Source organism: Monodelphis domestica, chromosome 2 (genome assembly GCF_027887165.1).
Source record: "Monodelphis domestica isolate mMonDom1 chromosome 2, mMonDom1.pri, whole genome shotgun sequence".
In the NCBI taxonomy this organism is placed as follows: Eukaryota; Metazoa; Chordata; class Mammalia; order Didelphimorphia; family Didelphidae; genus Monodelphis; species Monodelphis domestica.
Genome location: NC_077228.1, coordinates 238,798,691 through 238,870,562, shown reverse-complemented (window position 1 = coordinate 238,870,562; position 71,872 = coordinate 238,798,691). Strand labels below are relative to the sequence as shown.

Here is a 71,872-nt window from a genome sequence, read left to right as displayed (position 1 = left end):
ATTGAAAGTGAAAGAACTATTGAATTAATAAATAAGACTAGAAGCTGGTACTTTGAAAAAAAACAAATAAAATAAAGTACCAGTTAATCTAATTTTAAAAAAAGAAAAGAAAACCAAATTAACAGTATCAAAGATGAAAAGGGAGATCTCACCCCTAAAGAAGAGAAAATTAAGGCAATCATTAAAAATTATTTTCCTAATTATATGGCAATAAATATGTCAATCAAGGTGATATGATGAATATTTACAAAAATATAAATTGCCTAGACTAACAGAAGAAGAAATAGAATACTGAAATAATCCTATATCAAAAAAAGAAATTGAACAAGCCATTAAAGAACTCCCTAAAAAAAAATCCCCAGGGTTAGATGGATTGACAAGTGAATTCTATCAAACATTCAAAGAACAACTAATCCCAATACAGCACAAACTATTTGACGAAATAAACAAAGAAGGAATTTTACCAAACTCCTTTTATGACCCAATATGGTACCGATTCCAAAGCCAGGCAGATCAAAAAGAGAGAAAGAAAACTAGAGATTAATTTCCTTAATGAACATAGATGCAAAAATCTTAAATAGAATATTAGCAAGAAGACTTCAGCAAGTCATCATGAGTATTATTCATTAAGATCAGGTGGGATTTATACCAGGAATGCAAGGATGGTGCAATATTAGGAAAACCACCCACATAATTGACCATATCAACAAGAAAACCAACAAAAATCACATGAGTATTTCAATAGACGCAGAAAAAGCCTTTGACAAAATACAACACTCATTCCTAATAAAAATACTAGAAAGTATAGTGTCAAGATAATTTTAGGGCTGTGACTTAAAAAATCTAGATTTAATTGGTCACTAGGAAAAATCCCAAAATAAATACCCAAGTCAGTCTGGAAATTTATGGTAATTTAATTAATATAGACGGAAGGAATTTAAGGAGAAGGAAGGAAGAGGATATAGGATTCCTCCTGCCTGGCCTGTACTAGAGGGAGTTTAAAATTCCCACCTCCAGGTCTCTGAAGAAGATTAGAGGCTTCTAAGGGGATAAAGTTGGAAAAGTAAAGGAGGAAACGCAACCAGAAACTCATCACCAAACCAGACAAATAGCGTGTAACCACACTAAGATGCCAGAAGGCTCAGCATGCTGCTCTCAGCTAATTCGCCACCACCAATAAGGTGCCAGAGAGAGCAAAAATCCCAAATATATAGAACTTTCACCCTTGTGTCTCCTCCTCTAAATTTTCACGTCTACCAATCATATCAAAGGATTTTTTCCAGGACTGCCCATACTTTTAGTTCTCATCTTCTTTGATTTGATTCTATCTTTAGAGTTACTTAACACTTCTTTGTTAAGTTCACCTTTTGTGAGTTACTTGACATTTTTGTGATTAATTTAACCTTTATAGTTACTTAACATCTTTTTATATTAAGATCTAAAAATAGACTTAGCTTAAAGTTCTAGCTTCACTATAAGGTGAGAACTAAGTACCTTCATTATTCAAACAGGAAATTACAACTTTATCTTGCCCTAAAGTAGGTCTAAGTAGGGTGGAGTAATTTAGAGTTCTCAAGACATTCCTGATTTTGTTAAACTAAGCATCTTCATTGTTACAAACAGGAAATAGCTGAATCCAATCTTCCCAATAGGAATAGAAGAATCTTTCCTAAAAATAATAAACAATAATATATTTTAAACCATCAGCAAGTATCATCTGCAATGGGAATAAGTTAGAAGCCTTCCCAATAAGATCAGAAATGAAGCAAAGATACCAATTACAACCTTTATTATTTAACATTGTACTAGAAACACTAGCTGTAGCATTTAGAGAAGAAAAAGAAATTGAAGGGATTAAAGTAGGCAGTGAGGAGACTAAATTATTACTCTTTGCAGATGATATGATAGTCTACTTAAAGAATCCTGGAGATCAACTAAAAAGCTAGTAGAAATAATGAACAACTTCAGCAAAGTTGAAGGATACAAAATAAACACACATAAACATCAGCATTTTTTTTGTTACAATACTCACATTATTTCCCTCCCTCCCCTCCACCCACCCGTCCTGCAGCTGATGTGCACTTTCATTGGGTATTACTTATGTCCTTGATCAGAACCTATTTCCATGTTGTTGTTTGCACTAGGATGTTCATTTAGAGTCTACCAACCATATCCCTTCGATCCATGTATTCAAGCAGTTGTTTTTCTTCAGTGTTTTTACTCCCACAGTGTTTCCTCTGAATTTGGATGGTGGTTTTTCTCTTAGATTCCTCCAAGTTGTTCAGGATCACTGCTTTGCCACTAATGGAAAAGTCCATTACATTCAATTGTACCACAGTGCATCAGTCTCTGGGTACAATGTTTTCCTGGTTCTGCTCCTCTCACTCTGCATCAATTCCTGAAGGTTATTCCAGTCCCCATGGAATTCCTCCACTTTATAATTCCTTTGAGCACAATAGTATTTCATCATCAACATATACCACAATTTGTTCAGAATCATCAGCATTTTTATATATTTCCAACACAACCTGGCAGCAAGAGTTAGAAAGAGAAATTCCATTGAAAATCACCCTAGACAATAAAAAATATTTAGAAATCTATTTGCCAAGACAAACATAAGAATTATATGAACACAACTACAAAACACTTTCCACACAATTAAAACTAGATCTAAACAATTGGAAAAACACTAATTGCTCATGAGTAGGATGAGCTAACATAATAAAAATGACAATCCTACCCAAATTAATTTACTTATTCAGTGCCATACCAATCAAACTACCAAGAAACTTTTTTTACTGAATTAGAAAAAAACTATAACAAAGTTCATTTGGAAGAACAAAAGATCAAGACTATCAAGGGAAATAATGAAAAAAAAATGTGGAGGGGGGCCTAGCAGTACCAGATCTTAAAATGTACTATAAAGCAGTGGTCATCAAAACAATATGGTACTGGCTAAGAGACAGAAGGGAGGATCAGTGGAATACTCTTGGGGCAAGTGGCCTCAGGAAGAACGTCTATGATAAACCCAAAGATCTCAGCTTTTGGGACAAAAATCCAATATTTGACAAAAATTGCTGGGAAAATTGGAAAACAGTATGGTAGAGATTCAGTTTAGATCAACATCTCATACCCTACCCCAAGATAAATTCAGAATGGGTAAATAACTTGAATATAAAGAAGGACTATATATAAAGGACTTTATATATATATATATATATATATAGAGAGAGAGAGAGAGAGAGAGAGAGAGAGAGAGAGAGAGAGAGAACTATAAATATATTAGGTGAAAACATAATTGTATACTTGTCAGATCTTTGGGAAAGGGAATATTTTAAGACCAAGCAAGAGTTAGAAAAAATTACAAAATGCAAAATAAATAATTTTGATTACATTAAATTAAAAAGGTTTTCTACAAACAAAACCAATGCAACCTAAATTAGAAGGGAAGCAACAAATTGAGGAAAAATCTTTATAACAAAAACCTCTGACAAAGGTCAAATATTTAAGGAGCTAAATCAATTGTACAAAAAAAATCAAGCCATTCCCCAATAGATAAGTGGGCAAGGGACATGAATAGGCAATTTTTAGATAAGGAAATCAAAACTGTCAATAAGCATATGAAAAAGTGTTCTAAATCTCTTATAATTAGAGAAATGCAAATCAAAACAACTAAGAGATACCACTTTACACCTACCATATTGGCTAACATGACAGCAAAGGAAAGAAATAAATGTTGGAGGGGATATGGCAAAATTGGGACATTAATTCATTGCTGGTGGTGTTGTGAATTGATCCAACCATTCTGGAAGGCAATTTGGAACTATCCCCAAAGGACTTTAAAAGACTGCCTGCCTATTGATCCACCCATACCATTCTTGGATTTATACCCCAAGGAGATAATAACAAAAAATACTTGTACCAGAATATTTATAGCCAAGCTCTTTGTGGTGGCAAAAAATTGGAAAATGGGGGGATGTCCTTTGATTGAGGAATGCCTCAACAAATTGTGCTATCTGATGGTGATGGAATAATATTGTGCTAAAAGGAATAATGAACTAGAGAATTTCCATGTGAACTGGAATGACCTCCAGGAATTGATGTAGAGCAAAAGGAGCAGAGCCAGGAGAACCTTATACACAGAGACGGATGCACTGTGGCACAATTGAATATAGTGGACTTCTCTACTGGCAGCAATGCAACAATCCAGGACAATTCTGAGGGACTTATGAGAAGGGATGCTATCCACATCCAGAGAAAGAACTGTGGGAGTAGAAACAGAGAAGAAAAACAACTGCTTGAGCACATGGTTCGATGTGGATATGATTAGGGATGTAGACTCTAAATGATCATCCTAGTGCAAATATCAATAATATGGAAATAGATTTTGATCAACGACACATGTAAAAGCCAGTGGAATTGAGCATTGGCTATGGGAGGAGAAGTGGGTAAGGGTTAGGGTTAGGGTTCGTGTTAGGGTTAGTCAGCCTACTTTTGCATTTACGAAAGGTATTCTTCTGCCTGTGAAATTCCAATTTTGTTGTCAATTAGAAATAGTGACTGATTTTATGAATGTAGTATGAGTTTGCAATGAGATATTGAAGACAGAATTATAAATTTTGGGGTTTAGAATTAATCTACATTTTCTTTGCAGTTCATGAATTTGGAATACTTCCCTCCTCCCAAAAATTTCCCTAGGAAATCTTCTTCTAGAAGGTAAGTGGGTAATAGGACTCAAATAAGTATTGTAACAGGAATTCTGTCAGTGTTCTTAAGGAGGAAATAATCAACTTAAATATTAATGAAAAGTTCATCTAGAAATTGCAAGTGGCAAAAGGAGACATAAGTAGAACACTAAACCATAAAAAAATCATATTTTAATTATATTCATAACTGAAGAATGAAATAAAGCTCAAAGAGATTTAAAAACCTGAAGTTGTTATAGATTTTCATAGTAATCCAAGAACTTCCAAGAGAAGTTGCTAATAAGTGCTGACATTGTTTCACTTTGTGGGTCTCTTATGTGTACTTGGTTATGGTATTTCCACAAAAAAGTTTTATGAGGATCATTTGCCCTCCAGCTAGGGGGTGCCGGGGTCAGCTTGTACCTGACTGAGGAGAGCTAATTGAAAAATGGACAGTGTGAACATTTACACCTTGGAGATCGGGAAAAACCACAAGGGCTTGATTAATTGTTTTGTGAATTGTCCAGGCTCAAAAACATGATAAAGAAAATTTTAGTAATGCAGATAAAACTTGAAGGTGTGTTGAGCATATATGTTTCCAAACATTTACCAACATATTCCTGCCTCCAACCCAATTATTCTGCTATGGTCAGATCTTCAAAGATATTACTTAATAAAAAATACAGTTAGGAACACAATTACTTGGGGTTATTATCTTTCTTTTTATCATTGACACTAGAGCCTCTAAATTCAAGGACGTATAAGCCAATGCCATGAGGGACAAAATATTTACATTTTAAAAAACAGATTACTCCTCTTTCTATCTCTAATTGTCATAAAGCCAAGGAGAAAAGACATCTCATATCCACTTACGTTCTGTTTGACTTACAGTTCACCAAGAGAAACCATTTCCTGGATTATGAAACTTCATCATAAGGCTTCTTCTTTTTTAAAACAAAACAACAACAAAAAAAAATCCTTACCTTCTGTTTTAGAATCCATACTAAGTTTCAGTCCCAAGAAAGAAGAGTAATTAAGAGTTAGGCAATTGGGGTTAAGTTATCTGCCCAGGGTCATACAGCTAGAAAGTGACAAGGTAAAATTTGAACCCAAGACCTCTCCTCTCCGGGCTTGGTACTCTATCCATTGAGCCACTCAGATGTCCCCATTATATGACTTCTGATACAGTTGTCTGAAAAGTTTCCCAAGTTTACTTCTCCTGATTTTGACCTTGCTCCTGTTGTTGCCATCTACACACTTTTTAATCAGAGTAGAATCTGTGGGATGAGGGGGGTGGGGGTAGGGTGTTGAAACAACATCTGGTTTAATTTGTAATATACTAAGTAGTGAGATGGCACAGTAGATAGAGCACTGCATCTGGAGCCTTAAAGAAATGAGTTTAAATCCTACCTTAGATACTGTATTAAGGAAAGGAAAAGACTGCATTTTGATTCATTTGTTTCTTCCCCTTAAACATCCCACAATAACAGTACTTATTTTATTGTATGACCCTGGGCAAACCATTTAGTTTCTTGGCCCTCAATTTCTTCAAGTATAAAATGGGAATAACAGTATCTGTCTCTCAGAATTATTGGGGAAAAAAAAGATAATATTTTTAAGTGTCTTGCAAACTTTAAAGAATTATATAAATGCTAATTTTTATTGTTTTTTCTTTGATGATGTCTTCCATCTTCTCTAATGCTGCCTGCCTTGCTAGCCCACAAACCCCATCATAGAGACCAAGAAATTCTTGTCCTGTAACAGTGTCCATCGTGTCTATCCACACCCTATGTGACTTTGATCAAGTAATCTCACTTCTTTAGTCTTCAGATTTATTATCTGAAAAATGAAGGGGTTGGTGAGTGAGGTTAGGGTAAGAGGGAGGCATGATGATGAGAGGAGGGAAAATTAGGAACACAGCAGAAAAGTCACCTACCTCCAGTTTTCAAAAGAAGAAATAATTATCAATAATTATATTTTAAAGGCTTCAAATAAATAATAAATAAAAATTAAAACAACTTTAAAGTTTAATCTCAAATCCATCAGACTGGCAAGGTTGGCAAAAATATAAAATGACAGTTGTTGGAAGAGCTATGGGAAAGCAGATACACCAATATACTTTTGGTGAAGCTATAAATTGATCCTGCCAGTGTGGGGAAAGAGTTTGGAACTATGCCACCAAAATGACTAAACTGTGTATACCATTTCATCCAGTGACATTGCTACTAAGTTTATGGCCCCCAAAGAGATAAAAGGAAGAGAGAAAATACCAGTATATACAAAAAAAAAATATTTATAGAATCTCTTTTCTATAGTGGCAAAGAACTGGACATGTAGGGGGTTCCTATTAATGGGAGAATAACTAAAGCAATTATGCTATAATAATGAAATAAAATATTGGTGTGCCATAAGAAATGATGAGACAGACTTCCGGGTAAGCATGGCAACAGTCTAAACATGGGACGCTTCCCCTCCTCAGACTCACCACTATAGACGACCTAAAAAGACCCGAAAAAAACATTCTCATAAGAACAAAGGGACTCTTCAGTAGGGCGCAGCATTGAAGGTACATGGGATTTGGGCATTTCCATACTATAAAGGAGAAACCTCCCACCCAAACATGAGCTGATCTACCCTCCCCAACCCCACCTATGCAGCCAGAGTTAGAGCCAGCACTTTCCAGAATCAACAAGTGATCGAAAAGCACCTCTGGAATGAGCATGGGCCAGTTCTAGGTCCTGGGAGCTGACTAAGACCACCAAGGACCTACTCCTGAGAACAGTGACACTTGAAACCCCATTGGGCTGGCGGGGGAGCGCAGACCTTGGGTGCTCAAAGCCAGAGTGAGCCAGAATCAGTGAGTGAGTGAAGGGCACCTCTGGAGCGAGCAAGGGGCACCTCTAGGTCTTCGGAACTAAAACCAACAAGAATCTACCCCTGAGACTAGTTATGCCTGAAACACCAGTGGGAAGGGGAGAAAAGACCTTGGGTGCCCCCAGAAAGGTAGCACAGTTGCAGAGATTCTAGAGCTTGCCTCAGGCAAAAAGCCTTGCTCCTTAGCTCCATACACAGATAGCCTGCCCTCCTCACTCAGATTTCTGACTGCAAAAGGAAGAAAAAACAACCATAGTGATGACAAACAGTGCTCAGGAACAACTTCCCAACACCAAGAAAAACAAGAAGGGGTTGACTTTAGATAATATTTACGGAGGAAAAATACAGACTACAGAAGAAATAGCAGAAGAGGAAGTCCAAATAAATGCTCCAAAACCTTCCAAAAGAAATGGAAATTGTCCAGAAGCTCTGGAAGAAATTAAATTGGAGCTTATCAAAAAGATGGAAGCCTTCTGGCAAGATAAGTGGGAAATAGTTCAAAAAGAAAATCAAAAAATTATAGCACAGAGAGCACATACAGCCAAACCCAGTTGAACTTAATCTGATCAAAAGCCTCCAGAGGACAGGGAAGCTAACATTCCTCCCCTAGAGACTGTACCAAGAGATCTGACAAAGCTCCAAGAAGGGAGACTGACAGACCCAAAACAAAAAAAAAAAATGAGAGGAGCAAGAGCACAGACAAATACGGGGAGCAAAGAAAGGGTAAACTCAAGCAAAAAACAGAAAAAGAAGAAAGAAATTACAATAGACAGTTTCTGCACAGATAATGAGCAAAGAGCAAACGAAACAGAGGGGAAGGGATCAGCAAAGGAAAAATCAGAAATCCCAGCGAATTGGATACAGGCTTTGAAAGAACTCAAAATGAAATTCAAAACACAATTAAGAGAGGCTGAAGACAATTGGGAAAAGAATTTTAAAACTAAGATAAGTCATCTGGAAACAGAGGCACTTGAACTAAAACAAGAAAATAGTGTCTTGAAAGCCAAAATCAACCAGCTGGAAAATGAGACAAAGCAGATGAAAGATGAGGCAAAGCAGATGAAAGATAAGGTGAAGAAGATGAAGGATGAGAAAAAGGAGATGAAAGACGAGGTAAAGAGGATGAAAGATGACCTCCAAAGAAAATCAGGCCAAAAGGAAAAGGACGACCAAAAAGTCAAGGATGAAATCCAGTCTTTAAGAACAACAGCTAGAATCAAGTGACCTCACAAGGCAGCAGGACACTATAAAACAAAACCAAAAGAATGAAAACATTGAGGAAAATATGAAGCATCTCATTCACAAAACAGAGGATTTAGAAAACCTTTCAAGGAGGGACAATTTAAGAATCACTGGTCTACCAGAAGACCATGACAAAAGAAAAAGCCTGGACATTATATTGCAGGAAATTATTAAAGAAAACTGCCCCGATATCCTAGAACAAGAGGGAAAAGTGGCGATTGAAAGAATCCACAGATCACTTCCTGTACTTAATCCCCAACTGACAACACCCAGGAATGTTATAGCCAAATTCAAGAACTATCAGACCAAAGAAAAGATATTACAAGGTGCCAAGAAGAAGTCATTCAGATACAACGGAACCACAGTGAGGATAACACAGGATCTGGTTGCATCCACACTGAAGGACCAAAAGGCATGGAATATGATATTCTGGGAAGCAAGGGAACTTGGTCTAAAACCAAGAATCAACTACCTGGCAAAACTGATTATATTCTTATGGGGGAAAGTATGGTCATTCAACAAAATAGAATTTCAAGAATTCGTAAAGAAAAGACCAGACCTGAACAGAAAATTTGATGTTGAAGCACAGAACTCAAGAGAATCATCAAAAGGTAATTTAAAAAGTGGGGAAAAAGAAAAACAAAACAAAACAAAAAATTTTAAGAGACTCAATAAGTTAAAATGATATGTATCCCTATAAGAAAAGAGGTCATTGGTAACTCTTAAAAACTGTTGTTATTACCTGGGCAGCAAAAAGAAGTACACTTAGAGGGAACAGTGACAAACTGTATAGGATGAAAGGACAAGACATAAATAGGTATATAGATATATGCATGCATAAATACATACACACGAGTATGCATATATATACATATATATAACTAGAGCTTAAAATAGGTTAATATTAAAAGAAATGGGAAAAGAAACAAATGGGGGTAAATTTAAATGTCACAAAGAAGCTCATGGTGGGAGGGGGGAGAACATCAATACACTGGAAGGGTAAAGAGATCAGATACAGGAAATACTCAACTTTAACATGCTTTGAAAGTGACTCAAAGAGGGAAAAACAATCCAATCCATTGGGGGAAGAGAATAGATTTGGGCCCTATAGGGGAGTAGAAGGGTAACAAACAGTCTGGTGGGGAGGGAAGCAGTACAAGAGAGGGAGGGAGTGGGGGGTTAATTTTAGAAAGACTACAGGGAAAATAAGGGGGGGGATAAATAGGGAGGGGGTAGAAAGGGAAGTAAAAAAAGGGTGGGAACTAGGGGGACTGTTTAAAAGCAAACATTGGTGTAGAAGGAAATAGTGAAAGAAGAAAAGGCAGGAACAGGAGCAGAAATCAAAATGCTGGGAAATACACAGGTAGTAATCATAACTCTGAATGTGAATGGAATTAACTCACCCATAAAATGCAAGCAAATAGTAAAGTGGATTAGAATCCCAAACTCTACCATATGCTGTCTACAAGAAACACACATGAGGATGATAGATACACATAGGGTGAAAGTAAGAGGGTGGAGCCAAATCTATTGGGCATCAATTGACAAAAAGAAGGCAGAAGTCGCCAAGATGAAAAAGGAGACCTCACCACTAATGAAGAGGAAATTAAGGCAATCATTAAAAACTACTATGCCCAATTAGATGGCAACAAATATAGCAATCTAGGTGATATGGATGAATACTTACAAAAATATAAATTGCCTAGACTATAAATGGGCAAGGGACATGAACAGGCAGTTTTCAGCCAAAGAAATGAAAACTATTAATAAGCACATGGAAAACTGTTCTACATCTCTAATAATCAGAGATATGCAAATCAAAACAACTCTGAGGTATCACCTCACACCTAACAGATTGGCTAACATGACAGCTATGGAAAGTAATGAATACTGGAGGGGATGGGGCAAAGTTGGGACATTAATGCATTGCTGGTGGAGTTGTGAATTGATTCAACCATTCTGGAGGGCAATTTGGAACTATGCCCAAAGGGCGCTAAAAGACTGTCTGCCCATTGATCCAGACATAGCACTGCTGGGTTTGTATCCCAAAGAGATAATTAGGAAAAAGACATGTATAAGAATATTCATAGCAGCGCTCTTTGTGGTAGCCAAAAATTGGAAAATGAGGGGATGCCCTTCAATTGGGGAATGGCTGAACAAATTGTAGTATCTGATGGTGATGGAATACTATTGTGCTAAAAGGAATAATAAAGTGGAGGAATTCCATGGAGACTGGAACAACCTCCAGGAAGTGATGCAGAGCAAAAGGAGCAGAACCAGGAAAACATTGTAGAGAGACTGATACACTGTGGTACAATCAAATGTAATGGACTTCTCCATTAGTGGAAATGCAATGTCCCTGAACAATCTGCAGGGATCTAAAAAACACTATACACAAGCAGAGGATAAACTGTGGGAGTAAAAACACCGATGAAAAGCAACTGCTTGACTACAGGGGTTGAGGGGATATGACTGAGGAGAGACTCTAAATGAACACTCTAATGCAAATACCAACAACATGGAAATGGGTTTGAATCAAGGACACATGTGATACCCAGTGGAATCGTGTGTTGGCAATGGGAGAGGTGGAGGAGGGGGAAGGAAAAGAAAATGATCTTTGTTTCCAATGAATAATGTTTGGAAATGACCAAATAAAATAATGTTTAAAAAATAAATAAATAAAAGGAATATTTTTGCAATAGATGAAAAAAAAATTATAGCACAAAACAAAAAAAAAAAATATATAGCTGAAAATCAAAAGGTTAAAACAGAAAACCAGGCCTTAAGGACCAGAATTAAGCAACTGGAAACCAATGATCTTGCAAAACCACAAGAATTAATAAAGCAAAGTCAAAAGACTGACAAAATAGAAGAAAACATAAAATATCTCACTGACAAGGTGACAGATCAGGAAAACAGAGCAAGGAGAGACAATTTGAGAATCATTGGTCTACCTGAAAAACCAGAAATAAACAGAAATCTTGACATCATACTATAAAAAATCATCCAAGAAAACTGCCCAGATGTTCTTGAACAAGGGGGCAAAATAGACATTGAAAGAGTTCATAGAACACCCTCTATACTAAATCCCCAAAAGACAACTCCCAGGAATGTAATTGCCAAATTCCAGAGCTTTCAAGCTAAGGATAAAATTCTACAAGAAGCCAAAAAGAGACAATTCAGATACCAAGGAACACCAATCATCATCAGTCACCAATCATCATCAATCAAGGAATACCAAGGATTACACAAGACCTGGCAGCATCCACACTAAAGGACCGCAAGGCCTGGAACATGATATTCAGAAAGGCAAGAGAACTGTATCTTCAACCAAGCATCACCTATCCATCAAAACTGACTATATAATTCCAGGGGAAAGTATGGGCATTCAACAAAATAGATTTACAAATATTTGTAAAGAAAAGACCAGAACTAAGTGGAAAGTTTGATATCCAAACACAAAAAGCAAGAGAAACATGAAAAGGCAAATAAGAAAAAAGAGGGAAAAGGAGAAAAATGGTTTTTATTTCTTTCAAACTCTCTTCTTTAAGGGCTACAATTAGATCAAATTATATATATTAACGTATGGGGAAAATATTATATATTTGTATATATATCCAAAACTGTATTCATTATAATAGTAATTAGAAGAATCACTCCTAGGAAAAGACTGGTGCATTAAGGGATATAAGATGTTATGCAAAAAAAGAAAAAGGGTGAGGGGGAGAATAGAGGGTACCAAGAGATACTTGAAGAAATAAAATGAATAGACTAATATTTTTCACACAAAGATACACATGGGAAGGGGAGGGGAAGAATACTCCTATAAGAAGGAGAGGAAGAGAGTGCTAATAGATAATACTTAAACCTTACTCTCAGTGAAATCAACTCTGAGAGGGAAGAGCATCTAGATCCACCGAGGTCTTGAATTCTATCTTATCCTACAGGGTAAGGGAGAAAGTAAAACTAAGGAGGGGGGAGTAAAAAAGGGAGGAAAGGAGAGGGGGGAGGGAACTTAACAGACCCTAAAAAAAAAACAAGAAGGGAACAAAAAGGGAGGAACCAGAAAGGGAAGCATATCAAGGGAGGGGATTAGGGGGATTGATTAAAAGTAAACCATTGATTTAAAAGGATATAGCAAAAGAAGAAAGGTCAGAACTATGAGAGGATATAAAAATGCTAGGGAATGCCCAAGTGACAATCATAACTTTGAACGTAAATGGGATGAACTCACCCATAAAATGTAGACGAACAGGAGAGTGGATTAGAATCCAAAATCCTAGCATATGTTGTCTACAAGAAACACACATGATGTGGGTAGATACTCACAAGGTCAGAATTAAAAGTTGGAGCAAGTCCTATTGGGCCTCAACTGATAGAAAGAAGGCACGAGTTGCAATCATGATATCTGACAAAGCCAAAATAAAAATAGACTTGATTGAAAGGGATAGAGAAGGTAAATATATCCTGATAAAAGGGAGTATAGACAATGAGGAAATATCACTAATCAAAATGTATGCACTAAATGGTATAGCATCCAAATTTCTAAAGGAAAAACTAGTAGAATTGAAGAAGGAAATAGATAGTAAAACTATACTAGTGGGAGACCTGAACCTACTACTATCAAATTTAGGTAAATCAAATAAAAAAATAAACAAGAAAGAGGTAAAAGAGATGAATGAAATTTTAGAAAATTAGAGTTAGCTATATGGAGAAAAATAAATAGGGGCAAAAAGGAATACATCTTTTTTTCCAGCAGCGCATGGTACATTCACAAAGACTGACCATATATTAGGTCATAAAAACATGGCATATAAATGCAGAAATAATAAATGCAACATTTTCAGATCATAAGGCAATAAAAATAATGATCAGTAAGGGTACATGGAGAGCCAAATAAAAAGTTAATTGGAAATTATACAATATGATTCTCCAAAATTGGTTATAGAACAAATCATAGAAACAATTAATAATTTCATTGAAGAAAATGACAATGATGAGACATCCTTTCAAATCTATGGGATGCAGCCAAAGCAGTACTCAAGGGAAAATTTATATCCATGAGTTCATATATTAACAAATTAGGGAGGGCAGAGATCAATGATTTGGACATGCAAATCCAAAAACTTGAAAGCAAACAAATTAAAAATCCCCACAAGAAAACCAAATTAGAGATCCTAAACATAAAGGGAGAAATTAATAAAATTTAAATTGAAAGAACTATTTAACTAATAAATAAGACTAGAAGCTGATATTTGAAAAAACAAACAAAATAGACAAAGTACTAGACAATCAAATAAAAAAGGAAAGAAGAAAATCAAATTAACAGTATCATAGATGAAAAGGGAGAACTCACCTCAATGAAGAGGAAATTAAAGCAACCATTGAAAAATATTTTGCCCAGTTATATGGCAATAAACATGCCAATCTAGGTGATATGGAAGAACATTTACAAAAAAATATAAATTGCCTAGATTCATAGCAGAAGAAATAGAATTCTTAAATAATCCCATATCAGAAAAAGATATTGAATAGGCCAACAAAGAACTCCCTAAGAAAAAATCCCCAGGGCCTGATGGATTCACAAGTGAATTCTACCAAACTTTCAAAGAACAGCTAATCCCAATACTATACAAAGTATTTGACATAATAAGCAAACAGGGAGTTCTACCAAATTCCTTTTATGACACAAATATGGTACTGTTTCTAAAGCCAGGCAGGTCAAAAACGGAGAAAGAAAACTACAGACCAGTCTCCTTAATGAACAAAGATGCAAAAATATTAAATAGGATACTAGCAAAAAGACTACAGCAAGTGATCAGGAGGGCTATTCACTATGATCAGGTGGGATTTATACCATTAATGCAAGGATGGGTCAATATCAGGAAAACCATCCACATAATTGACCATATCAACATGCAAACCAACAAAAATCACATGATTATCTCAATATACACAGAAAAAGCCTTTGGCAAAATGCAACATTTATTCCTATTAAAAACACTAGAAAGTATAGGAATAGAAGGGTTTTTCCTAAAAATAATAAAGAGTATCTATCTAAAACCATCAGCCAACATCATCTGCAATGGGGATAATCCCAATAAGATCAGGAGTGAAACAAGAATGCCCATTATCACCTTTATTATTTAACATTGTACTAGAAACACTAGCAGTAGCAATTAGAGAAGAAAAAGAAGTTGAAGGTATTAAAATTGGCAATGAAGAGACCAAGCTATCACTCTTTGTGCATGATATGATGGTCTACTTAAAGAATCCTAGAGAATCAACTAAAAAGCTAGTGGAAATAATCAACAACTTTAGCAAAGTTGCAGGATATAAAATGAACCCACATAAGTCATCAGCATTTCTATTTTCTCCAACACATCTCAGCAGCAGGAAATAGAAAGAGAAATTGCATTCAAAATCACCCTAGACAATGTAAAATACTTAGGAATCTATCTGCCCAGACAAACACAGGAACTATATGAAAACAACTACAAAACACTTTCCACACAACTAAAACTAGACCTGAGCAATTGGAAAAACATTAACTGCTCATGGGTAGGATGAGCTAATATAATAAAAATGACCATCCTACCCAAACTTATTTACTTATTTAGTGCCATATCCATCGAACTTCCAAAACAATTTTTTCCTGAATTAGAAAAAAACATAACAAAGTTCATTTGGAAGAACAAAAGATCAAGGATATCCAGGGAAATCATGAAAAAAAAAAGTGAAGGAAGGTGGCCTAGCAGTACCAGATCTCAAACTATACTATAAAGCAGTGGTCATCAAAACAATTTGGTACTGGCTAAGAGACAGAAAGGAGGATCAGTGGAATGGATTTGGGGTAAGTGACCTTAGCAAGACAATCTATGGCAAGCCCAGAGATCCCAGCTTTTGGGACAAAAGTCCACTATTTGATAAAAACTGCTGGGAAAATTGGAAGACAGTGTGGGAGAGATTAGGCTTGGATCAACACCTCACATCCTACACCAAGATAAACTCAGAATGGGTGAATGACTTGAACATAAAAAAGGAAACTATAAGTAAATTAGGTGAACACAGAATAGTATAGATGTCAGACCTTTGGGAAGAGAAAAATTTTTAAACCAAGCAAGACTTAGAAGAGTCATGAAATGTAAAATAAATAATTTTGACTACATCAAATTAAAAAGTTTTTGTACAAAGAAAACCAATGTAACCAAAATCAGAAGGAAGCAACAAACTGGGAAACAATCTTCATAACAGAAACCTCTGACAAAAGTCTAATTACTCAAATTTACAAAGAGCTAAATCAATTGTAGAAAAAATCAAGCCATTCTCCAATTGATAAATGGGCAAGGGGACATGAATAGACCATTTTCAGTCAAAGAAATCAAAACCATTAATAAGCACAGCATATGAAAAAGTGCTCTAAATCTCTTATAATTAGAGAGATGCAAATCAAAAGAACTCCAAGGTATCACCTCACACCTAGCTGATTGGCTAACATAACAGCAGAGGAAAGTAATGAATGCTGGAGGGGGTGTGGCAAAGTGGGGACATTAATGCATTGCTGGTGGAGTTGTGAATTGATTCAACCATTCTGGAGGGCAATTTGGAACTATGCCCAAAGGGCGCTAAAAGACTGTCTGCCCTTTGAGCCAGCCATAGCACTGCTGGGTTTGTACCCCAAAGAGATAATAAGGAAAAAGACATGTACAAGAATATTCATAGCAGAGCTCTTTGTGATGGCAAAAAATTGGAAAATGAGGGGATGCCCTTCAATTGGGGAATGGCTGAACAAATTGTGGTGATGGAATACTATTGTGCTCAAAGGAACAATAAAGTGGAGGAATTCCATGGAGACTGAAACAACCTCCAGGAAGTGATCCAGAGTGAAAGGAGCAGGGCCAGGAGAACATTGTACACACATTGATACACTGTGGTACAATCGAATGTAATGGACTTCTCCATTAGTGGCAATGCAGTGATCCTGAAAAACCTGGAGGGATGTATGAGAAAGAACACTATCCACCTTCAGAGGAAAAACTGTGGGAGTAAAAACACCAAAGGAAAAAAAAAAACAACTGCCTGATTACATGGGTCGAGGGGAATATGATTGGGGATGTAGACTCTGAATGAACATCCTAGTGCAAATACCAACAATATGGAAATGGATTCTGGTCAAGGACACATGTACTATCCAGTGGAATTGTGCATCAGCTACGGGAGGGGAGGAGGGGGGTGGAAGGAATAGAAAATGATTTTTGTAACCAGGGAATAAAGTTCAAAATTCACCAAATTAAAATAAATAAATAAATTTCAAAAAAAAACAACAACAAAGAAATGATGAGACAGTTTCTTTTTGCTTTTTTTTTTAAATCCTTACTTTCCATCTTAGAATTAATACCATGAATTGGTTACAAGGCAGAAGAGTAATAAAGGCTATCCAGTAGGGGTTAAGTGACTTGCCTAGGGTCACACAACTAGGAAATGTCCGTGGCCAGATTTGAGCCCAGGACCTCCTATCTCTAGGCCAGGCTCTATTTCTATTAAATCATCTAGATCCCACTAAAAGAGACAATTTCAAAGACATCTGGACTAAAATCATATTGCCTGCCTCCTGTCAGAGGTGATAGATTCAAGGTGCAGAATGAGTCATACATTTTCAGACAGGACCAGATATAACAATGTTTTGCTTGATTACCTATACTTATGACAAGAGTTTCTTTTCATTTTGGGGACAGAAAAAGGGAGATTACCCACGAAAAAGAAAGAGGAAATAGAGAAAAAAAGGGTCATTGAAACATTTTTTTTTAATGCACAGAAGAGAACAGAACAGAAAGGTCACAAGGAAATAGTCAAGCAGAGCAGCTTTTAAAGTCACATGCTGGATAATTTATCATATGTTTAAATGGAAAAACAAGTTGTAGATAGATTTGCCATTTCATGTATGATCCTTTTTTTGTTTCCTTATGTTGTATATGAAAATGCTAATTTTATTTGTTGGGTTAAGTTTATAGTAAAAAATGTTAAAGGTTTAAGTTTATGATGAAAAAATGTTAAAAGTGAAATAAATTTTAAAAAGAGAGAGTCATGCAAAGATTGGAGAGGGATAAAGCTTGTCTTGATTTTCAAAAGAGGGAAGAGAATGGAAGCTTCAAACTGTAGGACAGAGGGTTTGACTTTCTATTCTTAGCAAAATTGTAGAATATCTTATTGGTAAGAACTGTACTATTCATAAGTTGATTAGTAAACTGTACTATTCATAAGTTGATTAGTAAACATCTAAAAAATAAACCTGATAACCAAACAGCTTCACTATGAATTAGTCATGTCAATTTAACTTCATTTCTTTTCTTGACAAAGATATTAGATAATGCCTAGAAGTGTTTTTTCCCCATTGTGGGGAATTAGTGACATATATGGATTAATTGCCCCTAAAAGTAATGAACTGATCCCAAGGACTTGATTAGCTTCTGATTCCTTCTAGCTTTTGTAACCACTTTCCTGCCATGACACAGACAGCCAATTTCCTGCTTATCCTTCAGCAACCTGCAATAGGGTTGGCCTCCTCCATGGAGATTGGCCTCCATGGAAACTAGAAGTCATAAGCCCTCATGGCAACTCCAGGGCCCTAAGTGACTGGAAACTTGAAGAATCCTGAAGATTCAAGAGAGTGAAATGAGGAGAGAGTATGGGACTGAGTAGTTGAGACTAAGGTTTTACATAATAAATTGAAATTGAATAGGAATAAATGTGAAGTTTTATGTAGTACCTAGGGGCACCCCCTCAGAACCAGAAGCAGCTACACAGTTGCAATATACTCTGTGGGTTTGGGTCCACATAACTCATGAGCTTCCACCAGTGTTTTTATTTTTAATAATCAAGAACACAATTCAAAACAAAGAAATATAAAAAGTGCATAATAAGAAAAATACCCTCCAAAATCTCCCTAGGGCAGTTTTGGCAAAGTATTGCACTTGTGCCCAGCCAGCTCTTGGGGACCTTCTTTGTTTCCCCTCTTCCCAGTGACTGAGGACATTTTTTGCATGTCTTGCCCCTCTATCCAGCCACCCAAAACAAGCACTTCCTCCCCTTTCTTGGGCAATGGGTGGAGGTCTCACAGACAGCTTGAATTTGCCCACTGGGCACTCAAACTTGAAAACCTTCACCAATGCTGAACTAGGATACACTTTTCTACAGTTACACATACTATTAGTGAAAACAGTAGGCACATGTAAAACATTCATGGGGAGGCATAATTGTAGGGAATATGTACATACTTAGAGAGGTGAACAAGTAGCCAGGGCACAAGAATGGATAAAGTGCAATTCATGCCTCTGACACTCAAAACACAGTAGAGTTCTTCCAGCTAGGCAATGAAATTGGACTTAATGTTTTCTTTTTAAAAAATATTTTATTTTTTCCCAATTTCATATAAAATTTTTTTATATTTATTTTCTAACATTTTGAATTCTAAATTTTCTCTCTCTCCCTCCATTTCTCACTCCTAGAGAGGGTATTATTGGTCATGTTGCAGAAGAAGACTCATTAAAAAAATCCATAAAAAAGAATGAAGTGAAAAATAGCATGCTTCCATCTGCATTCAGATTCTATCAGTTCTTTCTCTGGAGGTGGATAGCATTTTTTTCATGATAAGTCTTTGGGAATTGTCTTGGATCATTTTATTGGCCAGAAGAACTAAGTTATTCATAGTTGATCATCCTTACAATAGAATAATTCCTGTGTACAATGTTCTCTTGTTTCTCCTCACTTCATTTTGTATCAGTTTATATGGTTTTTTAACAGGGTTTTCTGTAATTATCCCACTCTTCATTTCTTATAGCACAATAATATTTCATTACAATTATATAGCACATCTTGTTCAGCCATTCCCCAATTAATGGACCTCCCTTCAATTTCCAATTCTTTGCTACCACAAAAAGAGTTGCTATAAACATGTTTGTACAAACAGATCCTTTTCACTCTTTAAAAAAAAAAAATTCTTTGGATGCTGGCCCGGTAGTGATGTTTTTAGATCATGGGGTATGCACATTTTATAGCCTTTTGGGTTCCAAATTGTTCTTCAGAATGTTTGGATCAGTTCACAATTCTACCAAGAATGCATTAGTGCCCTAACTTTTCTGCATCTCTTCCAACATTTAAAATTTTCTTTTCCTGTCATATTAGCCAGTCTTACAGGTATAAAGTAGTACCTTAGAGCTATTTTAATTTGCCTTTCTTTAATCACATGATAGTGATTTAGAACATTTTTTTAATATGACTAATCTTTTCTTTAAACTTTGGTTATGGAGAGCAAGTATCCTCTCTCCCTCCAGATTTTAATCTCTGAAGCCTAGACTTTAAACATGTAAAGATTATTGCTCTAATAAGTACCAAACAGCTCTGGGGTTCAGGGTTCCCTCCTTTTCAACTTCAAACCTCTTTCATTCTTCCAAATAAACGTCTTATGTCTTTAATGTCTTTATTTGCATATAACTGTAAATGTCTATGGAACTGGTGCTTTCCAGAAAAAGACTTTGCATATTGTGCAGGGGGAGGGGAAGTTTTTGTTTGGAAGGTTGAAGTGGTCAGAGATGCTGAGGGACTGGGCACCTGGCAGCTGTCCTGGCCCCTCCCTGAGCCACTTTCTGGTCCTAGAAAGAAAGAGTGTACTGTACTTTAATGCATATTCCTGTCACACAGGGTCCTGACTGAATTTATGTTCAAATAAATGGAGAAGAAATGGGAGAGCACCAAGACAAAAGAAAGCCTAAGGGTCTAGGCAAAATCTCTACTTAGCCAAATTTCTGACTTTTTGCAGATACCAATAGGGTCTTTTGAGTCCACCCTTAAAAATTCATTTCCTTGAGTACTAAACTTTTTTAGATCTTGACTAATCTGAGAAATATTTGGCATTTGTTTTAGTGGACTCCAAGATCAAAAGGAAACAGTGGTGTAATATGAAATTTTAGGACTGGGATGCTTCTCATAATCCAACTATATTCTTCCCAGGTCCGAATATATTTCTGTATTGTGTTTAATTCTAGATGTCATTTTAGGAAGAACATTGGTGAAGGCAAAGTGGAGATTGTGCAGAGGGTACTGTCCAGAATGAAGGACTTTGTGGTCAAGTTACATGAGGATCAGTTTAAGGAATTGGGGGGGGGAGGGGGCGGTAGCGGGGTTAATTGGGAGAAAAGATTTGTGGGGGACGACAGCTGCCATCAAGTATTTGAAAGGCTCTCACGTCAAAGAAGGATTAAATTCGGTCTTTCCTTGGTCCCGAGAGGAAGCACCTAAAACTCCGGGAGGCAATTACGAAGAGAACATTTTATTTGGGGACAAGGGACTTTCTAAAGACCAAAGATATGGAGAGGAGAAGTGGGCTGCTTCTGGAGTTCCCCTTCCCAGGTCTTCAATCACTGGACTGACTACGTAGGCAAGTTTTAGAGGGGATTCTTGGACTAGTTGAGCGTCCAGGTCCCTTCCTTCCTCTTGGAAATTCTGATCTCGTCGTGGGGTGGAGGGGTTGGTCTAGGAAAAAACTTCAATGTTGATGGAGGTTAATCAGTAAAGCCAGTAAACCAGAGTTGAATGGTTTGGCCCATTTGGGGCTGACCTTGGGAAGCCGGAGCCCTGGAATCCCTGCCCAAGACCCCGCCTCTTCCCTCGAGCAGGTGGCGCGCGGACCGCGGGCCCTGCGCCCATTGGCCGAGGACTCCCAGGCAGGGAGCTGGCCCCGCCCCAGGCGCGTGGAGGGCGGGGCATGGAGCTCCCGGTGTCACCCTCGGTGCCGGGAGCCTCCAGTTTGCGTTCCACAGGCGGTGGCGAAGGCGACGACGTCAACGTCAAAATGGACAGCGGGGCCTACGGGGCGGCCAAGGCCGGCGGCAGTTTCGACCTAGAGCGATTCCTGAAGCAGCCTCAGGTCATCGTTCGGGCTGTGTGCATGGTGAGCGCCCCGAGGTCCCGAGGCAACAGTGGAGACGCGCCCCAGGCCCGCGGGGCGGGGGCGGGCAGGTCCTTCCGGAATACAGCAGGTGGCAGGCGGGGGCGTCTCCGCTTCCTGCGTGCTCTGGGCCCCAGTCCCTGCCTGCCGAGCCTGCCCAAGCACTCCTGGCCCTCTGCCCCCGGGCCGCGGCAAGCGGCCAGCCAAACCCATCTACCCCTACCCCCACCCCCGCCCCGCTTGGGCCGTCTCTTCCGGGACTGGCATAACCGGGTGGCTCAGCTGCAGGGCAAACTTTCAGTAAAACCGAGGCAGGCCCCAGCCGCCCTGCTGGCAGTGGGAGGGGCCTGGGAGGAACTATGGGGCAGGTGGCAGGCTGTCTGCCCTATCACTCTGGGGTTGGGGATTTATGAGTACGAGACTTTTAAAAAATAGGAATGAGAAAGTGTGGCCTGAAAAGAGTGACCCCAGCCCACACCAAGGAGCGTTTGAGCCCCTACCCCAGGTGGGTTAGCTTCTGTAAAACAGGCTGGGCAGAGCCCTATGATACCAGGTCACTAGTTTGACCAGTGTTGCTTCTAATCCAGCCCAAATCTGAATCTACTGCTACTTACATTATGTAGAATCGGTTAGGGAAAAATCTGCCGCTGAATGTTTAGAAAACCTTGGGTTCACTGGGGGAAGACAATGTGACTAGTACTTGAAATGAATTCCTTGAATCAGGGTGACAAGAGGGCATCAAAGATGTCTGGACAATGCCTACTGATACTGACTGGCACCCCAGCACTGCCTAGTATGTCTCTTGCTGATGTTCCTCTCCTATATGACTACAGATTGCCCTGTAGTCTGCTCAAGGGGAAGGTGATGGTTAGGGTGGAGGCTTGGTAGTGCCAGGGGATGAGGAACTGCACTACACTTTCCCCTCCCCCCACAGATTTGTAGATTCTTGTTTTAGCTTTAAAGTTATGGTTTGATTTACCAGAAAACTGTTGGGTTCTATTTTACATGAGAGTTCTCTAATGATTAGAAGAGTGGAGGCTAGTCCCTGAGGCAGCATTGTTTTAGGGGCAGATCAAACCCTTGACCTAGGGCTAGGAGTGCTAGTTGTAGGGGATTCCCTAGCCTGAAATAGATTTCCTCAGAAATACAGTCCTTTGGGACCCTCTTTTTAGATTCACAGTTAGGACAAATGTGTGCTCCTTCTGTGAAATCATTAACTAGGTAGATTAATCAGGGCCTATAAGTATACTTGGAGAATACTTATTCTGAGGTTTATAAGCTTCAGTCTGGCAACTCAACTGTCTTTCTCACTCCCACCTTACCCCCCCCCCCCCATGGCTTTCATGAATAGTGTTAGTGTAGCAGTTCATCTTCACTGGAAAGCTGGCAACACTGAATCATGTGGCCTGTATTGTGTAATGCCCCTTTATTTGGTGGCAACATTTATATCAGTGCTTACAGAAAGAATAAACAAGAGCAGAAACCTTTGAAAACTAGGCTGAACAATCTCCATCTTAGGGGACTAGACCATTGTGGTCTAAACAATTTAGCTATTCTTTCTGGAAAATATTCCTAGGCACATATCCCTAGCAGAATTCTACCCTTTACATGAGTGTGGTGTTCATTAATGGACATTTATTAAACAGTGAGGATGCAGAGATGAAGTATTACATAGTTCCTGGACTCAAAGAATGACATTCCACTGTAGGGGGTGAGATATGGTATGATGACAGGAATAATAAGGTATACACATAAATCTAATATAAAGTAGAGAGTGATAGGACAAACAATGCTCTAGGGATATTTGAGGAGAGACAGAAAATTTTCAGTTTAAAGGATATTGGGAAGGTGGTAAAAGTGGTGTCTTGAAGGAAAAGAAATATTCTGATAGGCAAAGATATGGAGTTGGAATATATTCTAGGCATAGGGAAATGGCCTATACAAGTATAAGGTTCAGAGAGCAGCCACTTGTCCTGTTTAGCTGAAATACAAATGTATGTGCAGTAATGCCATAAAGAGTTGATTTTTTCCCTTCCTCCCCATTAAAACCATAAAGTAATCACATTATCATAGAGTACATAGAAGTCATGAAATGAAATAAAATCACACAAAATAAGATATTCAGAAAGAGGAAGAGCCAGGGGTATCATCTGGGCCCACATCAGCCTTCCCCAGGTCTCAACTCATTTCAAAATTCTGTAGCTTATGGGGATCCTCATCCTGAAAGTATCGATATGGCTTCCCAGCTTCATCAGGTACTCCTTCTCTTCATTAGTTATTTGCTGTGATTGTGTTCTCCTGCATCATTGGTGAAGGCTACGTTAATAGACCCGAATCAACTGAGCTCCACTGTATCTTTAACGGCAATGAGGATGCCTGCCGATATGGCACAGCCATCGGGGTGCTTGCCTTCCTGGCTTCTGTCTTCTTCTTCGTGGTTGATGTCTATTTTCCCCAGATTAGCAATGCCACTGACCGCAAGTACTTGGTCATTGCTGACATGGTCTTCTCAGGTAACTTTCCCAATGGGCTTTTGGGGAAGGGGACCACGTCTTTTCCCTCTTTCATCTAGTAACTCCCGGGGTAGGGATGGGGAAAGAGATACCATATTCTTTGGTAATTCCCAGCAGCACTTTCTTACTTGAGGGGGTGGGTGACTATTATGGGAAGCTGGCTCTTCCCCATTCTATTTTCTCCCCAGCTTTCTGGACCTTCCTCTGGTTTGTTGGATTTTGTTTTCTCACCAACCAATGGGCAGCCACCAGTCCCAAGGCCGTGTTGGTGGGGGCTGACTCAGCTCGGGCAGCAATCTCCTTCAGCTTCTTCTCCATCTTCTCCTGGGTATGTGAGGATCTGGGACCATGATCCTGTGGTGGGTGATGCTAGAGGTATGAGTTTTGGCAAATGGAGGGTTGGAGTCAGGAGTCTACTCAGATTTCCAACCCAAACTTTTCTTCATTTTTAATGTAGGAAAATTGGGGGGGAACCCCTAGATATCTTTTCCCCTCTCCCTCCCCTTCTTTTCTTTAAGCCTTTCCATCCACCCAAACCCTGACAAGCCACTCTTTCTCTAGGGCTTGCTGGCTGCCCTTGCCTACCAGAGATACAAAGCTGGGGTAGATGACTTCATCCAGAACTACATTGATCCCACTCCTGATCCTGCCACCCCCTATGCCTCCTACCCAGGAGTTGCTGGAGACAATTACCAGCAACCACCCTTCACCCAGAATGCAGAGACCACTGAGGGCTATCAGCCACCACCTGTGTACTAAAGTTGAATTAAGGCAGCATGTAAAAGCCAGTGGGGGCAAAGGGAGGTGTGGGATTGACTTAGTCTTCACCTTGGGGGAGAGGGAGCCTTTGAATACTCTCCATGTTGTCATTAGCTACCTCCTACTTATACCCCATGCATTTTCAAACCTGCCATATAATTTAAGGTACTGCTTCATTCCCTTCAGGAGGGATTGAAAAATCTGCCTTTGGACAGCATTTTTAAAACAGTTTTGGATATTAGTGTTTTTTCACTGCTTTTTCCTTTACCTGGGACAGCTATAGAATTGGGATAATCCCAACAGTGCAATTTACAGTGCCTTGTATCTTCCCCTTCGTCTCAGGGGAACAAAATTCATGGTGATTTTGGTGGTTCTAGCAGTGGTTGTTTTGAGTTCTCTGCCAGGAATCATTCAGTCCTGCTGAGACATTCTGTGGTGCTTGTGTGAATGTGTGTGTACAGGGTGTTTGTGTGCCTTTATGCTTGTTCCTTCTGTTGCTGGTGGGCTCTGATGTGTAGTGAGCTCCCCACTTTGATCTCAGCACATACACACTCCTTTGCTCTCAGGTCTATAACCCTTTTATCTGGGATTATTCTCTTGATCCCTGCTTTCTTCCCACTCTTAAGGACAAAGTGGGGACCACCCAGGTATCTAGCCCTGAGCCCTTTGTGGTTACTGCTGTATTTTCTGCTGGTTTTGTGTTCTAAGATTGCCAATCCATATCCGTCTTGGTGCTGGGGTCTACTTGGGGGTTGGTGACAGCAGGGGCAACACTGCCTAGGCCTTCTACAGAAATCCTTTTGTAGCTGGGAATGGTTTTGCCTAATCTGCTTTGTAAAAATATTCTGCCATTGTTAAAAGTATGAAATGTGAGACAGGGCAAGAAGGCATGTCTACCTTGTAGCCCCTGGATGGTTCTGAATGTATTAAAAAGCCATCAGAAAAGAACATCCAGATTTTGCATTTTGTTATTGGTTGGAAATGGAATAAAGATATATTGTGTATAATACATTTACGTGTGTGTATTTTTTACATAGGTGTATATTTCTCCTTTTGGCATTGTTATTATGGTCTATGGTTACTGGTAGAAAGGGAAAGGATATAATTTGGGTGGTGGATTTCTACTATTTGTTTTGAACTAAATTGAAATGGAAACTCAACAGCTTTCTTAGTCCTTGAAGTAATCTCCTTTATTATTTCTCCTTTCAATTAGTTTGTTTGGTTTTCTGCCTGAGGTCTCATTCCTCTTCTTGTACTCAGCATCTTAAATGTAGCAACATTGTCCAATTTATAAATCTGACAGTTTTCCTGTGCTGTATTCCTTCACTAGAGCTGAGGCTCTTGCAAATGGGGGAGAGGGTGTGTCAGTCAGGTAGCATCAAGTCTTTTATTTGCCAGGCATTACATTAAGTGATGGAGATCTGAAGAAGCAAAACAACTTACACAATCGAATGGAAACAACATACAAATAATGCTATATAAGCATAATTGTATCCAGGATAAAATAGAAGGTAGTCTCAAGAGGGACTAAGATTAAGAAAGACTTTTTTCAAAAGGGAGACTTTAACTGGGACTTGAAGGAAGCTAAGTGGAGTGGGAGGCAGAAATGGGGAAAGAATTCTTAGACATTAGGGACAGCTAATGAAAACAGACATGGGAGGGCAGTTTTGTGTGCAAGGAACAGCAAGACTACTGGATCAGAGTACTTAGATGGAAATGAGGAACTTGAGTTAAAGTTGGAGGAACCCCAGTGACACCTCCTGGCTCATTACTACACCTCTTTGATGTTCCAATGTAAAGGATAATTTTAGCGTTGTGACTTAAAAATCTAAAATTTAATTGGTCACCGGGGAAAATTCCAAATAATAAAATACCCAAGTCAGCTGGAAATTTATGGTGATTTAATTGATATGGTGGAGATTAAGAAGGAAAAAAAAGAGTAGGATTTCTCCCACCTGGCTAGTGTGGGGGGGGGAAGGGGGGGAGATTAGGAGATCTAGAAAGTAAGATTTTGGAATGTGAAGGAATCAACCTGAACTCCAAAAGGGCTTAGCCTTTTTAGCCAAGATGCCTGAACCTGAATCAGCTCAAGGGCAAACTCACCACCAAACCCAGACAAATAACTGCCACCACTCCAAGATGTCGGAACACTTAGCACTCTGCCAGCAAGTTGCCTCTCCAGGGAAAGAGAGAGAGCAAATGATGTGCCTTATATAGACGGTTTTAGGTCACTTTTCTGTGTCTCATCTGTACCAATGATAGTTTAGCTTGACTTAGAACAGCCCAGGGGTCTGTCTGATTTTTTCTGCACATGTCTGCTGAAGGCCATTTCCTCAGATAATCATATCTTTGAGTATGATGCAGGCATTCCTGATCTTGTTAAACTAATAAGGGTGGAGAAATGTATAGTTCCCAAGACTTGATTCTGTTAACCCAAGTATCTCCATTGTTACTAATCAGGAAATAGCTAAATCAGATCTTCTAAGGTATGGCCCGAGTAGGGTAGTTTTAAAATTCTGCTTTCCGATTTGTTTCTTTTCACTGTTGCCCTTTAAATTTGTTTCTCCAAGTCTTTTCTTTACATTCATTTGCCAGCTTCATCCATCTCAAATCAATTATCAATAATCCTCAAACAATTCCAAAATCACTATTGTTCAATTTCAAAGCCTAGGCTCTGAATTTTATATATTTCCTTTATATTTATATATATACATATATAAAGGACATATATGTCCTGTATATTTCTTCGGATGTTCCTGCCCATGGTCACTTCTGCCTTTTCACTATTAATGGTACCAGTCTTCCCCATCAGTCCAATTCACCACCAATCTAATTCTTCCTCCTCACTAGTTACTAAATGTTGCTTATTCTACCTCAAAATTTTTTCACTCACATTTCTAACTTCTGCCATCCCATTTCAGTCCCTCATTACTTCACCTGTACTAACTTTTAATACTTTTAATTGCTCCTGAATTTCTACATTCTCAAATTCATCCTCAACATGTATCATTGCCACATTAATTTTCCTTGTGCGGTTTTGGTTTTGTCACTTCCCTGTCAAACACTTTCAGTGGTTTCCCATTGAAAACTAAAGTCCAAACTTCTTAGCCTAGTGTCCCATTCAAAAAAGGAAAGGCTTTTTTTCTCCTTTATACTTTATTCACTTATTACATTGTGCTTCTTCACTTATTTGTATCCATATTTTATCTCAATGGAGATAAATTGATAAATTCATTGAAGATGAAGACCATATCTTAATGTCTGTTGAATGAATGGATGGCTATGATAGATTCAAAGCCCAAATAGCCTGATATTTTCTTCTCACCCATATGAAGTCTATATTCTTTGCTCTGCTTTAATAGGTCATTAGTGCTAACACTGTTTTCTTAGGGTAAGCAGGCTGTTGTGCTCTCTTCCTGATAAACAGCAAATATGTTCCACAAACAGAATCTGGCTTCATAGATCTTGGTCCCGTTAGGCTCTTAAATGACCAGTGCCGAGGAATTCTCTCAACAAAATAAAGTCAGTAAGTCTCTCAGAAGGAGGTGCTATAGTATTAATGAGAAGTGAGAATGGTTGGGAGAAGAAATCCCCCACCCCCCAGCTCATTCTAGAAACCAATTTTATCCCATTGTGGGAGGGGAAGGCCATGACTCCCTCATACCAAAGGAAAAACCCAGAAGGCTAGACAGAACAGTATCTAAAGGCCAGTTTCATTTTTCCTCATCTTTTATAGTATAACTTTCCAACCACCTCAATTACTCCCCCCCCACACCCCCATCCAAAAAGACCATCATTTTAAGTTGAGACATATCAAGCTAACCAGAGCCCAGGCAAGGGCCACAGTCTGCCTTCTGACTCATATTCTTAGGAAATTAAAGCTCCTAGGTTTGGAGGAGCTGCTGGAAGCCAGCTGGTGCTTTTATAGCACCCCCACCCCCACTCCCCAAGGCAGGGCAAGGAAAAAGTTTGTGTTGGTAGAATTAAGAAAAAGCAAAAATTTATGGCATATGAGTTTTCAACAAGAACAGAAAGTCAAGATAGATACCACAGATGGAGAAGTTAATGTCCTCTGTCCTAGAATTATGTCATTACTCAAGCCAGAGGAATCAGAAAAACCCGTAATGCTCTGAATTAGCTGCCTGCATAAGCATAACTCTTACTGTGCTGAGGCAACTCAGGGGAATAACAAAGATTTTACTTAGAAACACAGGCTGAAGGAAAGTGAGGTATTTTACTAGCAATTCTTGTAGACCAAAGAATGGGAAGGGTGGAATCAAGTTGTATAAGTCTTGGGTTCAAAAGGGTTTTTTTTCCAAGATATAAAGCACTCTTCTTTCCTCTTCCCCCAATTCCTGGGGTCTTTTTCTGAGGGATATAGGGGAGATAATAACAAGGTCCAAGTAACTTTTACTTTCTCTCTCCCTCTCCCTCTCCCTCTCCCTCCTTGAATTTATCTCCCTAGGTCAAAGCCAGACCCAGGTACAACCCTATTGCCTCAGTTGCTTGAACTACATTGTAGAATCTGTTGACTAGGAAAGAGTTTCCGACAGCTTGTGGTATCTCCTGGCTTCCCACTCTGGGGGCAGTTCTCTTTGTTCTCCAGCCCAGTAGATTGTCCTGAGACTTTCTTGAAATAGCAGAGTCGACACACAGAGTGATATTTGTCAGCACCACCGATCACCTCAACCTAGCAACAGGGAAGACAGAAATGTGATCTCTGTTAAAGAGGCTTTCCACAATACAGATCATTCCAGGAAGTTAATTAACCCAGTGTGGCCACATTCCAGCAAAAAGTCTGAGGAAGGGCTTAAATGAGAGATTACCTCTTTCTCAATCCCCAGTCTCTTGGTATAAGCAGCTTCCCGGAAGCACTCCATGCACACTGCTGTTAGTTTCACCACACTCTCTGCCAGTGGCACCAAGTTTAGGATATTCCCAAATGCCTGTGATCCCACACAAATAAATGATGGTATTTAAAAATAACATCAAAACATACAACATCCTTTGGCTGAAGTACTTTGAATCATGACAGTTTGCTGTGATCATACTTCAACTGCTTCAAAGCCATCTCTTTCTTCTATCTCCTTGAAACAACAGGCTAAGTAAAATATTTTTTAACTTGCAGCAGGTACATTTTAGTTTGCTTACAAATACCATGCAAACAAGAGGGAACTAGGAAGAAATGAGGTTTGTTACAGTGATGGCCTCTTGCTTAGTTAGTTAGTCACAAGCTAGTTGACATAGTTGAAGCTGTAATGATGATTCAGTTTTTAAAAAGCTAAATTAATACTGTGTAGTCATAATGACAAGTTTTGGCCTGGGAGGTACCTCCCTTTTTTCTTGGAGAGGTAGGGGACTACGGATGTAGAATACCATGCATAACACCAGGCTTTGTTGGTTGGTTCGGCTGAACTGCTTTGTAATAAGAGAAGGCTAACTGGTTGATTGGGAAGTGAGGGAGAAATCTTTACAGAAATGACTGATGTGGAAAAAAATTATCAATAAAACTTTAATTTAAAAAATAAGAAGAGGGGCAGCTAAGCTAGGTAGCACAATGGATAGAGCACTAGTCATGGAGTCAGGAGGCTATGGGTTCAAATCTGGCCTTAGACACTTCCTAGCTTTGTGACCCTGGGCAAATCACAACCTCAGACGCCTCCCCTTACTGCTTTTCTGCCTTATAATTGATACTTAGTCTTGGTTTTAAGGCAGAAGGGTAAAAATAAATTTAAAAAATAACAGCAGATTACTTTCTTTGCATTTCCCAAGCATTTAAGTCCTTATCTGGAGATCATAGCTAGGAATCTTACCTTCCTCTGAAAGGTCCCATCTAGTGCAGCTACAATTATTGTCTTCCCAGCATTTGCCATGGTCTCACTGAATTCCACAATATCTGGGAACTAAAAACACCCCATGAGAGAAAGAGAGAAATGGAGAGGTGGTGAGCTCCTGTGCCAAGGAGGCAAGCTTCCCATGGCTCTTCTTTGATGCTTTTGAAGGGAAATGTTGATGAGCAAAGGAGGAAGAAAAAACACTTAATACTACAATTCATGTTCTTCAGACTTTCCCCTCTCCCTGGAAGGAGAATATACATATTAATTCCTACCTCCTTTTCCTTCCTAACCATATGTACCCTATACATTTGTAAAATTACATCAAACACTGTGAGCCTCTGTATGTAAGCATGTTGTCTCTACACAGACAGTGCAGAAGCTAATTTTTGTTCTGCTCCAAGCACAAAAGACAGTACAGCTTGGTGTTAGAAGCAAATTTCTCTCCATTGTGTCTCCTAGGAACCCTGGCTCTCAATCTATTGAACCACCTGCTGCCTTTAGACTGCAGGGTCTCTTAAGCATTTCTCTCACAAAAACACAGTATGTGTTCTCTTTGTAGCAACCAATTACCAAGATGATCAACTCTTCATAAATGTACATTATGCTTTATTGATATATGTGCCTCTCTGTAGATGCAGCAAAAACACCTCTTTTACAAACTGAATTTGGGTAAATCAGATCTTACATAATCCGGGTAAGCTAGGTGGCTTAGTGAATAGAGAGCCAGGTCTATAGATGGGAGGATCCTGAGTTCAGATCTAGTCTCACACACACTTCCTAGCTAGTCCTTACCCTGGGTAAGGACTTAACCTCCATTGCCTAGCCTTTACTGCTTTTCTGCCTTAGAACCAATACACACTATCGATTTTAAGACTGAAGGTAAGAGTTTTTTTTTAAAGTGCATAATTACTTTGTTGGTTTGGCAAACGTAGACTTTATTGATTTAAGAAAGATTTTAAACTATCTAAAAATCATGGAAGAGGAAAAGGAAAAACAAGGGAAGAAAAGAAATGGAGAGGGGAAGAAAAAAAAGGAGTCTCAAGGTAGTTGAAGAGGGAAGGGGATGGAGAAAGAAGGGTAGGGAAAAAAAGTCTGGAGACAAGCTACAGTGGGTCCTTTGATTCTAGTCAGAAGACCTCAGATCTTATCACCTGTTTTTCTCCTTAACTACTTGTGTGACATTAAGCAAGGCCCTTAACTAACTCTTTGAACCTTGATTTCCTCATTTATAAAGAGAGACAAGAGATTAATTAGGTAATTATTAAATTGAAGTTCCTTCTAGGGCTAGAATTGATCAGGCCCAATTAATCAACAGAAGAGGTTGAAGAAGACAATGCAATGCATCCTGTGGCCCCTCCATCATAATTTATATAAGGGGCTCAAGTATCAGGAATCCATTTTTTAAATTCAGACCTTTGATTTTGTTAATGTGAGGAATACCTAAAGAAAATATCCTCTTTTAAAACAGACATGCTACCTGCTACTAAACAACTGTTTCTCAATGTATATAAGCTTAAACAAGAGTTGCTCCAGGACAGTTGTTAAATGCCTCTAAACTCACATAGAGGTTGGACTTGAATCCAAGTCTTTCTGATTCTATGGCTATTTATTCAAGAAGTCAAGCTGCCTCTCTAGCAATTGATATTTGACTAAATTTTAGCCAGTGTTAGTTATTCTCTATAGCTGGAATCCACATAACTTCATACCCAGAATATCTACCCCAGAAACAGTTATTACTAAAATGAATGGAGGTCTTAAACATTACTAACTCCATTAAAACCATAAATATTTTTCACAACAAATCATGGCTCATTCCCCTAAGTCAGAAAAGTAAAGATGGATGGATATACAAGTTCTGGCCATAAAGACCAGAAGGAGCAAGATTACAACAGCTACCAAGGGCCCTTGGTATCAAATGCCTTTGATGGAGACCTCACCTCCAACTCTTCCTCTGGCCTCCCACTTTCTGTTGGCTTTTGACCTCCCGATGCAGGACTCCTTCCTTGGGTTTTATTGTTCTACTTTGGTAACCTTCTATATCCTTCTCCTTGTCAGATTCTGCCCCCCTCCCCTCATTCCCAGGGTTTGGGCCTTGCCCATTTTGCTATAGGTAATATACACTTGATAACAAATTCCTTTTCTACTCTGGTTTCTGCTCATAGCTCTTTACTGACCTCTTGGCTAACACTATCTATTCTAGAATGTCCTTTAACTCCTGGAGTTCCTTGTTTAGATTTAGAATTGGAGACCTTAAAGTTCATTTAACCCAACTCCCATATTTTAAAGAGGAGGACAATGGGAGGTAAATACCAAAGACATGAGTACTAATTAGATCAGCTCGAATTCAACCTCAACTTCCTAAACTCCAAATGGAGAACTTTACCTTTTCCACAATTATCCCTAGAGATGAACTTGGTCAACACCAAATAAAAACTAATGATTTGCCTACCACTTGATTTCTTTGAGGCCCAGGATCATTTGCAGGGCCAGTTAACAAAAGAAATTCAGTTCTTTCCCTTACTGAAATTTTTATGAGTAAGCAGACAGGTTCAAGCACAGAGTTTGCTATACAAAGTGTTACTTCCTTCCTCATGTATCCATTGCATTAGACACCAGGATATCAATTGTGGGTACTGAGGAAAGACTGAAAGATCATTCAAAGGGGTAGCTAGGTGGTTCAGTGGATTGAAAGCCAAGCCTAGAGGTGGAAGATCCTGGGTTCAAATTTGACCTCAGACCTTTCCTAGCTTTGTGACCCGGGACAAGTCACTTAATCCAATTGCCTAGTCCTTACCATTTTTCTGCCTTGGAACCAATACTTACTGATTCTAGGACAGAAGAGTTTAAAAAAAGAAAGAAAAGAAACTTTAAGTAATTTTCAATAATTAGGCCAAAGATTGTTAGCAAGAAGAATCAGGTCCTAGTAATGAGGGAGAACTATTTTGTGCCTAGTATAGTGCCCTTGCACATAGTCCGTGCTTAGTCAATCAACTAATTGATGTTTGTTGATTCATGAGTAGATACTGGTTAGAGTTTACTTTCATCTCTTCTACTTACTGAGATAGGACAGAAGGACAGTAAAATATCCTTTTAGGACCAGGTAATTTTTTGCAAAATACAAAGCTCTTAAGGTACCAACAAAGGTGAAATTGAAAGAATTCCCATCTGCTGAAGTCAGGAATGGCTTTTATAATTAAATTAGGAAACTAGTGTTGTTGAGTGGCTGACAGTTTTAGTAAATAAATGAAGGAAAGACTTACAATAAATATTCAATAAATTAGGAAATGCTTAGGGTTCTACTTTCTACAAAGCTTCACCAAGCCATTTCCTTCTTCCTTCCCTCCCACTAATCTCAACTGTTAGCTTATCTGGATTTCCAATAATGAGGGAAAAGTTTGTAGGACAATAGAAAGAAGTTCCAGGAATAAACTTACAAACTGTCCCTCATCAATACCAATGACAGTCACAGCCAGGGCATTCTGCGCCACATCCCGAAGCAAGCAGGCTGGCAGTGCTTCCATAGTGTTCCTGCAGGGGTAGCAATCATGATCTCAGATGAAGGAATAGTATAAATAAACTTAGATAAACAGGAAAACTACATTTGACTGAAAGATACCATAAACAATTAATTAGCATCAATACTAAATGAATTAAAATCAATAAACATATGAAATGAATGGCATAGCACCAAATACTTTAAAGGAAAGTCAAATGAATTATAGGGGAAAAGAGACAGAAAAATTACAATAGCAAGGGACCTTCAAATCACAGATAAATCAAGGGCCTAAATAGAATTTTAGAATAATTAGATATGATAGATCTGACAATTATTGATTGGAATTAGGAAGGAATATACATATTTTTAGCTATGCATAAGACTTTTACAATAATTGGCCCCAGTATTAGGACATCAAAACCTTATACATGCAGAAACACAAAAACATTAAATACATTTTTATCAGCCACAACACACTAAAAATTATATTTAATAAATCAATAAAGGTCTCCTGAAGAAATGAAAATGAACTAGAAACTAAATAATTTAATGATAAAGGATAGTAAATCATAGAACCAATACATAATTTTATTAAAGCTGATGACAACAGGCCAAATGAGACAACATAATAAAGTTGGCTGCAGCCAAAGTAGTCTTTAGGAGAAGATTTAATACTTTCATCAGTAAAAGGAGTAGAATAATGAATTGGGGCATAAGACATAAATAGAGAAAATCATAATAATTTTACTGCAAAGAAGAGCCAGAGAGAATTGAAGTGAAGGCTTTTGGCAACTGACAACAGATATGGGGCTTTCATTCTCAAAAAAAGAACATGGGAATTAGGGGTGGAACATACACACATATTATTAGAAGTGGGGACTCAAGCCTTCTGACCTCAAATGTGTTCTTTCCATTACATATGACTTCTATCTAGCAATTTGAGTAATGTGCTTTAAGTGTATCTATAGAGTTGAGTTAGCTATTAAATGACTTGTTTAAAACCGAGAGAGAAAATAAAGATCTTCAGAGTATATTGGAAAGGTATTTAACAATATCAGTCACTTTGTGTACAAAAATAAAGACTTATAAATAAGGTGCATTGGGTTGGGAAAAAAAATCTTGCTCCCACCTAAGGCTTCTACTGATTAGACACCTGTTTATTACATGAAAGCAAGTGCTCAGCATTGAACCTACTTAACTTTCTGTGTCATGTTTCTGTGTCAGTTTGATGAAACAGCTTTTCTCAGAATAATGCTTTTTAGGTGCACATAATATGTAGAACAAAGGAGGTCAATCATATTGAAGTGAATTATCAAGATATATACTTTTTAAAAGTTCATATACCCAAAGGGCTATAGAACTGTGCATACCTTTTGATACTATAATGCTACCAGGTCTACATCCCAAAGAGATGATTAAAAAGGGGAGAGGATCTACTTGTAAAAAAGATTTATAGCAGCTCTTTTTGTAGTGGCAAAGAATTGGCAATTGAGGGGATGTCCATTGGTTAGGGAATGGCTGAACAAATTGTGGTACATGCTGATGATGAAATACTATTGTACTATAAGAAATGATAAGCAAAATGATTTCAGAAAAAAAGCTAGAAAGAACTACCTGAACTGATGCAGAGCAAAATAAAGCAGAATGTTGTATATAGTAAAGCAATATTGCATGCGAGGAAAAATACCTCCACATCCTGACATGGTACCCCATTGGTGGATATTGAAGAGTAATGTCATATCTAATGACCTGGTTGGCCTGATATCTCCTGGTGTCAGCCTGAGTGTCAACATGCAATGTTGTCGTGGAGAAAAGAGCCTGGGGGATTTATAAGGCAAGCACGAGAAGGAGAAGGAGAAGGAGAAGGAAGGCCTCTTTACTTCCACTCTTGAAGAGACTGGGTCCCTGGGCTGGCTGGTGCTTGGCAATCAGCAGTCAGCTTGGAAGGGACTATGCTGGACTGAAATCTGGGACCAGATCTTACCTCAAATTAGTAAGGTTAAATTTCTCTCTCTCATTAATAAATGCTTAAAACTCTGGCCTGGCCCCTTTTTATTTTTAACTATTATACGATTATTTATGAAAACTTGGCCACTCTCAGCAAAGCAATGATCTGAGACAATCCTGAAAGATTTAGGGCAGGGAATGCTGTCCACCTCCAGAGAAAGAACTGTTGGAATTATCTTTCACATCAATGTATTTATGATTTATTTTGGGGTTTTGATTATGTGAGTGTGCTCTTGTAACAATGACTAACATGGAAATGTGTTTTGCATGACAATAAATTTTTTTTAAAAAGCAAGTTCAAAGAACTTGATTTAGAGTCAAAGTGTTCTATAAATCAAACCTATACTATACCAATAGCTCACCTTTGTGCTTGGATAGATACGAAGGGTTAGGAGTAGGGTGGGGGTGGAAAGAGGTAGAAAGGGAAAAGAGTTCTCAACAAAAAAGGAATGTTGTGATGAAATTTTTTTTAACCCTTACCTTCCATCTTGGAATCAATACTGGGTATGGGTTCCAAGGCAGAAGAGTAATAAGGACTAGACAATGGAAGTTAAGTGACTTGCTCAGTTACACAACTAGGAAGTATCTGAGGCCAGATTTGAACCCAGGACTTCCCGTCCCTGGGCCTGCAGCTCTCAGTCCTCTTGAGTGTTTATATCCCCCCATTTAAAAAAAAAATCTATGTAATAAAAAAACTATTTCAGATGATAATTTCTATACTAAGGAAACATGAAATACCTGAATCAGGAGATCAGGTTGGAGAATAGATAAGATCCTGAGCAAATCATGTCCCCTTTCTGAGCCTTTAGACTAAATCAGGGGCTCTTAACTTTTTTTGTGTCATGGATCTCTTTGGCAGTCTGGTAAAATCTCTGGTTGGACCTCTTCTCTAGAAATAATGTTTTAAAATGCATAAATCAAACACCCAGGATTACAAAGGAAATCAGTGCTACTGAACTCATTATTGAAATGTAAAAAAAAAAAAGGGGGGGGGATGCATTACAGCTAGGTGCTCAGTGGATTGAGACCCAGGTCTAGAGATGGGAGGTCCTGGGTTCAATTTTTACCTCAGACACTTCCTAGCTAGGGGCAAGTCACTTAACCCTCATTGCCTAGCCCTTACCACTCTTCTGCCTTGGAATCATAAGTATTGATTCTAAGATGGAAGGTAAGAGTTGAGCAGTAAAATACAACCCTTATAGTAAGGGTAAAAAAAAAGCCCGTTTGTATAGTTTGGCTTTAAAAATGCACAAACTATGTTGTTCGCTTAAGCATTTCTCATTGACTTTTGATCTAGAAGTTGGGGGATGCCTTTTTTTCCCAGACTAGTGCTAAAAAAAAAAACAGCAGAGTAGATACTAGTGGTGATACCCATTTATCTATCCTGGTAGATTAAATCAAAGAACTTTACTGCTATGTCTAGATCCATATCAACCTCTCTCTAATCACTCACCCAGTCACCATTTAAATCCAAATCCATTCCCTCTAGTCTGGATTATAGCCATAGTATCCTAATTGGTTTTTCTTTAGTTCTAGGCATTCCCTTTTCCAATTCATCCTCCACACACCTGCTGAATGAACATTCCTGGAGTATAAGTGTAATCACCTTACTTCCTGATCCCCAACCCCAACCCCACAAAAAGCTCTATTGCCATGATGACAAACCAATGGCACATTTGCCAAAGATAGCACACAGAGACCTCTCTTTGGGCACATGTGCCATCATCCACAAGAGTTAGTGACTAGAAAGGCAGAGGGACTCAAGTGAAACTGCTCCCTTCCCCCTCTCCACCATGCCTCCCTGCCCCTACCAGCCCAATGGAAGCACTTATTCCCTCCCCTAAGTGGAGCACTTGGGTCACTCCCCTCCTTTTTTCTGACCCATCTGGAGTAAGGTGGGGGTGGTGGTAGCACTTGGTCTCTAAAAGGTTCACCATCACTGCTCTAGTGGTTCCCTATTGCCTCTAAAATAAAATGCACATGCCTCTGTTGGATATTTATAGCTATTTACAACATAGTTGTAGTTGATATTTCCAGGCTTATTACATAAGACTCATTCATTATTTCTATATTTTAGCCAAACTGGTCTTTTTGCTGTTCTTCACACATCACATTTTCAGTTTCCAGGCCTTTGCCCAGACTGTCTTGCATGACTAGAATTTACTTCCTCTTCACTCCCACATCTTAGAATCACTTCTTCCTTCAAGGATTAATTTTATTACCACCTGTCATTAGGTCTTTTTCTCCAGCAACCTGGACCTCCTTCAAAAATAACTTGAATATATAGGCAGAAGAGTGCTAAGGGCTAGGCAATGGGGGTTAAATGACTTGCCCAGGGTCACATAGTTAAGAAGTGTCTGAGGCCAGATTTGAACCTAGGACCTCCCATCTCTAGGCTTGGCTCTCAATCCACTGAGCTACCCAGCTGCTCCCCCCTTGAATATATATTTTATGTGTACATGTGGTCTCTCCCAATAGAATGTAGATCCATAAAGGGCAGGGACTCTGATTCCCCACTACGACCACCATTTCCCCATGTTATAATAAAGTACATTGGATAGAATAGATGTTTAATAAATGCTGCTTGTTTGATTTGGAAAAAAAAATCCATGGCACAAGAGTTGTACTGAATGAAGTTGGAGATTTCACTCCTTTTTTTTTAAACCCTTACCTTCTGTCTTGGAGTCAATACTGTGTATTGGCTCCAAGGCAGAAGAGTGCTAAGGGCTAGGAAATGGGGGTTAAGTGACTTACCCAGGGTCACACAGCTGGGAAGTGTCTGAGGTCAGATTTGGACCTAGGACCTCCCATATTTAGGCCTGGCTCTCAACACACTGAGCTACCCAGCTGCCCCCTTCACTCCTTTTTTTCTGGAAAGGATTATTTACTGACTCTGAAAAGAAAAAAAAATTTGATTTTTAATCTGGATGAAAAAGGAGTGAATTTTGGGAGGGAATACTCAGAAATACTCCATAATTTTCCATTTAAAATGAATGGGTGAAAAAAAGATATTTCATTATGAAAAATTAAATTTAAAAAGATAAAATGAACAAAAGATAATATGGCAAGCTGAAGAGGCTGACTCAGGATAGAGGGCATGCTTTAAAATTCTGGTCTCTACTATGACAGTGATAGCGAACCTTTTAAAGATGGAGTGCCAAGCCCTAGCCTCCCCCTCCCCCAAGTAAATGCTGTGCCCCCCCACATGTTGTGTCCTCCCCCCCTTACCCCACACAAGGGAGGGAGAAAGTACTCCCACTGGGCTGCTGGATGGAGGAGTGGAAGAAGTGAGGAATGTCCTCAGCAAGTGTAGAGAGGGGAAGGGCAGTGGCCTGAGTACTCTGCTCCCCTCCAGCTCTGCCACTTATGAGCCACCCACCTTACCCTCTGTGTACTCCCATTGGGCTGCTGAGCAGAGGATGTGAAAAAAATGTCATCAGGCTCAGTGGAGATGGAGAGGAGAGCAGCTCTACCCAAGTCCCTCTGCCTTTCGAGTAATGAATTCCAGGAGTGAGGGCTGGGAAGAGAGGGAGAGAGGGTGGCCAAGTGCCCACAGAAAGTGCACTGCATGTCATTTTTGGTAACTCTGCCATAGGTCTGCCATCACTGTCCTATAAGGTCCTAGGCTCATTATATTTTTATTTTATGACTGTTTTTCTGTCATTGGGCTGATGCCACATCCTCAAAACCCATAAAATGTACAGTAAGAAGGTAAGCAAGCATCATCCTCACAAAATGATGCTATACAAAAAGGGCAGGGGCTCCCAATGTGCTCAGGGTAAAAGGTGCTACAAGGAAGCAAGGTGGTTATGACAATCAAATAAGGCCTATTTTCGAGCAGGGCTAGGGAAAGGGGGAGAGGAGAAGGGGGAAAAGCCTCATGGATCAGGTTAGAACAAAGATCCAGGTTTGAAGATTGACAAAAAATTGGCATTTTGGAAAGCTACTACAAGACCTTTATTAACTGACAAAAATAAAGAGCCCACACAAAACTTAGCAACCTAAACAAGTGCTACAGGACCTGTCACGGATGTGAAGGGGACATTTACAGTGGCAAAATCTGCATCGGAACACACACTCAGAGGGTCTGAGCAGAAGTTTTATACCTTAAAGATGGACTTGGTTAAGAACAGGTTATCAGTGCCTAATATGAGATTCAAATCAGACCCAACTGTGGTAAGGAAATTCTCTGGGGTTGCTTATTGATAACAGTTTTGTTTCTTAACCTCAACTGAAAATTGGACCTAGGATCCAAATCTATACAGGGATCCTAGGTATATAACCAATGTTGCTGGCCTGAACCTCTTCCATTTAGGAGTTGAGATCATTTACATGTTTGAAATAGGATCAGAATGAATCCTAACAATGGAAAAAAGTAGAGACTGTCATTGCTTACATATTTATGGTATTAGAACCACTTAGCGTAAGTGACTCCATATTGGAGTCCTATCACTATAACTAACTACATCATTAAGTTATACATTTCAAAAATCACAACCATCATGGAAGATTTTATTGATATTTGAATGTATTGAGCCTGCATGTCTGAAAGATTAAGAGATTAAAGACCATTAACAGATGTGAATACTTTGAACTGAGAGGAGAAAAAAAAATGACGAAATGCCCATTCTAAGATTCATCTTTGTTTTCATAAGAAAAATAACTAAAATGTTGATGTTCTAATATTTATTTTCTTTGGTCTTATATTTTTTGTTTTGGGAGAGATAAGATTTGAGTAATCAAGCCACACTATCTGAAGTTTTCCTCACATAAGAAAAAGTTAATAGTTGAAGCTGTGGCCAAAAAGACACTGAATCAGGTTTGAATGTGATTCATACAGATGTGTCTAATTAATCTTAGCTCAAAATCTTTTATCACTCAGAAAGTTCAACTGAAGATTTTAGGAGAGCACTGGCTGCCAGTACTATTAAAATCAAATACTGACTGAAAATGGATTCAGGAAGTCAGTGGGTAGAGAATAGGGACAAAAAATAATCAGGAAAGTGCATAATTGAAAATCTGGAGCCCACTGACTTCCTGTCATTTCATACTTCCTGTAGACAAGAAATAAATTGAATGGACAGTCCTACTTTCTCTCTCTTTGGCTTGATAGCAAGGATGGTGGTGGTAATTGCAGGGATTTTGAATAGGCTTATTAGCCATGGGCAAGTGGTTGGTTTTATTTTGTATCCCTTTTATTCCTTTATTTTTAATGATCATTAATAAATCTTCTAAAATATAATGTTTTTATTATTGAGATTTAACGTTAATTTTTACAAAAGGAATAGCTTAGATTAGAACATAACAGTCATGGGGCATTTGAAAAATTGTGGCTCTATAACCTTCAGGGTTTGTCCTACTTCAATGTATTATCCTGATGACTTAAGTGGCTCATAGATACATGGGTCAAGTAATTCTGTGGAGAACTATTTAATAGTGACTAAAATGCCTGGTTGTATATCATTAAACTTTAGTGATTAAAGGGATGGCCCATTAACTGAGAGAACTGATAGCATTAATTATGTGATAAGGGGTGGTTGGGGATGGCAGCTATTAAAAAAGCTATAAAAAAAGATAACTTATAATAGAAGACTTGAATGGAGGTTACTGGCCCAATAATATTACTTCATTTTACATAGCTATTTCTATTGTCATACCCAGATTAATAAGAGTTTGAAATGAAAAAGTAAAAAAAAAGGAAAGTAAGAATGACATATAGACTGTCATTAATATACAAAGTCTATTTTGTGAAAACTAAACACAATCATTTCATAACAAAACAAATCTTATATGATACATAGTTCTGTTCTTAAACTTTAAAAGTATCTCATCTTCTAAAAACCAATAGAAGTATTACATTTTAATACCCCTTTCTCCCTATATAACCCAACAAACAAAAACATAAGCCATAGGTGAAAAGAATCCCAAAACATTGACCTCTGATAGCATCAGTCTTTAACCATGGAGTCCTCTCAAGGGACAAGCAAAAGATGATGGTAACTCTACATAGCCCCAGAATCTTGAACTACACCACTCTCCTCCCCCAAAAACAGAACCCAAAGGCTTCCAAATTGGGGAATCAAGTACGGTTGGCTGCTAGAAGGTTATCCAGTCTTGAATTCAGGGTTATACAAAAGACACATGAAAGCTTACTGGATAGAGCTAGGTTTGAGAGTCAAAGACCCAAGTTAAAATTCTACCTCTAACTCTAGCTATATGACCACAGTCAAGGCAAGTCAGTTAAACTCTGAGTAGCAGGCAGTTCCAAGTCTCTAAGACTAAATTATATAGTTGCAAACTGAATCATATTAACATATAGAAATATATAGAAAGTATAGCCAGTGTAGACTTCACCCCAGGTTTCATCATGAACCCTTGGGTTCATCCCCTAAGGCTGTGATGGCAAACCTATAACATGCAGAGACCTCTCTGTGGGCAGGTCTTCAGAGCAGTCCCTGGCAGAGTTGCTCCCTTACCCCTCTTCACCATGCCTCCCCACCCCTCTGCACTTAGTCCCTCCCCTGAGCTCATGTCACTCCCCTCCTTTTTTCCCTCTCCTGTCTGGGGCTAGAGGCTGCAGAGGGGTGGGAGGGGAGGTCTCCTCTCCTACCACCCACCCTGGCTGGGCCTAGGCCCAGCCACACCCCCTAAAAGATCTCCACTTTTCTTCCTTCCTTCCCCCTCACCAGCTGCCAGTCTGGGAGGTGACCCCAGCTCCCTCTACCCCCACTCCTACTTGTGTCACAGCCCAATAGGAAGGTGAGACTGGATTCAGGGGTGGATCTCATGGCAGGAGGAGGTGGCTTCCCTAGGCTTGACCCCCTGGGAGCCTGGCCCCACCCCAAAATGCAGGGGAGGGGGGACTTGCAGAACAAGCATGAGTCCCTAAAAAGTTCTAAAAGGTTCACTATCACTACCCTAAGGTAACTGGCTGGTTAATGAAATTTTGTCCTGCCCCAAGCTTAAGTTTGACATCATGGTTCCCTGATGTCAAAAGGAACAAAAAAGAAAACCAATGCCAGGGCACTCTGGGATCCACCTAAGCTAATCCTGTCACAATCATAAAACTAAGTACTTATCCCAAGCACATTTGATGAATAAACATTCTAGGACAATCTGGGAATCTATATAATCCCTGGGGCCTTGGGATTTGACCTTAACATCAAAGCAGAAAATCATAGGACTTTCGTGTGCGCTCTAGCTCTCCCTCTCCCTCTCTCTCTCTCTTCCTCTCTCTCCCTCTCTCTCTCTCATATAGACCTAAACTCTAACCAGGGAACCAGAATGAAATTTGGAGGAAGGAACTGACCGGTCATGTGTGGAGAAATTTTTGCTGTACCGAGTGTCTTTGGCATACTTGATCACGAGGCACTTGTACTGGGCGATCTGGAATCGTCGGACTCTACGCATGAGCTCGGTGCTACAAAAGTCAAAATGGTCCCCCAGAACAGGGAAAAAGGTATAATAGTCAGCACTAAATAGCCCAAAACACAGAATGTGTACTCTCTTACCCTTCCCAGGGAATCCAGGGAATTGCACAATCTAAGCTGAGCACATTATATGAGACTGGAACCCAATGAAATAAAACATTAAGGCATTTACATCACACAAGTGAAACACCTCTGCTCCTGATGAGGAGTGGTTCTCCTTGTCAGTGTTAATCCACTCATATAGTAGTCACCAAAGGAATTTATAATCTATAATGTGTAAATAAGTGAGCATAAGATAATTTGAAGAGGAGCATCAACAAATTGACTTATCAGGAAAATGCCATTTGAATTAAGCTTTGAAAGAAAAACAAGATTCTAAGATGCAGATGTGAGGACTGTGCACATTCCACATATGGAGTGCAAAAGCAAGGAGATGGTCGATGGACTGTTGAGTTTAGGGAACAGCTAGTAAATCCAGTTTAACTGGAATGTAGAGCACATCAAAGGAAATGATATGAAATGAGTCTGGAAATGTAGGTCAGAGTAGATCATGTAGTAATGACAGACTAAAAGTATCTTGCCACAGTGACAATAATAAATAATGATTTTTTTGAGTTAGATAATGACATGAATGGACCATCTCTTAGGAAGATTATTTTGGAAATTATATGGAAAACAACAGAAAAGAAATAGGGACCAATTGCTATTACAAGAGTCTAGGTGAAGGGGGGAGGGGGGAGCCTGAATTAGGATAACAGCAGTGAGTGGAAAGAAGAGAATGGATCTCATGAAGGCAGAATAGAGAAGACTTGGAAATTGACTAGATGAAGGAAGAGTGTAAAAGGAGAGAGAAGAGTCAAGGATGAGGGGAGAAAAGTGAAGAGGGTGCAAGGCAGGTTCTATAATAAACTTATTTTCAGGAATGGAAAAGATAGGTGATGACCCAGGTAAAGGAGACTTAAAGAAACAGTCGCATTAGTTGAAGGAAAGCCAAGAGAGTGGTGCCATGGGAGGAAAGCATGCCCAGGAAGGAGGAGAGGGGATAAGGTAGTCCATGTAAAAAACTGCAGAGATTAAGTAGGCAATTGTGAGAAATAGCCACCAGATTTAATAACAGACACAAAATGAAATTAGTTTTAGTACCAGTAGGGTATGGAAGCCAGCTTGAGGGAATGAAATAGTCAAGTGAGAAGTCATTTTCCCTGAGCTGAAACTCAAATAAATGCTACCTGCCCCAGGGAATTCAGGTGGTTGGAATCTAAATCTTTCCTTACGTTTCTTCATTTTAATATTTTTAAATTTTTGAATGGCTAATGAAAGGATGTCCTTTTTACACCTTTCTTTCCTCCCCCTTTCTCTCCAGCTTTAATACAGAAGATAAATGGTGCCATGGTACCATGTAAGGTAATGATTGGCCTTTTCCTCAAAATTTAACTCAGGATCCAGAAATTCAGAGTAAAATCAAAGAGAACACAAAGAGAGTCGACTCTAATAAATAGCTTGTGTTTGACTTGGTATTCTGCACTCTTCAGAACACTTTCTCCTATTTGTGCCATTTTTGTCTCACAATAAAACTGATAGATTAGATGGGTAAAATTATCTTGTTTTTACAGAGGAACATGCTAAGGTCAGGCTCATTAAATGATAGGCCCCTAGAATCAAGCAAATTTAGTGGCACAGTCAGGTCTAAAACTCAAGTCCTCTTATTCTGAGGCCAGTGCTCTCTGATTTTTTACTGATTTGGTAGAATCAGTAAAAGTGAGAAGAGTTATAGCTTGAGGGAATGAAAGTGAGAAGTAGAGGGGTATGTTTTTAAAGAAAAGTGGAGATGTGGGCATGTACATTGAAAACCAAGAAGGGATCAGTAGATAAGAAAAGAATGGAGAGATCCAAGGGAGAATAACTTAACTGAAGAAACCAGCTTTCAGAGAAGGCCAAGAATAGGATGAAAAGAATAAGTAGAAGGATTGGCCTTGGCAAAGGAAAGGCAGGAAGGTGACACAGTCTAGTCATATAGCCAGGTCTGGAGTCAGGAAGATCTGAGTTAAAAGTCACTTTTAACTTGGGCAAGTCACTTAGCTCTGTTTGCCTCAGTTTCCTGTCTGTAAAATGAGCTGGAAAGGAAATGGCAGATGATAAAGATACTCCACAGTATCTTTATCAAGAAAACCCCAGATGGGGTAACAGAGTCAGACCTTACTAAATAACAATAACCTCTTCTTTTGTAGAACCTAGATCAGGAAAAAGGAAAGAAAACAAGTTACTAAGAAGAGATTGGCTGTCAGAGCTTTTTCAGATGTCTGTTCCATAGGGTAAGAGCATTAAATACAAGGTCCCACACCACGTGTAAGAGTCAAGGTGAAAGGAGTTTCTGCATCTCTGAGGGTCTCTAACTAATCTGCTCAATAAACTTCAGTTGCCTCTAGATCAAATACAATCATTTAAACTCTTCAGCATTTAAAACCCTTTATGTTTTCTCCCCCAATTATGTGAACAAAGAGAGAGCAGGGGCTACAAGCTTTAGTCTTTGTATCCCCGTCATAACTTGGTATATAATGGTTTTTTTTTTCATTCATTTGTGAGTGAGTGTGGCTCCAATTTGCCCTTCCAAGCTTAGTATTTTATTCTCCTTCCCTTATCAGACTTCTTGCTGTTCCTCCCACAAAACATTACAATCCTTTCTCTGAACACAGGCTATATCCTCCCCTACCAGCAATGCTCTCCTCCTTACATTCACATATAATAAATACTCCAGTTTCCTTAAAAACTAAATTCAAATGTCAGCTCCTACAGGCCTTTTCCCATGAACACAGCTGTTAATGCTTCTCCCCTCAATTTACCTAGCATTAATTTTGCTAATGCAAATACACGTATGCAATTACAAAGGTATACAAAATTGTTTCCCTCTTTGGAGGCAGCAACTATTTCTTTCATTTCTGTCTTTAAAGCTTATTAAGTATTCATTGGCCAGTTTACCCAAAGGCTTGCTGTCCCAATTCACCGTCTCATGTCCCTCCCGTTCTGAGATTACCTTTTCCCGGAGAACATAGGCCCCAGGATCACCTGCCAAAAAAAAAAGAAGAAATTTCATTAGGCCTTTGGACACAGGGCAGCAGTCCAAGGTGATCACTTCTGTCCGCACAATGTCTTTTTCCCCTGAGTCTAGCACCTGGAACCACAGCTGGTTCCGTTGAACCCTCCCCTGGCCACCTTCACCTGGATTTGCCCCCGGACTTTGCTGGGGGAGCCGGGTAGTACGGTGGGCAGGTTAATGCAGCTCATCCTGAGTCCAGAGCGTTCAGAGAAGTAGTTCACCTACGTCAGTTCAGCTGCTCTCGAAGCGCTAAGGTTCCCGCGCCGCCTGACTTTATCCTGAGTTCAGCTGCCAATAAGAAGCTCTCGCGCCATCGCCGGACCCAATTCCGACCGAGCGAAGGACCGGCGGGAGATTTGACTGTCTTAAGCTCCGCCTTTTTCCGCTCCCCGGGTCTCTTTCATCTCGCTCCCTCTCCACCCCTTCCGCTACTGGGGACGTCCTTCTGAAAGCCATCTACTCTACTTCCCGTCGCTCCTTCTGGCTACCCGAGTCCCCGCCTTTCTTTTGGAGATGTTGAAATCCTGGAGCTGTGGAAATCTAGGCAGATTCCAGCCTGAAGGGCAGTCAAGGTATGACTGGCTTGCGGCTTAGCCCCAGAGACAGGCCTTGGAAGGCTCTGGCCAAGGAGGTAAAAGTGGGTGCTTATTGTGTAGGGATGCCTGGAGTGGGGAGTCTTGAGGAGGGGAGAAAGAATCCTGGGGAGTCTTGAGACTTGATGACTCGGGGAAGCTACAAAAAGATTTGAGATTTCCCCTCGTTTTCTGTTCTTTCTTTGCCACCATCCTAATTAAGGTTATTTGTTATCTCTCTTGGATTCACATGAAGGCGTAAATAGCATTTAACAAAATTTGTAGATGGCCACGAGCTGGGAGGGAAAGTTCTCTTATGGTGACAGATTCAGTATGCAAAAAAGACCTGGACGGGCTAAAAGGCTGGGCCAAATTAATAGAATTTAACTTGGGGATGGCCGAGAAGTTCCACATTTAGCTTCTAGATGTTAACCTTGCAATGCAGAATGTAGGAAGGATGCCTAGATAATAGTTTGTGTGTGGATATGAAGCCTGGGTTGGAGAAATCATTTTGTAAAAAAAGACTGCAGGCTTAATCCAAGTCAACTTGGTGACATAGAAGTTCATTTCCCTTCCCTCTCCTTACCTCCCAAAAAGCTGCAGCAAACTTAGGCTTCATTATAGGAACCAGAATGTCCAGAATGAGAGAAGTGATTGGCCTACTCTTGTTAGACAAAATCTGAACTATTACATTGAGTTCTGTATACCACATTTTAGGAGCTAGTATAAGAAACTGAAATTTCCAGAGAAGGACTACCAGGTTGGTTAAGGGCCTTAAGACTGTACCATATGAAAATCAGTTTGAAGCAAACTGGCAGCTAGATGGCTCTGAATAGAGAGACCAGAGGTCCCAGGGACAAATCTGGCCTCAGACACTTCCTAGCTGTGTGACTTGGGGCAAGTCACTTAATCCCAATTGCCTATCATTTGGACTGAAGGTTAGGGTTTAAAAACAGAGAGAGAGAGACACCGTTGGAGAGGAGTGATTATTGTCTTCAAAAATATGGAGGGCTATCATGTGGAAGGAAAAAGTAGAAGGCCCCATAAAGAAAAGCTAGTAATAGTGAGGACCAAAACATACAATTCTGTTTGATAAGAGGAAAAACTTCCTCACAATTTTAAAATTATTTTGGAATGCGCTGCCTCAGAAGTTTGAGAATTGTCACCTCAATTACTGCCATTGTGTGAGAATTTAAGTGAAATACCAAATGTAAAATGTCCAGAGTGCTATGTAAATGTGCACTATAAGTGTTTAATTATTACGTTATTACTATTTTAATAGGATTTTTAAAATACTATTTAAATAAGATTAATAGGTAGAAAGAATTTGTAAAGAGATATTTCCTAATGATTAGAGTTATTCGAAAGGGACATATTTTGCCCTGAGAAGTGGTCCATTCTTTCTACTTTAAGATCTTTTAGCAAAAGCTGGTTGATCATTTTGAATGTGTTGAGGGAAATAGATGGAAGAGTCCCTTCAGGTATAGGTTGGGTTAGTTGGCTTTTAAGATGCCTTCCAATTGAGAAATTGTGAGCCTTTGTGTCTCATAGGACCTGGAGAAGCAATATTCCCCCAGCAGATGGTCCCACCGATTGAATGCTGAGGAGGTGATAAAAGCACATGTTCAAGTGGGAACAGAGGGTAAGAACAGAAATCTATTCTCAATTATTGACCTTCTGTAGGTCAAAATATACTTGGAAAAAGGCAGTTAGGTAATTCAATAGAGAAAGAGACAGAAAAATGTAGAAGAGACTAGAGGACCCTGTTTTTCAAATTTCACAAATGTGCTAACACCTATATTAACATATAAGAGGGCAATAACAATCTCACCTAAAAGCCCTTACAGTATTGATTCTAAGACAGAAAGTAAGGATTTGTTGCTTTTTTAAAAAAATAAGCAGTGTTTTTATTGTTCTAATTTAGATAGCTTAGAAGTTGAGACTACTTTCGGTGTCTATTGAAATGAGGGAAGTTTTTTTTAATTGTTATTTTCCATCTTTGAAATGTTACATACCCAAACTGTGTATTGGTTCTAAAGGCAGAAGAGCAGTAAGGGCTAGGAATTGGAGGTTAAATGACTTACTCAGGGTCACACAGCTAGGACGTGTCTCAGGCCAGATTTGAACCCTGTCTATAGGCCTGGCTTTCAATCCACTGAGCCACCCAGCTGTCCCTGAGGCAGGTATTTCTAAATTAACTATATATATACTACAGAGAACATTTCCCAGGGTGTTATGTTGAACTAACAAGATGCTTATGGTTCACTACAGGGACAAAGAGATGGATCAGGATTACAGCAATCCTCTTGATGTACTCATCATTTAGCAAATTAGCAAACTCAGATCTTCTGTGTCAGAGTATTTAAAATGCATGTTACATTATTCCCCCCCCCCCTCCAAAAAAAATCCTATTGCTTTTAAAGGCAACTGCAAAAGTTGCTGCTAGGAATCTGCTTTCCTGTCTCCCAAGTTTTAACAAGTTCCCCCAAAACTGCCATTTGTATATTCCCTGTTTATATGGGGGAAGAGCAAATGCAAAATCTATTAACCTTTGCACCTTACCAAAGGTTTGTGATTCCCAGTGTTTGGTTTTCTGAAGACTCTGGTTGAATGCAATGCTCCATTGAGTGTTTTTGCTATTGTTAATAATTAAATTGAATCGAGATGTGTGTGTACTGAATTAGTGATTTTATGGTACTAAGAACTGCCTCATGCAGATTTACCGCTGTCTGTAATTTAGTCTTAGAGTTGCCTAGGACACTAAGAAGTTAAGAGACTTGCCACTATCACTCAGCCAGTAAAAAGCAGCTATGGCTTAGTGTTTAAAAGCCCTAGGTCCTGGAATCAAGAAGACTAAAGTTCAAATCCAGCCTCAGAGACTTTCTAGCTGTGTGACCCTAGGCAGGTCACTTAACATCTCATTACCTGACAGAAGGACCCACTAGAGAAGGAAATGGCAAACCACTCCACCATCCTTGCCAAGAAAACCCCATGGATAGCTATGGTTCAGGGCGTCATGATAAGTCACACATGACTGAATAACAACACTCGGCTAAGTATGTGTCAAAGCGGTACTTGAAACCAGTTCTTCTGAACTTCATGTTTGGCTTCACTCTAAGTTTTTTATTTTGTTAATTTTTCTAGACTTAGATGAAACTCATATGGAGATATTCTGAGATGTTAAAAAACTGGATTGATAATTTTTTTTTCATCCTGCCAAAAGATTTCTCCATTCCTCCCCAAAGAACAATGTTCCTACTTTTCTCCACTCTAGAAGTAACTTCTTTTCAAAAGTCAGAATAGAACAGTTTCTTAAACTTGAGTTTTGGCTCATGTAAACAGGTAGTTAGTAAAATATTAGCTCCGGTTAATTTTCCCAGTGGTCATGGATCTGAGTCATGTTTTATGATTTCTCTTTATTCCGTGTAGTACTGAATACATGGTAAGTATAAGCAAATGTTTGCTTGGTTATATGGGCAGGAGGGAGTGTGTTTTTAAATCCTTTTCTAAAGTGATAATTTCAGAATATTTCAGAAAAGTATAATTTTGGTAAAAGACAAATAGTCTAGGATTTTATTTGGAGGGAAGGAAGGAGGACTGTTTATTGCTACTGGAAACCAGGCAGAAGTTGCTTTGTGTGTTGATTAGGGCACCTGCTTCTCTCCTTCATGTTCCTAACAGAGGGTGGAGATCAGTCAAAACGTACACAGCAAAATGAATTAGGGGCAAACTCCCATTCCCCTAGATCAGTGATGGTGAACCTTTTCAAGACTGAGGGCCTTGCCCCACCCCCACCAAGTGACAGGCATGCCCTCCCCCTCCCCATTACCCTACACAGAGAAGGGAGAAGGTGCTCCCATTGGGCTTCTGGGCAGAGGGGCAGATGATGTGAAAAAATGTCATCAGGCATAGTGGAGAAGGGAAGGGGAGCAGGTCTGCCCATTTCCTTTTGCCTTTCTAGTAATGTGTTCAACCCAGTTCTGGTTTCCCAAATTAGGAGGCACACTGGATAATGTAAAAGCAAGAGGAACTGCTTTATTACAAGCTTGATCTTGGGTCCCACAGGCTCCTAGGCAGATGGAACCCTGAACGAGCTTGGGTCCCACTGCCTCCAAGGCAGATGAGGCCCTGAATGAAGGGGAGAAAAAGCATTATATAGGGTAGGTTTGAGTTGCAGAAGAGGATATCTTATCAGAACAGTTGGGTAGAATTAGGTCTTTGTGGTCAAATGTCCGCTCATGGTGCCTAGTTCTATTTATCTCCTCAGAAGAGTTGGGAGGCCCAAGGTGGGGTTAGGTCATGGATCAAAAAGTCCTGGGAGTTGAGTCCTTCTCAGTCCCTAGCACATTCCAGGTCAGGGGCTCTAGGGGTAAGGGGGTCAGGGAAAAAATACGTTCCAGGGCTGGTCCTTCAATGAATACTGGGATAGGGTGGGGTGGGGCAGCACACATGCCCTCAGAGAGTGCTCTGCATGTCATCTTCGGAATGTGTGCCATGGATTCACCATCACAGCCCTAGAGGAATTAAAGTTTTCTGAGAACAGGAGCCATTTTTAAAAATCTGTATCCCTAACAAACTGCCATACACACAATATATATTTAACAATGATTTGATAGATTCTAAGAGTTGAGGGAGACACCAAGGCCTTTGCCCTTGAATTTAAAATCTAGTGTGGGGGGCAGCTGGGTAGCTCAGTGGATTGAGAGTCAGGCCTAGAGACCGGAGGTCCCAGGTTCAAATCTGACCTCAGGCACTTCCCAGCTGTGTGACCCTGGGCAAGTCACTTGACCCCCATTGCCTAGCCCTTACCACTCTTCTGCCTTGGAGCCAATATACAATATTGATCACAAGACAGAAGGTAAGGGTTTAAAAAAAAATCTAGTATGGAAAATTAGACCTATAAAAATAAATGATACTAAATAATAGAAAATTATATTTTAAAAATTTGAATTTTAGGCAAGTTCAGAGGAATAGGTTATGCCATACTTAGAGACTATATACATACATAGCTCACATTTAGATGGCATCTCATATAAGTCTCTTATATAAACAGAATTGTACAGAGTATTGATTATCTGAGGTAAATCTGTTATATCAGCAGATCACTATTAAGTGCAAGAATGGGAAAGCAAACCAGACAAAGTTTTACACAGAAGAGAGCATTTAAGTTAAGATTGCTTTTGTCTTTTTCTTTGTGTGCCTGGCACAGTCATTCATTAAATGCTTATTAAGCGAAAGCTAGGTCTAGAAGAACAGTTAGGATTTGTACAGGTAGAAATGAAGTAGGGGACAAGCATTTCAGGTATTCAGGTACAAGAAATTTATGAGCAAAACCACTGAGAAATGAATAAACCATTTCATAAGATCATAGTTTTTAATTTGGCAGGGACCTCAGATGATTCAGACTACCTCCTTCATTTTACAGATGAGGAAACTGAGGCCCAATGTTATCAAATGACTTGGCCAAAATTATATGGATAGTGTAAGGGTAATTTTTAGGGTTGTGACTTAATCTAAATTAATTTGGTTGCCAGAGAAAATCTCAAATAAAAATACCCAAGTCAGTTTGGAAATTTATGGTAATTTTAATTAATATAGAGGGAAGGAATTAAGGAGAAGAGAGAGAGGGTATAGGATTTTTCTCCTGCCTGGCCTTTGCCAGGGGGAGTTCAAAGACCTCCGCCACAAGGTCTTTGAAGAAGATTGAAGACCATTCATATCTCCTGGGTTCCCAGGTTTCCCTTATACATCAAATCATCATATATCATCATAATCAGCTTACTTTTCCACCCTCTTTCTGAGTAAATTCCTTCTATCTTCTCTACTACTAAGAGTAATTTTTGAAAATTGCAGAGATCCTCTTTCCATGTAGACATATAATCCAAAGTGTGAACTAAGTCCTTATCTCAAGCTTGGAATTCCTAGGATGGGGCTCCAGACTTCTCCACAGGTTTGAAATTTCAAGGGTATGGGTTGGCTTGTACCACCATTTGCTCAGGCAGGATCTCAGAATCTGGATATTGACTTAGGCATAGGTTCCTGAACCTAGGTCAGCAGATGTGGGATGGGGAGTATGACTTGCTCTTCCCTCCTTGCTATAGCTTCTTGCTTGGCTCTGCTCTCCTCTTACACCCCCACCCTCACTTCCGTGCCCCAGATGTTCTTTGCCTACCTTTTGGGTTTTTCTTTTCTTGAAAGTTATTTCACTCTCTCTCCTTGTTGGTTCTTTCACTTCTGTATTTGTTTTGTGGTGATATTTTAATATTGGTTGGTGTTATGTTTCTACCAAAATTTCCCTTTTCATCCATTGAAATAATCATATTATTAACAACAAAAATCATATGATTATTTCAATGGATGAAAAGGGAAATTTTGGTAGAAACATAACACCTATTCCTATTGTAAAAAACATATAGATGCTAAACTCATGGAATAAATGGAGCTTTAAAAAAAGTAATCTTTCTAAAGAGCAAGTATTATTTGTAATAAGGATAAGCTAGAAGCCTTTCCAGCATGATAAGGAATAAAGCAAGGATGTCCATTATTACTATAACTAATCAATACTGTACTAGAAATGCTAGTGGTAACAGTAAGAAAAAAGACATTGAAGGAATAAACATAGGCAATGAAGAAACAAAAACCATTGCAGATGAAATGATGATTTAGAGAACCCTAGAGAGAGACAACTAAAAATTAATCAACACAATTTACAGTTTCAGCAAAGTTGCAGAATATAAAATGAACTCACACAAATCATCAACATTGCTATATATAATCAACAAAACCAAACAGAAAGAGATAAAAAGAAATCCTTATTAAAGTAATTACATACTGTATAAAATACTTGGGAGACTACCTGCCCACAGTAAATATATAAATAGAATTGTAAAACACTTCATATAAATACAGATCTAAATAATTAGGGAAATATTAAATCTTACGAGTATGGTCAACATAATACTAATGACAATTATTAACAAAAAAGTACTTTATAGGGCTAGAAAAAACATTTGACATAGATCTGACAGATAATTTCTTCCTTTCACTAATTTGCTTATGATATCACCCTTCACATCTAAGTCATATCTATTTTGAGCATATCTTGGTTTGTAGAGTGAAATATTGGTCTCCACTCAGTTTCTCTTAGGTTATTTTCCATTTTTCAAATAGTTCTTGTTGAATAGAACAAATTCATTGGGAGGACAAAAGGTCAATAATACCAAGAATTATGCAAATAAATGCCCATTTCCTTTGACCCAAAGATTCCATTACTAGCATAAGTATATAAGAAACAAATCTCCATATATTTCAAAATATTTATAGCAACACTTTTTGTGATAACAAAGAGTTGGTAGCAAAATAGATATCCGTTGATTAGGAAATGACTAAAATTCTGACATGAATATAATGAGATACTACTACTGTGGTGAAAGAAATAATGAATGTAGTAAATACAGAAAAGTATAGAAAAATCTACATGAACTGACACAGAGTGAAAACAGCCAAGAAAATCATATTGATAATTATAAGAATATAAATGGAAAGAAAAATCACAGACACATATAAATAAAAAATGAGAATAGTAGAATTACAAAGCTTGAGTATGACTTGAAAGAATAAATATGAAGTAACCTGTAACTCACCCCTTGATGAAAATGGGAGGTGCACAGGTATAGCACACTGCATGTGTTTTCAGACTTTTTCAGTGTATTGATCAGTTCTACAGCTTTCCCCCCACTTTTTTCTGTTTTTTTTTTAAAGCAAACATCTTTATATGGGATGACTCTGGGAAGAAATGGAAAAAGAAACTAAGGGGGCATCTGGGTAGACCATTGGATTGAGAACCAGATCCAGAGTCAAATCTGGCCTCAAACGCTTCCTAGTTCTGTGACCTTGAGCAAGTTATTTAACTCCCATTGCCTAGCTCTTACCATTCTTCTGCCTTAAAACCAATACACACTATTGATTCTTACTGTAAGGGATTTTTTAAAAAGAATTTCAGAGAGAGAGAGATCTTTGGACAATGGAATTGTGGTCTGGTCAGGAGAATGCCACTTGGAACATTCTAATACCTAAGTCCTAGGGTGTGAGAGAATATCAAAACCAAACTGTGGGGCAGAAAGTGGTTCCAAGAAGCCCTTTAACTAGTTCAGGATATGGGAACAAGTGACAGGAGTTGAACATAGGCAAAGAAATTTTTAAAAATTATTGCTTTTGGGAAAGGTTTTGGTTTCCTTAGAGAACCTTATAAAGTCAACTGAAAAACAAATCTAAACAATTTTAGCCAAGTTTCAAGATATAAAATATCATTAGCTTTTCTTATGATAATGCCCCCAAAATCCAAAAGAATATAGAAAGAGAAATTCCATTTAAAATAACTATAGATAGCATAAAATACTTGGGAGTCTATCTGTCAATATATACACAGGAACCATATGAACACAATTATAAAAACATTTTACAAAAAGACAGACCAAGATAATTGGGAAAATATTAATTGCTTTTGTGGGCCAAGCCAATATAACAGAAAATACTACCTAAATTGATCTACTTATTCAGTGTCACACCAATCAAACTACCAAAGAATTACTTTATAGAACTAGAAAAATGGAAGTCATCTGGAGGAACAAAAGCTTTAGAGTATCAAAGGAATTAATGGAGGAGTGAGAAGGAAGGGAGCCTATCCAGCATTGCCATATCTCAAACTACAAAACTATAATCATCAAAATAATTTGGTACTGAGAAATAGGTACACACTATACAGAATCAAATGAGCACAATAGCCTGGTGTTTGGGAACTTACCTAACTCTTTTAATGACCCCAAACTTCTCCCTGAAAGGTCCATTATTTTAGTTCTGGTGACATATAGATATAGGTCATAGATCACTATAGTGTTTGAATAATTAAAGTGTAGAATCACTCCGAAGTCTTTGTGGATAAGTATGTGGTGCATGTGGGAAGGCTGGAACACAAAACAAATAAAATATTCAAAAGAATTAGTGATACAGATTCCATTGGAGAGATATATGACCAGAAAGAAAAGATGAGCTGTAAATAGAAATAGATACCTGACAAACAACCATCTACTCCACTAATAGAAACATAATGTCAGGAGAATATGAAGAAATCTCTGTCTCTTATATGAATTTATGGGAGAACGTGCATAAGAGTTGTATTGGATGAGGAGGCACAATTGGGTTGCAATCTACAACACTGGATCCATTCTTCATCTTAAAAACATTTGATATCTTTTTTGCATCATAGTCATTTCAAAATATACTTCTTCCACTCCCAGTATCTAGTTCTAGTAAGCCTTCCCTTGTAACAAGAAAATAAACAAAACCAACTGACTCAAGAACTGCATCTGAAACTGCTTATAATAATGATAATCCCCTACTTCTCTATTGAAAGGAAGAGGATTTGTTTCTTTATCATGTCTCCAGGATCAAGATTGCTCATTAAAATTATATAATGAACTTTATGTCCATTCTCCCCTCCCCTCCCTGAAGCATCCTTTGCCTTCCAAAATATATTCCAAACCTTACCTTCCTTCTTGGAGTCAATATACTCCAAGGCAGAAGAGTGGTAAGAGCTAGACAATGGGGGTTAAGTGACTTGCCTAGAGTCACACAGCTAGGAAGTGTCTGAGGCCAGATTTGAACCTAGGACCTCCCGTCCCTAGGCCTGGCTCTCAATCAGCTACCCAGCTGCCCCCCCTCCCAAATCCTTTTAACCCAAAAACTGCTAAATCTTATATGATCCTGAATGCGGCTCTACAATATTTAAATTGTTTCCTTCTGGCTACTTGAAGTCTTTTCTTTTGACCAGGGAACTCTAGAATTTATAATATTCTTGAGAGTTTTCACTTTGGTTCCCCCATTACAATAGAAGTTCCTTGAAACTCCCTTATTTGCATCCCTAATACTTAGCATAGTGCTGTCCCATAGCAAACACATAATAAATACCTTTTCTTCCCTTCATTACTAAATCATTTTATAAGAAACAGTTATTAATCCACAAGCAGAAGATAAACTGTGGGAGTAAAAACACCAATGAAAAGCAACTGCTTGACTACAGGGGTGGAGGGGATATGACTGAGGAGAGACTCTGAATGAACACTCTAATGCAAATACCAACAACATGGAAATGGGTTTGAATCAAGGACACATGTGATACCCAGTGGAATTGCGCGTGGGCTATGGGAGAGGTGGTGGGAGGGTGAGGAGGGAAGAAAAGAAAATTATCTTTGTTTTCAATGAATAATGTTTGGAAATGACAAAATAAATAAATAAAAAAAAAGAAACAGTTATTAAACTAAAGTGCAGGTTTAATACACATTGCTGAACTATCTCTCTACTGGGTTATTGGCTTCTCCCACATAATCTATTTTTTTCTTTTCTTTTTTAAACCCTTACACCTTCCATCTTAGAATTGATACTGTGTCTTGGTTCCAAGGCAAAAGAACGGTGAGGGCTAGGCAATGGGTCTTAAGTGACTTGCCCAAGGTTACACAGCTAGGAAGTGTCTGAGGCCAGATTTGGACCTAGGATTTCCCATCTCTAGGCCTGGCTCTCAATCCAATGAGCCACTCAGTTGCCCCTTCTCCCACATAATCTAAAGTTTGAGCCCTGGAATATTAGCACCAGATTGAGCAATCAATCAATCAACAAATATGTGTTTTTCATCCACAATGTCCCAGATACTCGCTAGATTCTGATGTTACAAACACAAAGAATGAAAAAGCACCTCTTCACAAAGAACTTGATGGGTGATACAACAAATACACATTAAAATATATATAGCCTGACTTGTAGAATGCAACAGGAAGAGTAAAGTCAATGAGACTAGAATGGTAGGTTGGGGCCAAAGCTAAACAGAGGGATTCATAATTGATGTAGGGACTTAATATTGCCTCTGGGACCTTATATTGATATTTCTATTGCTATGCCTAGAATGTATTCCCTCATCTCTGTCTCTTGTAATAATTAAAATTAAATTATGAGGCTGCTAGTAGCTTTATAACTTTATTACATCAAAGTAGTAATAATAAAGAGAAGAAAAGGTAGGAAAGAGGTAGAGAGGTATTTAGCTTACTACTCTATTGACTGCCATGCTGAATTGAATCTCATCACCAACAAGAGTTCTTCAGCCTCCGCTCCAGCTGGCTTCTGAGTCTCCCCTTATAAGCAGTTTTCTCCACCTACTAGCTCTCACTCATCACATCTCAAGAATAGTTTTTTAATTTCTCTGGGCTGCCCAGGAGGGGGCAGTGCCTATGAAATCAGTTTCCTGGCTTGTTGGTTCCTGGGTTCTTTTAATTTCTTTTCTCTAAGGACTATCTATACCTGAATCTACTCAGTGGTTTTTGACCTCCAGGTCATTGAGAGATGACATTAACAAAGTGACATAATGGAGAGAGAAATTCTCTTCCAACACTCTTGCAATCCCTAGTTTCCTTTTTTAAAAAATCCTTACCCTTCTGTCTTAGAATGGATAATAAGTTTCACTTCCAAGACAGAAGAGTGATAGGCAGTTGGGGTTAAGTGACTTGCCCAGTGTCACACAGCTGTCTTCTATATAAAGTCTTTCCCTCTTACCTTCCCCAAGCTTCCTTTCTCCCCAAATCACTATATCTCTTTCATATACCTGTATACTATATATATACACATACATATATATATACATACATTTAGCCTCTCCAGGCTAGACTCCACAAACATAGAAAGAGACCCTTTAAGTTTTTTCTCTGTAACCCCATGCCTAACATAGTTGACACTAAATAAATGTTAATTCATCTCCCATAGTTACCATGTAGTTAGTATTCAAAGAATATCTGTGAAATTAAAAAGTTGTTTCTCAAATGATAAAAAGTATCACTGAGCCCCTGAATTTCATTATGAATGTATAGCCATTTTATTTGACCCTGGACAAAACTAGTTCCACCAAATCCTAATTGTTCAGGCCAAGAGGCTATCAAGTTGACATACAAAATTACTAAACTTAGAGAAACACCTACCCCTTTATAGTATCCCCCCAAAACTGACTTAGAGGACAGAATTGAAAAGGGAGAAGAGGGTGAAAATTACTCTCTAAAAGTAAGATCAGAATCTTTGCCTGAGCAAGAAATGAGTGCAGGCCTCATATGGAGTATCTGACCTGCAATATATTGGCACAGAAGGAGTTGAAATTAACTGGTTAACAAGAAATTTTTCTTGTATTTCTGGAGTAGCCACCAAGAAAGCCCAGGCAAGGGAGGAGAATCTGCTTGGTGTTGCTTATGGAGACGGTGATGGTGAGAAACTCGACATATATTTCCCTACCAAGACCTCTGCAGGTAAATTGAGGGGCTGATATAGGTAGAAGTTGCTAGGATACATATTTAATCTAGGTATAAGGAAAAATCTTTATCATAATTAGATCAAAAATTCAATGGCCTTCAAGTGGAGAATGATGACCACTTGTGGAGGGATGTTATACAGGGAATGCCTACCTAAGTACTGTTTGAACTAGGCGATTGCAGAGGTTATTTCCACTTCTAAAATTTTGTGATTCAAAGCTATGGGCTATATTAAATCTCTAGGCTTTCACTAACTTGCTAAAAAAATGAGGCAGTTGTACTAACTAATGATGCTCATTCGTGTATCTTGAATCACATATATGTATGTGTGTGTCTGTATTTCTTACAGAGTTGCCTTTTTTCCTGTTTATTCATGGAGGATATTGGCAAGAAGGGAGGTGAGCCAGAGAAGATATAAATCCATATAGAAGTTGGTACAGTGCATAGAGTACTTGACCTGGAGTCAGAAAGACCTGTGTCCAAATGCAGCCTTAGACATTTGCTAGCTGCATGGCTTTGATCAAGTCACTTAACCTGTCTCAAGTTTACTTATCTGTAAAATGGTGATAATAGCATTTACTTCCCACCAAGGTGGTTGTGAGGATCAAGTGAGATAATATTTGTAAAGTGCTTTGCAAACATTTAAGTACTATGTAAATGTTATTATTGTCATTATCAAGAAATTGAAGGGAAGGAGGACTATCCTTCTCTCCCTAGGTTATAGCAGTCTTCCTGACTTAGAGCGAAAGCTAAATAGAGAAGATATTTGTGAGGACACTCTAAATTCAAAGGACTAAGATGGAAGCTATCTTTCACTCTTTTTCTGAGCCCTGAGAGAAACAATATGCTAGAGAGAAGAGGCATGTTCTTGCTTCAGGTAAAACCAGAACAAACATGGCAGAGGCACCAAATAAGTAGTACTACTTGCCTGGGCAACTTGCTTCCAGGTAAACAGGCAATGTTGGGTTTTTTTCCTTTCCTAGTAAAGACTATTCAGCCTTTATGGTTCCCCCATTGACTGCAGCAGGAGTAGCAGTGGCTGTAATTGCTTATGACCTTGCCCCAAAAGGTAAGTAAGAGAATTGAAGGGAAAACATTTGAGAGTTAGAATGTCCTAGTCCAAAGCTTAAGCATCATTTATTATGTCTGTACAGGTAATATCGATCTGATGCTGAGCCAGGTGAGGAAAAGTATCCTATTCATCCAGAAACAGTATACATTCAACAGGTAAGTGACTGCCAGAGACTTACATTTTGCTGGGTAGCTTCAGGGAGAATGTCTGAGCAATAGTCAGAGAAGAAAAGACTTACTTGTTCTCATAGGAATGTTAAATCAAAAAATTTTACAGTTAGGTGTTTTTAGAAAACCATTTGTTTGTTGGATTAAGTGTAATTTGTAATGTTGTTGTAATGTTAGATTAAACAAAGATTGCTAAGGCCCCCCCAGCTCTTTCTGTTCTAATTCACTACAGGGGAATTTATCTATGTGGACATTCAGCTGGAGCTCACTTGGCCTCCATGGTGCTCTTGACAGATTGGGTTGAACATGAAGTAATTCCAAACATTAAAGGTATCTGTGAATTTTTCACCTTGTGAGCATTAAAAAAAAAACCAATAATTTTTTGTTTTATATTTTTGCACATGTAAAATGTATATACTATTGCTTGCTGTCTCAAAGAGGGAGGAGGGGAGAAAGGGAGGGAGGAAGAGAATTTGGTTCAACATTTTAAAAATACTGAAGATTAAAAATTGTTTTTAGATGTAATTGAGGAAAAATGTTATTTTTTAAAAGTACAATTGTGCCAAAAATAATATAACAAGGACAAATTAAATAAGTAAGAAAACAATGCAAAAGCCATAAAATCTAAACCCAATAGCAAATTCAAAGAACATGAATTTAGGATCATTTTACATGTGAAGAAACTGAGGCAAACGGATTAAGTGACTTATCCTAAGTCACTTAGTCACACAGTAAATGTCTGAAGCCAGATTTGAACCTGGGTTTTCCTGAACCCAGACCCAGTACTTTATCCACAGCATCACCTAACTACCCTTTCTGTTGACAAATGGGTAAATATGCTTTGCCAGTTGTTCTTAGAAGTAGTGATTGACTACTCCATCTATCAGAGCTCTGAAGCCTTTTAGTGGTTTCCTTTAAAGGCTTAGGGACAGTCATGCACATTTTTTTCATGATTCTGCTTCCTTTGAACTGCATCACGACATAGATGCTTTCCCAGAGTTCTCTGAGTTCTTCATATTTGTCTTTTTATGGCATAGTAATATTCCTTTATTTTCATATATCATAACTTTTCAATTATTCTTCTAATGCTACAAAAAGCACTACTATTAATTTTTTTGTATATGCAACTTTCCCTTCTGTCCTTGACTTTCTTAGAATATTTATCCTAAAGGATGTGGAAAAATTGGGACATTCATGTACTATTGGTGGCATAATGAACTGGTCCAACCAAATAAGAACAATTAGGAACTATGTTCAAAGGGCTAGAAGAATACCACTAATTTATATATACAAAAGTACTTACAGCAGCCAAAAGAATTGCAGATGGCCGGGATGCCCCATCAATTGGATAGAACAAGTGATTCTTGTTTTTGATGGAATAAAAATGATGAGCAGGATGGTTTAAGGAAAACCTGGAAAGAGCTATATGAACTGATACAGTGTGAAGTGACCAGAACCAGGAGAATATTGTACATAATAATAGCAATACTGTACAATGATGAACTGTGAATGTCTTAGTTTTTCTGATTAATACAGTGGTCTAAGACAGTTCCAGAAGACTAATGATGAAAAATGCTACCCACTTCCAGAGAAATAACCAATAAACACAGTGAAAATTGAAGCATAATTTTTTCACTTTATTTTTCTTGCTTTTTTTAACATAGCTAATATAGAAATATTTTTACATGATTTTGCATGTATAATTAATATCATAAATTGCTTCCTTTCTCAATGGGTGAGAAATAGAGGGAAAAGGAAAACCTTTAGAACTCCAAATTTGAAAAAATAAATGTTTTTAAAAAGAATATATCCCCAATCTCCAACTATAAAGAGAAATTTAGTGACTTTTGTGTTCATTTGTTTTTTAAGTATAAGGCCATTTTGTAGCTCTAACTACAAGGCACTGGTATTTTTGTCCTTTATAAGTAAAAGCCCAAAGTTGTTTTTGTTTGCATTTCTCTTATTATTAATGACATAGAGCAGTCATTACACTTTTTCTCTTGAAAATTACCTGTTCGGACTCTAATGCAAATAATAACAACATGGCAATGGGTTCGAATCAAGAACACATGTGATACCCAATGGAATCACGTGTCGGGTACGGGGGGGGGGGGGGGGGAAGAAAATGATCTTTGTCTTTAATGAATAATGCATGGAAATGATCGAATAAAATATTATTAAAAAAAAATTACCTGTTCAGGGAGCAGCTGGGTGGCCCAGTGGACAGAGAGCCAGGCTCCAACACTTCCTAGCTATGTGACCCTGGGCAAGTCACTTAATCCCCACTGCCTAGCCCTTACCGCTCTTCTGCCTTAGCACCAATACCCAGTATTGATTCTAAAACAGAAGGTAAGGGTTAAAAAAATTACCTTTTGTTATTTTTTTGATAACATCTACTTGAGGAGCAATTTATGTTTTCATTTATGTGTTTCAATTCCCCATCTATTATCATATCAGACTTTTATCAGAGAGATTTGCTGTGCCAGGTTTTTTTCTTTTTTTCTCAATTAAATCCTTCCCTTATTCTAGCTGCTTTGATGTCATTCATACAAAAGCTTTTTATTTTTATATACTTCTGTTTTCTCTTCCACAGCACATTGATAAATGGAGGATACATAGAAATAGAAAGAGAATGATAGTTTCCACATTAAGAAAAAGAACTATGGGGGTAGAAACACAAAAGTAAAACATGACTTATCACTTGTATATATGGGTATATGATTTGGGGTTTGGGCTTTAAAAGATTGCTCTATAGCAAAAATGAATAACATAGAAATAGGTATCAAGTGATAACATTTGTACAGCCCAGTAGAAATGCTCTGGGAGGGAGGAGGGAAGAAGAAAGGAAAAGAAAATGAATCACATGGAAATATATTTCAAAAAATAAATTTAAATTTATAATTTAAATTAAAAAAAGATAGTGATAGTTTCCAGTGGACCCTAAGAAGTCAAGGCTGTTTTTGTATCATATCCATGCCCCAGTCAGTTCTGAAATCTGTTTGTATAATGACTGGCACTGGAAATCTGCCACATGGTTTGGAACTTCTGTTTTAACCAAGAGATACAGCATCTTGTGAGAATAGTGAAGCAGAGGATATTGGAGCTTAAAATGGCTTTCTAAGAAACAGGTGACATATGAAAGACAATTGGTTCACTCTCATCTTACTCAGGTGGCATATGCCCCCACAGTGTCTTTTTTCTTGGGGTCAAGTACTGGGTATATTACCATATTTGGTGGGTTATACAGGCCCAGGGAAGCTTTAATGACTCTTAGCTTGGGTCTTCTTGAAGGACACTTCACCCTCCAGTGCTGAGCATACCTTAAGAACGATTATGACATATGGCCTAATAAATGATCACTTTTGTTTATTTCACTTTTCCCAGGTTAATGTAAATTAATGTGCATGTTGGAATGCTAACGAGGAAAGAGGGATAAAAAGTGCTTATAGAAGGGGGCAGTTGGGTAGCTCAGTGAATTGAGAGCCAGGCCTAGAGACAGGAGGTCCTAGGTTCAAATCTGGTCTCAGATACTTCCCAGCTGTGTGACCCTAGGCAAGTCACTTAACCCCCTTTGCTTAGCCCTTACCACTCTTCTGCCTTGGAACCAATACACAGATTCCAAGATAGAAGGTAAGGGTTTTAAGAGAAAAAAAAGTGCTGATAGAGAGAGCAGGTCCAGATAAGCAGTAATAACACAAATACAAAGTATAAGAAATAAACATTTACAATTGTAGTGACATGTTTAATATGCTATCTATAAAATACTATACAATTAGCCATTGGTTTTTAGATTAATATGAATAGAAGCAAGTGCCAAATTAATTTAGTTATAGCATGATCAGTGAATTATCCACTAAAATTCTTAGTAAATGTCTTCAAAGCTTCTTATTCTTTTCTTCCCAGCCTGTCAGCACTGCATCTAATTTATATATTATTACACATTCCAAAGCTGACATCAGTGGGTCAAATGAAAAACATCAAAATAAAAATATTCAAATTGTCCAGTTTGCATTTAGTTTTAGAATCAGAATCTTAATATGCTTTTTTTTTTAACTCTTACCTTCTGTCTTAGTATAAATTCTAAGACACAAGTATAGAAAAAGCTAGACAATCTGGATTAAGTGACTTCCCCAGGGTCATACACCTAGGAAGTATCTGAGACCAAATTTCAAACCAGGGCCTCCCAGGCCTGGCACTCTATCCACTGTGCTATCTGGAACCTTACTACTATGATTTCTTAAAAGATTTTCTAAGGTCTCTTTTCCAACATGATATTCCAGCCTTCTTTTCCAGATCCATGTCAGAGTGCCATCATCTGTGAAATTCAGAAATGCAGCTTAGAAATCATTGGAAGACTCCATTTATCTGGTGTGGTCTCATAAGAGGTGCATTACCTCTTTTTTTTTTTTTTGCAGCCATTTAGAAGGAGTCTAACCAACATCCCTTCATGTGTCTCTCCCACTTTTAATTCTCTTGCCTCTCTTAAATTTTTTTAATTGTGAACTTAACAGACTCCCCAAAAGAACATTTCCATATACAAAGTCAAATACAAAAATAAGACTGCATTGAAAACATGAATTTCTTTTTCCATAATGTTTGTTTTAAAACAAATATGACAAATGCAGTGCATTACCTTTTGACTTAGAGCTTCTATTATATGAATACAATAAACAAAAGACTTAAAGACTTAGGTCTAGATAAAATAATAGAAAAATAGTCCTTTAGGTAAGTCAAACAGAAAATTAACTAGGCAACAACAATTGACAACAGTGTTGGACTAAGTCAAAGCACTTCATGCTCATTATTATCACAGTCCTCACACACAATCTTATCAGATTGACACTACAAGCTATAGAAGAGAAAACCAAGGTCAAATGACCTGCCAGAGGGCACATGTTAATAAGTTCTGGAGGTGGCCTTGAACCCAAGTTTCCCCTCATTAGAAGGTAGTACATTACAGTAAAGAGGGTGGTGATTCCGATGGGATTAAACAATATATCAGGAATTTGTAGAAGTAGTTAAGATGGCACAGGGGATAGGGATCCAGTTCTGGAATCAGGAAGACCTGGGTTCAAATCTGTCTTCAGACCCTTCCTAGCTTTGTGGCCCAGGGCAAATCACTTAAGTCCATTTGCTTAGCCCTTGTCTTTCTGTCTTAGAGTTGTTAGGAAGACATAAAGTAAAAGTTAAAAAAAAAAAGAATCTGTGATACCATTGGTCTGGAAACTCCCTTCACTGATGCAGATTTCAATATTCTTAACTGCACAGTAAGTCTCTGGGGAAGTTAAGAGAGGTTGTCACATAGCTAGTAATTGTCACAAGCAGGATTTGCTCTCACGTTTTCCTTTTTCCAAATGCTACCTTTCTTATATTGCAATAATAAATAATTAATAACCATTGAAAGGTTATCTATTCTAAATATTTACTCTACCTTTCCCTGATGTGCTAGGAAGAACATTGATTTTGAAATCAGGGGAGATCTGGGTTCATGAATATTAACTGACCATGAACAAGTAATTTAACCTTTCTATTATTTTGTTTATGTTTCTTGTAAAGGTACCTTTTGTCATCTCTAAGACTGTTGGGACTGTTGAGGGTAATACCAAATTGTCAAATTATGTTCCTTTAGGTATGCAAAAAAAATAACATTATCCCTATTTTATAGCTGAAGAAACAAACTCAGATTATGAATATGCCCAGGTCATGTTTCAGAATGTTTGGTAGCAATGGCCAACTACAGAACTGGTTTAAGATTGTATAGGAGGCTTCAGGTAGGGTTTGTGATGGAAAGCTCAACAAGGTCAATCAGTGACTACTGGGAAGATGTGAGCAAGACTTTAGCAGAGACTTCTGGGTAATGAACAAGACTTCTAGCTCTCTGAGGATTCTGATTAGTCTTTTCTGCAAATAGTGTTACTCAATCCAGGTAGCTCATGGAAAACAAACCTATTAGTGTCAGGAGGATCTCCATATTTCCTCTTTTGGTCACAGGGCCCACCTCTGATCAAAGAAGTGTGATTTGTTGAAACAATTTTGTTAATTTTGTTGAAAAAACAAGCAGTTCAGGACCACCAAACAACACTTAGAGAACAAATTACGTACTGATGTTTGTTTTTCAATTCATAGGTTCTTTCTTGGTGAGTGGGATCTACGACTTGGAGCCCATTGTGTATACCTATATCAATGACATTCTTCAAATGACCATGTGAGTTAGTCATCTCCCCTGATCCTACCTGTATGGCTTTTACTCCCCTCCTGAGACACACATATGGAAGGTTTCAAGTGCTCTTCAAAAAAAAAAAAGGAATAAAATCTCTTACCTTCTGTCTTAGAATCAATAACAAGTATTGGTTCCAAGGCAAAAGAACACTAAGGGATAGGCAGTTGGTTAAGTGACTTGCCAATAGTCACACAGCTAGGAAGTATCTCTGTACCACTGAGCCATCTAGCTGTCCCCAAATGTACTTTCACATTTACTGTCCCAGCCTTTCCTGTCTTCTAACTGCTGAGAGATAAAATTAAGACTTCCTTTGTTTCCCTTCCTTGTCCTTGTCTTCTTTCACTACACTTCCAGGGAAGATGCCCAGAGGAATAGTCCCATGTTTTGCCAAAAGGAGGTCCAGAGTCAAATGACTTCAACTTGTGAATTAATAATAGCTGTGGGCCAACATGATTCTCCTGAGTTCCTTCAACAGTCCTTGGATTATTTTCAGGTGGTCTTAACTTCTCTGTTTTGTATCTCTCTTTCCTCCTCATAGGGATATTTCAGAGGTAAAGTCCTGTGGCTCCTAATTTGGATTCTAATTCCTAATTGTTTTCTTTTTCTTTAATTTTTAAAAATATTATTTATTTCATTAAATATTTCCCAATTACATGTAAAAATATTTAACAATAACTTTTTAAAATTTGAGTACCAGTTTTCTCCCTTCCTTCTGTCCCTTTCCCAACTCTACAAAAAGGCAAGCAATTTTATATCAATTATATGTGTGATAAATACAAAACATTTTCATATTATCCATGTTGTAAAAGAAAATACACAAGAAAAATAAAGTAAAAAAGTATTCTTAAATTTGCACTCAGAATTAATTCCTCATTTCTCTCTAGAAGTAGATAACATTTTCTACCAAAAGTCCTTTAGATTTGTCTTGATAAGAGTAGCTAAACCTTTCACACTTGATCATCCTCATGGTATGCTATTATTGTGTTCAGCAGTCCTGGTTCTCCTCACTACAGTTTGTTATCAGTTCATATAGCTCTAAGTTTTTCTGAAACTCTCTCTTTAGTTATGTCTTACAGCATAATCAAATTCCATTACACTCATTTATCACAACTTGTTCAACCATTATCCAATTGATGAGCACCTCAATTTCCATTTCTTCCCCCCACACAAAAAGAGTATTATAAACAATTTTGTGTAAATAGGTTCTTTTCCCTTTTTTTTTTTAATCTCCTAGGGATACAAAGTGATATTGCAGGGTCAAAGTGGTCAGTTTTATAGCTGTTTTGGTGTAGTTCCAAATTGTTCTCCAGAATGATTGGACCAGTCCATAATTCTACCAGCAGTGCATTAATGTCTTAGTTATTCCACATCCTCTCCCCAGTCATTTACCTTTTCTATAACATTAGCCAATCTGATATCATTAGCCAATAGATATGAGGTCATACCTCAGAACTGTTTTAGTTTGCATTTTTCTAGTCAATAATAATTTAGACAATTTTTTAATGTGTCTATAGATAACATTGATTTCTTCTGAAAACTGCCATTTGATATCCTTTGACCATTTATCAATTGGAGAATGCCTTTTTTTTAAGACCTAATTTTTATTTTAGTATCAGGTTTTTATTTAAACTCTTCTTACCTACTGTCTTAGATTGATATTAAGTATTTGGTTCTGAAGCAGAAGAATGGTACAGGCGAGGTAATTAGAATTAAGTGACTTGTCCAGGGTCACAAGCTATGTTGACTCAGTTCTCTATATACTTGATGCCATAAAAATTTTTCCCATAGTTTCTTACTTTCCTTCAAATCTTGGTTGCAATGGTTTTATTTGTGCAAAAAAAAATTTTTTTTATTTAATGTAATAAAAATTATCCATTTTATTTTCCTTGATCCTCTGTCTCTTGTTTGGTCATAAATTCTTCCTGTATTCATAGATTCAACATGTAAAATTTTCCACACTTCCCTAATTTGCTTATATCATCCTATGTCTAAGTCACATTTACTCATTTTGATCTTACCTTGGTATACTATGTGAGATGTTAGTCTATACCTAGTTTCTGGTAAACCATTTTTCAGTTTTCCCAGCAATTTTTGTGAGTTCTTGTCCCAGTTTACATCTTTAGGTTTATCAAATACTAGGTTGCTATAGTCATTTACTTCTGTTTATTGTATGCCTGAGTTATTACGTTGATCCACCATTTCTTAGCCAGTACTAGATTGTTTTCATAATTATTGCTTATAGTTTGAAATCTTGTACCACTAGGCCACTTTCAAATTTTTTTCATTGATTCCTTTGATATTAAACCCTTAGAATCAATAATGTGTATTGGTGCTAAGGCAGAAGAGTGGTAAGGGCTAGGCAATGGGGGTTAAGTGACTTGCTCAGAGTCACACAGCTAGGAAGGGTCTGAGGTCATATTTGAACCCAGGACCTCCCATCTCTAGGCCTAGCTCTCAGTCCACTGAGCCACCTAACTGTTCCCTCTAGTGTTTTTAATAGGAATGACTATTGTATTTTGCCAAAAGCTTTTTCTACATCTATTAAGATTTTTGTTGGTGGTGGTTTCTTTTGCTAATGTTTTCTGTTTTTTTCTAAGTTTTATGGTGATTTTCCTAATATTGTACCAGCTTTGCATTCCTGGTATAAATCTCACTTGGGCATAGTGTAGGGCCTTTGGTTGGTTTGTTGTTTTTTAAAAAAAAACCTTACCTTCTGTCTTAGAATCCATATTGTATATTGGTTCCAAAGCAGAAGAGTGGTAAAGGCTAGGCAATGGGAGTTAAATGACTTTTGTGATATTTCTTTTCTAGTATTTTATTTAAAATGTTTCCATCTGTATTCATTAGAGAATTTGGTCTAGTTTTCTTTCTTTGTTTTTGTTCTTTCTGGCATAGATATCAGCACTGTATTGATAAAAGTAATTTGGTAAAATACCTTCCTTGGCTACTTTTCCATATAGTTTGTATTGTATTAGAATTAACTGTTTGTTTGATATATGTTTGGTATAAACAATTGTTAGAATTCACTTGTGAATCCATCAGGTCCTAGGAATTTTTAAATTTTTATTTATTTATTTAGAATATTTTTCTAATTTCCTTGCCAGCCTCTTCCAACATTCCTAATACCTTAACATCTATCCTGTCAACTTTTTTCCTTTTCTCCAGGCCCTGCGTTTACATGGGTGGAGAGTCTCATTTCTAGAAATCTCCAATGTGGATCACTTTGACATCATTGAGAAAATGATTCAGAATGAATATATACTGACTCAGGTAGGATAATACTGTTATTACTATTGTTGTCATTATATTATTATTGGTGTTGTTGTTTTATTTTGCTATCATCCACTCCTAGGAAGGTATCAGCCATTTAGTAGGTGCTTAATTAATTTTATCGATTTGTCTCAATCCTTCCTCATTTCTCTACCAAAGCTATTCTAAATCTTCCCATCCCACTCTACCACCTTGCTTAAGAGATCTTCCCTTCTCACCCCTCAATTTTTCTTGCTCAGTTTATATATCAGCCTCTCCAGCTCCAAGGTCACTGTTTCTTTTTTCCTGCTGCAGGTTATTTTGAAGACAATTCTCCAGTAATGAGAGAGCCAGAGCTTTACCATGTCTTCTGTAGCTTGGAGAAGAACAAGGAGCCCTCCTCCAAAACTTCTGTGTAAAACCAGAAAGCTGCTTCCTTTATTTTTCCATCCTGGAAAGGTTTGGGTCTTAGACCTTTCACAAAAGCTGGACAGAGCTTTGCTTTTTTACCTTCCCATTACAGAGAGAGTATTCCTATGTGCTTGTTGCCATGACCACTCATAAAATCTTTTAGCTTCATGTCGTCTGTTCATTCATTTAACCAAAACCCTAAATTAGATGAGAGGAGAAAGAGAAAGCTTAGATGTTGTCTGTGCTCCCACGAGCAAAAGTCTAGTAGAAGGAAAAGACAAAATAAGGAACAAAAAACAAAATATAGTGTAATTATTTCTACCCATGACACAAAGTACTATGTGTCATTTGAAAGGTAAAGATGAACCAAGAAAGAGGACAATCACAGAAGGCTCCCTTCAGGGCATACTGTTGATATTAGAATTTCAAAGCTGTGTAGGAATTCAGCAAGCTAAGTGGGCTTGGAAGAACATTTCCAGGAATAAGGTACCCAAGACACCTTTGGTGAATAGAGATTGGTACAATCTGGCTGGATAATAAAATCTTCAAATTTGGAAGAAAGTAATATGAACATAGCATAGTTTTAGAACTAGAAGGGACCTTGGACATAGTCTTATTTTACAGATAATGAAACAGCTTGCTGAAGAACACACAGTTAGTGACAGAGCCAGAATTAGATTTGGCTAAAAAAGTAGAATGGTGCTAGATTATATATAGTTTTGAATTTCTGGCAAAGAAATCTGAACTTTATTTGTAGGTCATTGGGAACCAGTGAATGCAAATAAGTGGTATATAATACAAATAAGATACAAATAAGTGGTATGACTAGATCTATGAATAAGGAAGGTTATTCTAAAAGCTGTGTGAAAGATAGATTGGAGAGGTAAGAGAAAAGTAGAAAGATACTATTTAGAGACTAAGGAAATAGTTTGTTAGAGTTTATACATTATTTTAGACTTTACA

General features: G+C 38.3%; 3 protein-coding genes across 6 annotated transcripts; 2 read left to right on the top strand and 1 right to left on the bottom strand.

Annotated features, from left to right (window-relative positions):
- Nucleotides 1-21,278: 21,278 nt before the first annotated feature.
- SYNGR2 (synaptogyrin 2) lies at nucleotides 21,279-26,027 on the top strand. The gene is made up of 4 exons (XM_001371182.5): nucleotides 21,279-21,747; nucleotides 24,020-24,257; nucleotides 24,446-24,585; nucleotides 24,819-26,027. Exons 1-4 carry the CDS (start codon nucleotides 21,562-21,564, stop codon nucleotides 25,014-25,016), a joined length of 762 nt encoding a protein of 253 aa, XP_001371219.2. The 5' UTR covers nucleotides 21,279-21,561; the 3' UTR covers nucleotides 25,017-26,027.
- Nucleotides 26,028-29,231: 3,204 nt separating this feature from the next.
- Nucleotides 29,232-47,242, bottom strand: TK1 (thymidine kinase 1). 2 transcript variants are annotated; one of them, XM_001371158.5, is made up of 7 exons: nucleotides 47,003-47,242; nucleotides 46,818-46,849; nucleotides 43,666-43,776; nucleotides 34,288-34,381; nucleotides 30,830-30,919; nucleotides 29,843-29,962; nucleotides 29,232-29,706 (listed from the first exon to the last, which is right to left on the bottom strand). In XM_001371158.5, exons 1-7 carry the CDS (start codon nucleotides 47,066-47,068, stop codon nucleotides 29,515-29,517), a joined length of 705 nt encoding a protein of 234 aa, XP_001371195.1. In that variant the 5' UTR covers nucleotides 47,069-47,242; the 3' UTR covers nucleotides 29,232-29,514. The 2 variants fall into 2 exon arrangements, with proteins under 2 accessions (XP_001371195.1, XP_007483002.1); XM_007482940.3 differs by lacking the exon at nucleotides 47,003-47,242 and having other exon boundaries at nucleotides 46,763-46,825.
- Nucleotides 47,243-47,326: 84 nt separating this feature from the next.
- Nucleotides 47,327-71,077, top strand: AFMID (arylformamidase). 3 transcript variants are annotated; one of them, XM_007482939.3, is made up of 11 exons: nucleotides 47,327-47,511; nucleotides 49,004-49,094; nucleotides 59,683-59,787; nucleotides 60,140-60,188; nucleotides 60,774-60,859; nucleotides 60,945-61,017; nucleotides 61,262-61,359; nucleotides 67,156-67,234; nucleotides 67,604-67,742; nucleotides 70,415-70,519; nucleotides 70,814-71,077. In XM_007482939.3, the coding sequence occupies exons 1-11, from the start codon at nucleotides 47,455-47,457 to the stop codon at nucleotides 70,838-70,840; spliced, it is 909 nt and encodes a 302-aa protein (XP_007483001.1). In that variant the 5' UTR covers nucleotides 47,327-47,454; the 3' UTR covers nucleotides 70,841-71,077. The 3 variants fall into 3 exon arrangements, 2 of the variants coding, with proteins under 2 accessions (XP_007483001.1, XP_007483000.1); XM_007482938.3 differs by having other exon boundaries at nucleotides 47,344-47,511; nucleotides 59,680-59,787; XR_001628148.2 differs by lacking the exon at nucleotides 67,604-67,742 and having other exon boundaries at nucleotides 47,337-47,511; nucleotides 59,680-59,787.
- Nucleotides 71,078-71,872: the final 795 nt, after the last annotated feature.

Coding starts and splice junctions, on each gene's coding strand:
- SYNGR2 (XM_001371182.5), top strand. CDS start 21,562: ATGGAGCTCCCGGTGTCACCCTCGGTGCCGGGAGCCTCCAGTTTGCGT. Junction 21,748..24,019: donor TCGTTCGGGCTGTGTGCATG/GTGAGCGCCCCG, acceptor TCTCTTCATTAG/TTATTTGCTGTGATTGTGTT. Junction 24,586..24,818: donor TCTTCTCCATCTTCTCCTGG/GTATGTGAGGAT, acceptor CTCTTTCTCTAG/GGCTTGCTGGCTGCCCTTGC.
- TK1 (XM_001371158.5), bottom strand. CDS start 47,068: ATGAGCTGCATTAACCTGCCCACCGTACTACCCGGCTCCCCCAGCAAA. Junction 34,382..43,665: donor AATTTCTCCACACATGACCG/GTCAGTTCCTTC, acceptor CTACCCCTGCAG/GAACACTATGGAAGCACTGC. Junction 29,963..30,829: donor ATGGGACCTTTCAGAGGAAG/GTAAGATTCCTA, acceptor GTGGGATCACAG/GCATTTGGGAATATCCTAAA.
- AFMID (XM_007482938.3), top strand. CDS start 47,455: ATGACTGGCTTGCGGCTTAGCCCCAGAGACAGGCCTTGGAAGGCTCTG. Junction 61,018..61,261: donor AAACAGTATACATTCAACAG/GTAAGTGACTGC, acceptor AATTCACTACAG/GGGAATTTATCTATGTGGAC. Junction 70,520..70,813: donor ATGAATATATACTGACTCAG/GTAGGATAATAC, acceptor TTCCTGCTGCAG/GTTATTTTGAAGACAATTCT.